General features: G+C 50.4%; 2 protein-coding genes and 1 long non-coding RNA gene across 7 annotated transcripts; 2 read left to right on the top strand and 1 right to left on the bottom strand.

Annotated features, from left to right (window-relative positions):
* Nucleotides 1-12,029: 12,029 nt before the first annotated feature.
* Nucleotides 12,030-35,400, bottom strand: GLTP (glycolipid transfer protein). Its single transcript, XM_059894517.1, has 5 exons — nucleotides 35,175-35,400; nucleotides 19,069-19,127; nucleotides 17,943-18,076; nucleotides 15,013-15,163; nucleotides 12,030-13,191 (listed from the first exon to the last, which is right to left on the bottom strand). The coding sequence occupies exons 1-5, from the start codon at nucleotides 35,275-35,277 to the stop codon at nucleotides 13,009-13,011; spliced, it is 630 nt and encodes a 209-aa protein (XP_059750500.1). The 5' UTR covers nucleotides 35,278-35,400; the 3' UTR covers nucleotides 12,030-13,008.
* Nucleotides 24,633-28,889, top strand: LOC132347705 (uncharacterized). Its single transcript, XR_009497275.1, has 3 exons — nucleotides 24,633-25,051; nucleotides 25,599-25,799; nucleotides 28,660-28,889. It is a non-coding gene; the product is annotated as an uncharacterized LOC132347705 (long non-coding RNA).
* Nucleotides 35,401-47,622: 12,222 nt separating the features above from the next.
* On the top strand, nucleotides 47,623-63,214 carry TCHP (trichoplein keratin filament binding). 5 transcript variants are annotated; one of them, XM_059894402.1, is made up of 14 exons: nucleotides 47,623-47,762; nucleotides 49,080-49,273; nucleotides 50,064-50,274; nucleotides 50,884-50,940; nucleotides 52,318-52,386; nucleotides 53,071-53,244; nucleotides 54,082-54,194; nucleotides 54,379-54,445; nucleotides 55,545-55,717; nucleotides 56,565-56,646; nucleotides 58,024-58,209; nucleotides 58,792-58,935; nucleotides 59,983-60,046; nucleotides 62,846-63,214. In XM_059894402.1, the coding sequence occupies exons 2-13, from the start codon at nucleotides 49,080-49,082 to the stop codon at nucleotides 60,013-60,015; spliced, it is 1,503 nt and encodes a 500-aa protein (XP_059750385.1). In that variant the 5' UTR covers nucleotides 47,623-47,762; the 3' UTR covers nucleotides 60,016-60,046; nucleotides 62,846-63,214. The 5 variants fall into 5 exon arrangements, with proteins under 5 accessions (XP_059750385.1, XP_059750383.1, XP_059750384.1 ...); XM_059894400.1 differs by having other exon boundaries at nucleotides 62,819-63,214; XM_059894401.1 differs by lacking the exon at nucleotides 62,846-63,214 and adding an exon at nucleotides 62,183-62,585.
* The last annotated feature ends 743 nt before the right edge of the window (nucleotides 63,215-63,957 follow it).

Raw genomic sequence — 63,957 nt, 5'->3', positions numbered from 1 at the left:
GGCACTCGGCATATGTCACATGGGGATGCTGAAGGTGAGGATGCTGATGGTTCTAGAAATGCCCTCCCCAGCTCTCAGTAATTCTGGGTGGAAGTAGAGTGAAAGCACCCAGGCCCACCTCTCAGGGTACCCTGACTCTTGTTGACTGGTTTCCAGACTCTACTTCCCTTTGTGAGCCTCAGTTTCCCCATGTGTTGAGTGAATGGGTCCAGCATGATGATTTCAAAAGCCCCCTCTGCAGGGGGGGAGGGATAAATTGGAAGATTGGGACTGACATATACACACTGCTATATATAAAATAGATAACTATAAGAAACTGCTGTATAGCACAGGGAACTCTACTCAGTACTCTGTAATGGCCTATATGGGAATAGAATCTAAAAAAGAGTGGATATATCTATATGTATAACTGATTCACTTTGCTGTACACCTGAAACTAACACAACATTGTAAATCAACTATACTCCAATAAAAATTTTTTAAAAATAACGCTGTCCTCACCCCAGCCCCAGGGGTCACCCTCAGCCAACCCCCATTTTCCAGATGAGCTCCCTGTCCCTCAGGCAGCTGAGGGAGCAGCCCAGGGTCACACAGTAGTGGGGTGGCAGAGTGAGGGTTCGGGCCCACACAAGCCCCACTTTTAACCTCACAGATGACCTGGACCAACCCTCGTACCTGACCTCTCAGAAGAGGCCACCTCTTCACCCCGCTGTCCCCACCCCAGAGATAAAGTGGCAAAGCTTAAACCCTCCAGTGGGTCTTAGCGTCCCAGATCAAAGCTCACACACGACATCACGCCCCTACCCCCCCTCCCAGCAGAAGCCCTTGTTGTAGACACTCAGCAGCCATAAGCCCACCCCCTCCTGGGTAACTTCCAAGACACCCCCTGGGCACCAGGCAGGGAGGACGTTGGAGCCGGACAGCCCTGGGTTTAAATTCCACTTGGCTACATCCCAGACCTGAGCCTCAGTTTCCTCATCTGCAAAATGGGGAAGACAGATGGAGAAACCCGCTGTGGCTGGGCCAGGCAGGGGTGCCTGTGGTTGGAACGGCCACCCATGCGGGGAGGGTGGGAAGTCTCTCCCTGTCCTCAGAGACCTCCCAGGAGTCTCCAGGGCAGAGCTGGAGGGGAGGTTAAAGATTTTCCTGCCTCTTGCGGGGAAAGAGCCATCTCTCTGGGACTCAGTAACTAAGAAGTGGCCTTGGGCTTCCCTGGTGGAGCAGTGGTTGAGAATCTGCCTGCCAATGCAGGGGACACGGGTTCGAGCCCTGGTCTGGGAAGATCCCACATGCCACGGAGCAACTGGGCCCGTGAGCCACAACTACTGAGCCTGCGCGTCTGGAGCCTGTGCTCCGCAACAAGAGAGGCCGCGATGGTGAGAGGCCCGCGCACCGCGATGAAGAGTGGCCCCCACTTGCCACGACTAGAGAAAGCCCTCGCACAGAAACGAAGACCCAACACAGTCATAAATAAATAAATAAATAAATAAAAGAATGTGAATTTCTTAAAAAAAAAAAAAAAAGAAGTGGCCTTTGGAAGTTCCAGGCTCCCAATTCCCTCCCAGAGGTGGGGGGCAAACCTCAGGACCCCAACTCCCTCTTCCAAGCCCTCCAAAAAGGAGGTGACTCCGGGGTGGGCTGCAGGGCCTTCTGTGTTTGCTTCCTGGGCTTGGATATTGGGGGACCTGGGCCTGCATCCGCGGAGCCCACGTTGGCGCCCTCTTCGCAGGTAACAAAACCGAAGCCCAGAGAGGTGGTGCCCAGCCCAAGGGCCCCCCGCGGGTCCCGCGCCTCCCGCGCTCCAGGCCACCACTCCGCAGCTTCCAAGATGTGCCCGGGGGCGCGCGAGGTCCTCGGCTGGGCCGTCCCTCCCAGGGTCCCCGCCCCGAAGTTCCAGGCCCCACTCACCTCCGGGAGGGCTCGGCGCCGGCGGCCGGGAGCGCGGCGCTTCCTGAATCCCGGCAGCCGGCCCAGCTCCCGCCCGCCCGCCGGCCGGCCGCCGCCGCCGCCGCCGCCGCCGCGTCCCTCCTCCACCGGCTCAGGTTCCACCTCGCGCGCCGCCCGCGGAGTGCACCCCGCCCACCCCGCCCGCCCTCCAGCGGTGGCACCGAGCCTACCCCGCACCCGGGATCGGCTCCCCTGCGGGGCGTAGAGGCGGGCCCTCAGTTTTCTCACCTGGAAAGTGGGCGTCATGATCCCTGGTAGAGGGGCAGGCGCTCCGTGGAGGGGGCTCTGGCTGGAATCCTGCGATCATGGGCTGCTGACCTCGCCAGCCTGGGACTCCTTCCTCATCTGTTAATGGGCATCTCGCTGATTCCTCCCCGCTTTCGCTCATTCATTCATTCAGCAGACAATTCAGAGACAGGTCTGCGGTAGGTCCCGGCCCTCAGGTAGCTCCACGTCCAGCAGGGGAGACACCTGTGTTACAGACAGTGCAGGTCCAGGACTAAATCAATGTGAGCTCCTCTTAACTTCACCTCTACCCAGCGCCTAGCACGGAGCCTGGCACTGAGTAGGAGATCAACGAGTGCTTTTTTTTTTAACAGGTGGCGAAGGTAAGCCCCACCACCCAGACACACCTTCTACCCCAGACACTTGAATACCTCCATGGGACGGGCAGCTCACTTCTGCTGGGACTGGTTGGAAGCCTCGAGCCAGACTCCCTGAGCCCAAGCCCTAGCTCTGTGACTCACTAACTGAACAGCTGGTCCCTTCTCTGTGCTTCAGTGTCCCCTCTGTAGAGCGCGGTGTAGATATGTCCCCACCTCACATCACAGTGAAGATGGGGGGAGCACCAGGTCTGTGTAGAGCTCAAGGAGCATTCTTAGCCCTTTTTATCGTTATTGTTTTTACTAAACTGAGCTAACTCTCCCACTGGGAAGACAGTGGGGTACGTCCTTCCTCCTGAGCTTGCAAGTAGAAATAGTTCTACTATTCTACTTAACCACGGGGTGTCGGTTCGGCAGCTAGAAAGTGGAATTTGAGAATCACTGGAGACAGAGAACCTTAATGGAAGTGATGTGTTCAAACCACCAGTTTGAGGACTTCCCTGGTGGTCCAGCGGTTAAGACCCCGTGCTTCCTCTGCAGAGGGCATGGGTCGGTCCCTGGTCAGGGAACTAAAATCCTGCATGCCTTGTGGCCAAAACGAACAGACCAAAAATTAAAATAAAATTCAAACCACCAGTGTGAAACATTTACCAAAAAGAAACCTTAATAATGAACTCGCTGAGCAAGGGGTGGGGTGGGGGGGTGTCATGTAAACCTTCCTCCCACCAGGCTATGAGGTAGGGATTGCTGTGCCCATTTTACAGATGGGAAACTGAGGCTTGGAAGGTAGTGTGGCCTCTCCAAAGCTCCCTCCATGAGGGGATGGGGAAGAGAAACTTTTTACTCTGGGTTTCCAGGATCTTAAACAGAGCAGACAGGCAGCTATCTGGCAGTGAGGAATGTAAACAGGGGGCCCCTCATACTTCCCTGATGGAAAGCCTATCTGTTGGGGGCCTTCTGGGCTGGGGCTGGGGCTGGGCCAGGTTGGGAAGCAGAGGAGTCATGGGCATAACTAGTCTGGAGCCCATTTCTGCAGAAAGACCCTTCTCAAATAGAAAGAAAATGACAGGGATAATTCAGGTTAGTAGGAAGGTGATGGAGGGGACGAGAGAAGATAGGGTCGGGGAGGGTGTCTGCTCTTCTCCAAAGTTAGGGGGAAGAGGCATGAGCCCTCAGCATCCGTATGGTTAACCCAACTCCCTCCTGAACCCAATTTCATGGACGGGGCAACTGAGGCCCCATGCAAAAAAGTGACTCATCTTGGACTGAGAAGATGGATCTTGGCCCCTATGCCAGCCGTGGGTTCAAACTCTGTTTTGCCACTGATGAGGTGGGAGCCGTGAGCAAGAGCCTCTCCCTCTCAGTGCCTCAGTCTTCTCATATGAAAAATGGGTATCAGTTCCCACAAGGCAAGGACCACGTCTGTCTCATTTGCAGCTGCAGGACCAGCCCCTTGGCACTTAGTAGATGCTTTTAAAATACTGTTTGATTGAGACTTCCCTGGTGGTCCAGTGGTTAAGACTCCGTGCTCCCAATGCAGGGGGCCCGGGTTCGATCCCTGGTCAGGGAACTAGATCCCACATGCATGCTGCAACTAAAGATACCGCATGCTGCAACTAAAAGATCCTGCATGCCGCAACTAAATATCTGTCACGCCGCAACGAAGATCCTGCATGCCACAACTAAGACCTGGCGCAGCCAAATAAATTATTTTTAAAAATTATCTAAAAAAAAATACTGGTTGATCGAGCTGGAGGAAGGGGGGAATAGAGTTACAGTTTAATGGGTACAAACTTTCAGTTTTGCAAGATGACAAGAGTTCTGGAGATGGATGGTGGTGATGGTTGCACAACAATGTGAGTGTTCTTTGAGCCACTGAACTGTACACTTACAAATGGCTTAAGATGGCAAATTTTGTTATGTGTATTTTACCGCAATAAAAGAAAAATTGGGGAAAAAATACTGGCTGATTGAAAGCATGCAGGCCTGCCTTGCAGGAAAGGGGGGAGTGGGAAGAGAAAGTGAGGTGCTCGGGGCACCCAGCAAACACTCGGTGGTTTGACTAATATGAACAAGGGCCACTGCTAGGATGTGACTGCCATTATTTCACTGTTTTTTGTCTCTGGTGAAACTCTCCAGCCTCTGCCTTGGAAGAACGAGAGACTCTCAACAGAAGGAACTTTTCCTCTTAGGGAAGGAAAAATTTTCAAAGCCCTTAAAACGGGCAGAGAGTCCCGTAGAGGCTATAGGCAGGCCCAGCACCTGGTCCCACATGGGTCCCCGAGTCCCTAGCAGAGGCACGGCCACTTCCACTAAGGGAGGTTCCTGGCAGCATCGAGGGTCTACACTTAGCAAGAGCCTACTGTATGCCAGAATCAGTGCCAGGCACTGGGGAGAGATCGGGAGCCAGATGGGTCCACATCTCAGGGACTTTATACCTGGTACATCTGCCCCAACCCCCGGTTATAAAAACAAGACATACGCACCTCACTTTACAGTTAGCATAGCCCTGATGCTGCCACTTCACCTCCTGACAGCCCGGAAGGGAGGGGTTCCTATGCCATTTCCTACAAAAGGACACAGAGAGCCCACGTGTCTGAGATCCTACAGCTGGTGGCATTTGAACCCAAGCTGGGCAGATTCTAGTACAGCAAAGTCAATGAGAATATGGTCTCAAAAAGACAGATCATAATATGTGTTAGCAAAGATGTGGAGAAGCTGGGACCCTCATACACTGCTGGTAGGAATGTAAAATGGTGCAGCCACTGTGGAAAAGTTTGGCAGTTCCTCAAAAAGTTAAATACAGAGTTACCATATGACCCAGCAATTCCACTCCTAGGGATACAGCCAAGAGAAATGAAAACATATGAATACCAAAAAGACTTGTATACAAGTGTTCACAGCAGCACTACTCATACTAGCCAAAATAGAAACAACTCAAATGATGAACGGATAAATGAAATGTGGTATATCTATACTGTGGAATATTATTTGACAATAAAAAGAATGAAGTAATTCCCTGGCGGTGCAGTGATTAGGACTCTTCCACTGCTGAGGGCCCAGGTTCGATCCCTGGTCAGGGAACTAAGACCCCGCAAGCCACGTGGTGCCGCCAAAAAAAAAAAAAAAAAAAAAAAAAGAATGAAGTGTTCACGCCTGATACAAAGTGGATGGACCTTGAAGACATTATACTGAGTGAAAAAAGCCAGACATCAAAGACCATATATTGTATGATTCCATTTATATGAAATGTCCAGGAGAGGCAAATCCATAGAGACAGAGAGTAGACTAGGGACTTCCCTGGTGGTGCAGTGGTTAAGAATCCGCCTGCCAATGTAGGGGACACGGGTTCGATCTCTGGTCCAGGAAGATCCCACATGCCGCGGAGCAACCAAGCCCACGTGCCGCAACTACTGAGCCTGCGCTCTAGAGCCCAAGTACCGCAACTACTGAAGCCCACACACCTAGAGCCTGCACACCTCAACGAAGACCCAACGCATCCCAAAAAAACAGAAAAAAGAAAGAAAGTAGACTAGTGTTTGCAAGGGGCTGGAGAGGCTTGCAGCAGTGATGGCTAAAGGGTATGGGGTTTCTTTTCAGGATGATGAAAATGTTCTAAAATTGACTGTGGTAAGAATTTCATCTATCTGTGAGTATACTAAAAACCATTGAATAGTTCACTCCAAGTGAGTGCATTGCATGGTATGTGAATTGTATTTCAATAGAGCTGTTACAAAAGATTAAAAAAAAAAAAAAGAAGAATGTGGTCTCTGGAGTCCAAAGTACCTGGGAGTGGCTGTACTGTATTTCTAAGCTGTGTGACCTCAGGCAGGTGACCTTGCTTCTCTGAGCTTTACTTCTTTGTCTATAACATGGGAATAGCAACTGTCCCTACCCCTTCCCCTACCTGGGAAGATTAAACACGATCATGCTCATGAGGGCCGGGCAATGCCAGGACACAGTAACGCTCAGTAACTAGTCCTGTGTGGGCACTGTGCTTCCCCCACCAAGACCAACATCCCCTTCTGAGCACTCTTATGTTTACCCTACACTCTCCCTTACACATCTTCCTTCCCGCATCTTGTGAGGTTGGCATTAGTGTCTCCATTTTACAGATGAGAACTACTGAGTCCAGCAGGCAGCAGGCTTCCCTGGCATGGCTCTCCCCTACACTCCCAGGCAGAAACTTCCTTCCTCTCTGTTCCCACACCCCATGCTGTTCTGCCTCTGCCCTCTCCCCTCCTTCTCTCCCCTGGGCACCCCCTTAGCCCTGCTGGTGTCCTCGCAGCTCCAGAGCTTGGCTTAGGCCAAGAGTTGGTGTCTAGGTTCCTGGGGGCCTGAAGTGCTCCTCAGAGTTAGGGATGCAGCCAAAACCACCACGTGGGGCTGGATTCCTGCAGACCCTGGCCATCTCAGTCCCTCCTCCCAATACACTTCAGAGGGGTGGGTTTCTCCAGCCTTTTTCACAGATAGACAAACTGAGCCTCCATACAGTGAAAGCCCTTTGCCTGAGGTACCTGCTGGTGATGCAGTCAGGATCTGAACCCAGGACCGTCTGAATTCAAACGACACTCTCCAGCCCCTCTAGCAGCCACTTGGCACTGCCCCCTGTGCCTTAGTCCCCTCACCTCTGACATGGGAAGCCCTGCTCACATCCACCTGGGTGAGATCGGGGAACATGGGGTTGTAGGGGTTGAGAATTCTGGTTGGTCTTTTGGCTTTTTCTCTGAGTGCCAGGGAAGGGCTCAAGTCGTGATGTGGAGAAGAAACAATTGGGGACGAGGGTGGGGGAGTACCAGGGCTGGCCTATGTGCATGTATGCAGCACCTGCTGTGTGCCAGGCACTGCATAGGGCTTGATCCTCACCAATCCCTCCCAGCTACAGGAGAGGAACACACTCAGAGAGGTGAAGGAACCTGCCCAAGGTCACAGAGCCAGGAGGGTGTGGGGTCTGATGGTCTTCTTCTGGGGGGCTGCCCCAATGGACAGCAGGCCCCCCATGAGATCACATCCCCCCACATTTACCTAGAAGCCACAGAGACAGGATACCAAGAGGCTGGGGACACTCAGCTGGTTTGTTCACCTCGGTCCTACAAAGAGCTGGCTTTGTCCCAGAGACCATTAGGTTCTTCTGGAATTCTCCCGGGGGCAGAAACCTGAGGCCAGGTGGGGAGGAAGCCCTTCCCCTCAGACATCCGTTGCCATGGGAACAGCCACCCGCAGCCCTCAGCCACTGGCCGTGATTCCAGTCCGCTGGGCAGCAGGCCTGGTGGCCTGTGGGTGTGGCCGAGCCACAGCTGGCCACGGGCATTTTGGAATTAGCCTTCATCTGGAGCTATGGCCTAGAGAGGGCGGGGAGCCTTGGCGCCAGTGGGGTTTGAGTAATTCCAGGCTTCCCAGCTGGGGCCCTTGGGTGGGCTACTGGGGACGCGTGGAGGCCCCTGGGATGGTGATCGAAATTGTGAGGGGGGTGGTGAATGAGCACGTTCCTGAGAGGTCCATGACTTTCACAGAGGTCTGGGACTCCCTCCCCCGCCACTCCTCCACCCCTGCCCCCCAGCACATAGGTGATGAAGGCTCAATTCTCCCAGCCAGGAAGAGGCAGAGGTTGGGGCAGGGAAGGGAGCGCCGGGACCCGTTAAGATCCTAGCTAACAGCTTTTTAAACTGAGAATTGGCTTTGTCACCCTCTACTCACTGAGGCTTATGACTTCCCTTGCTCTAAAATAAAAACCAAACTCACACTGGCCTCAGCATCGCTAGGTTTCCTCCCTCACTGTCCTCCCCCCTCGATCACCAGGCTCCAGACACTTTGGCCTCTCTCTGTCCTTAGAACATGGTGCTTTCTCTCCTGCCTCAAGGCCTTTGCATCAGCTGTAGCCGGCTTCTTTTCTTGGTCTGCTCTTTCTCCCTCTTCAGATCTCAGCTCAAATGTCACCTCCTCAGAGGGGCTCTCCCTGCCCTCCCCCATCTAAATCTCTTCCCGTGGACCGTGAGCCCCTTGAAGGGTGCAGCCTTATCTGACTCGGGGGTCCCATATAGTAGGTGTTCAGCAAACAGGAGTTGAATGACTTACCTTCCAGACACTCCTCCCTGGGCTAGGTGGAGAGCTGATTGCTATCATCATCATCATAGCTGCCCTTTATCACGCACCCTCTAGGTGCCAGGCCCTGTGCTAAGTGCTTTGCACATGTGGTCCCATTAGATGTCACAAGGAGAAACCGGAGTGCCCACTTGTGGGTGGAGTGTTGATTTCCCTGGAATTACGAATACAAACCAGGGACTGGATGCAGCGACAGGCCACTGTAGATTGACAGAGCTAGAAAGGAGCTTTGAACTGTCCAATCTCCTGACTTTATAGATGGGGAAACTGAGGCCCAGAGGGGAGAAGGCACTTGCTCAGAGTCACACAGCAGATTAGGGCAGAGCGAGGAATCCCAGCCATATTGCACGACCTTTTCTGGGGTGTTCCTGTGGATGTGTTGCCGTGCACCCTGCCGTGTCTTTCAAAACAAGAAGTGAACATGCTACAGTTTAACTGCATTAGGGGTCGGGTTGCCCCTCAGGAGCCCCTGGCAGGCCATAGCATCATAATAAAAATATTAATAAATGCCAATTATTGAACATTTTCTGTGGCAGGCATTTTACACACATTATCTTATGTAATCCTGCAAGGTAGAGGAGTTCCTGTCCCATTTTAGCAATGCGGAAACTGAGGCTCAGAGGGGTGAATTGACTTCCCTGGATCACACAGCTACAAAGTTATAGAACCTGGGCTTGAACCCAAAAATTGTGAGGTGATGATGATGGTGATGGTGCTAGTGGTAGTAGTAGCAACTGTAGTAGCAGCAGCAGCAGTAGTAGTAGTAGTACTAGTAGTAGTAGCAGAAGTAATAGGGCATATCTTTGACCAGCGGCTGACATGAAGTCAGAATCCCAAAGCACCCACTTAAGAGGCTTCAAACTTTTCCAACAGTGTTCAAATAGGGCTCCTCACGTAGCCCTTGGAAACCACCCCGAACACGTTAGCGAGGCAAGGCACACACCTTGGGCTCTGGCTGCTGTTCGGGAGGTGCGGACAGGCGGGGACTCCCAGCTCTGTCGCAGCGACGCGGTGCTAACAGCGCCACCTACCGGAACCCGTGGGACCTGCAGGAGGTCAGCGCGCAGGCGCAAGGGCGGTGGGGCGCGCGGCCCGAAGATGCAACGGCATGAACCAAAGGAAGCCATCAACGAGCCAACTAAACCCAGGGAATGGAATCCTCCTCCGTCCTCCTATTAAGCTTCTGTAAATGATGATCATTGGATCAACACTGAACGATTAGCAGCCAAGCGCCTGCCTGGGCAGTTTCATTGACTCTCAGTGAGCTAGGAACTGTTAGTATCCCCATTGTACGGATGAGGAAACTGAGACTCAGAGAGGTGAAGCGATTTGTCCAAGGTCACTCAGCTGATAAATAACAGAGCCAGGACTCCAACACACGATACATGGCCATACGCCCTTCATCACATACCAAAAATATCCATGCAGTTTTATTTAACACTTACGAAGACAGCTTACTACGTTGCAGACACTTCTAATTGCTTTACAAATAGTAACTTTTTTCCTTTTTTTTTTCTTTCTTTCTCTTTTTTTGGCCATGCCACACAGCTTGTAGCATCTTAGTTCCCGGACCGGGATTGAACCTGGGTCCTCGGCAGTGAGAGCTTAGAGTCCTAAATACTGGACCACCAGGAAATTCCCTACAAATAGTAACATTTAATTTAAGCCTCACAACCTGTGAGATGGGTATTAGCAAGACCCCCGTGGTACAGAAAAGGAAACAGAGGCTTTTTTATGGAGAAGTGAGCTTCAGTTCCTTGTCTGTAATAGAGATGTATTAAGACGGATTTGAACTATTGCTTATGAGGTTTAACTGAATGCAGCAACGAGTGAAGAGTCAGCCGTTGTCAAACTTTTGGGCTCGCTCAGGTTTCTGTGGACCATCATGTTAACCTGGGTTACATCCGGGGCTTCCCACAGTGGGAGTGTCCTGGCAGGATGTGTGCTGGAAGGCGGGCTCACTCTGTCCGCTGGCACCGGAGTGGGCATGACTGGGGGGAGATATGGAGTCAGATGTGAGCTCCCAGTGCCCCCAGTCCTGGCAGGATCACCCTAGCCGAGTCCTCTTGAACCCCTGGGGGGTTCAGTTTCTTCATCTGATAAATGGTGCTCCTGATGCCCACATGTCAGGGAGCTTGTGAAATGATGCATATGAAGCACTTGTGCAGGGCCTGGTATACAGCTGGTGCTCAATGTGTTCCTTCCTCCCTGCCCCGGGCAGAACTCAGTCCCACTTTGACAAGGATGAAATAAGAAGGCATAGATGCACTGCTGGCTTTGTTTCTGGGGTCAAAAACCCAAAGGGCTCCTGGGGCCAGGCAGGTACCAGGACTGAAAGAGGCTCTCCTGGGAATATTCTGACCTTCCACAAAGAAACTGCCTTCCCGGTCTCACTGTATTACGTTGAAAACATGAAGAAAAGCTCTTTTTAAAAAGGAATACACAGAATTTTACAATTTTGTTGGCAGAATTTTATATCCAAAGGGAAAAATCCTAAAAAGCAGTTAGAGTTTAGAAAGATCAGTGGCATTCCTACTATCAGCAACCTTAGAAAATATAATAAAATCAGAGACAGCAAAAAACTTAGTTCAGGCGTCCAACCCTTGGCCACATCAGAGGGAGCCTTCCGAACTGGATATCCAACTGACTGTGCGCAAGACCCTTGAAGGCGTTCCATAATTTTCAGGGTCAAATTCAAATCCCTCAGTGGCATGATGTCTCATATACACACAGCCTGCTCTGGGTCAAGCCATCAGGACATTGCCTATGATTTGCAGTGTCCCCTCCTTCTCCTCCTCTACTGGGATCCTCCCAACCCCAACGCTTCCATCGAGGTTCAGTGTCATCCCAGGATGTGGCCCCCCCAACCTGTAGCCCCAGGCTCCCTCTGGGCACTGACCACTCTATATCATCACTGGTGATTTACTGGTCCATCTTGCCCACTAGACTATCAGTTCTGTAGGAGCAGGAATGAAGTAAAATATTTCCTTCTACATTTAACCCTAGTAACAGAAAAAGCATCAGCCCACAATAAAGCTCAAATAACCAATGGTCACAGGGTTGGGGAGGCAACAGGGATTGGTGGGGACTGAGGCAAAGTGGAAAATATATCCACCCACTCCTCCCATCCAGCCAAGGGGGCAGTCATCTCTCAGCTCCTGACAGGCAGTCTGATTTTTCAAAAGAAGCTAGAAATCAAGCTTTTTCTGTGACATGTCCCCAGTTTCTCAATGTGGCAACCAGTTCTATTTTTTTAAACCAGAAATAGGACCTGGAGGCCAGAAAACAGGTCCTTGGCTTATCCCCAGTTGTAACCTCTGATCCAGAAAGAACGGGGAAAAAAAAAAAAGAATCAAGAACCAAAACAGCACACCAATGTGATTCCAAAATAGAGATTTATTTATTAAGGATTATTTAGTTTCCACATAAAAATCACCAATCGTTCCTCACTGGGTTTTTAACACATATCAGTTCTTTGGGGGTTGCTCTGTTTGCCCCAACACTTTCAAAAATACAGCTCTTTTTAGCGCCAGGAAGGACAGTTAAGGCAGCAAGGCGTGTTCTTGGGTTCATCCTCTTCCCCTTGAAAGAATACACATGGTAGGTAGTTTCTTAGGTTGGAAAAGCTGTCCCTGAAGAAGATAATTATGGAGAAGAATGCAAATACAGTCATCTATGGTCAATTATTTGTGCCTGATAGCTTTAAAATAACCCTCCCCTTGGTCATCAAAGGCTTGCTGGTTGGTTTCAGCTATAAAAACACTGTCTAGCAAAAGACAGTAAGAAAGAGCAGGCTCTAATGACAGTGCTGTGAGGTTGGGCTGTGCAAACCACGGAGAACACACGCCAGTTTGTTTAAAAAAAATCCCACAATAGGGGCCCTGTGTAATTTCAGATCAAACCCCCTCATGGTCCTTAAAATACCCCAAACATCACTCAGCCAGATCCTCAGGACACGCGCCTATTTTTAAAGTTAGGAGTCTGACACCGGTTCCCCCAGAGTCACGCTCCGCATGGGGTGGTGGTGGGAAACCAAAAAAACCCGAGGACTTGATTTATTAGAAACATTAATCAATTTTTATCACACTGAAATGAAGGCATAAAGTCAGTCTGTGCTGTCACGAAATTCGGAAGTGAGATCGTTATTTATTGCTCCAGGAGGATAGACCCCAAAAGTGACTTTTAAAAGAGCAGGGCCGGTCCCCTGCAGACCCTGGTCCGTCTCTGGGCTGCTCTGGGGGGCGCCTCAGGCTGGGGGTGGCCGGCCGGCTGGATTCACAGTGATTCGGGTTTGCCTGTTCCTGCGGGGGGCTGTGGTCAGGGGCATGCGGCCCGGGGTGCCCACTGAGGGTCTGGCCTACACCTTGTAGTTGAGCTCGGCATTCATCTTGGTGTACATCTCGTAGATGACGTCGATGGTGGCCGTGTAGTTGACCAGGAAGAGACGGGTCTTCTCCAGGCACTCCTCTTCCGTCACGTTCTGGCCCTTGGAGAGTGCTTTGAGGAGGTCGGACTTATAGGGGGCCGCGTACAGTGCTGCCTTGAGACAGGTGAGAGGGGGGTGCGCAGTGTTAGCAGAGGTGGAGACCCTGAGCCACCGGGCCAGGCCCGTCGGGGTTCTGGGAGGGGACTCCCCAGAGGTCCGTGCTGGGCAGGGGTCTGTGCTATTCGTGGTGCTGGATGGGAAAGGCCAAGGGGGATGTGTGTCCCCTTCTACCCCGGTGAGAGACAGCAGGAAGCTTTGGGGACAGACAGACCTGGGTTCAAATTCCAGCTTGTGCCGCCGGACCAGCGGTGAGCCTTGAGCAAGTTACTTAGCCTCTCTGAGCCTCAGTTTCCTTATCTGTAAATGGGGATAATAATGACACCCACCCAATCGGGCTGCCTTTGTGAGGATTAAGGAGGTCATGCAAAGTGCTCAGCACAGCACCAGGCACACAGCAGGTGCTCGGTGTGGATGAGCCTCTTCCCCCGGCGCTCCCTGCCCTGGAGAAAGTAAACAGCTTCCTCCTGAGACCCCACCTTTCTGAGCCGGGGAAAGGACGGCTGATCTGTGCTGTTCCTCTTTTGTCCTTCAGGGGGTGATACTTCCCTAAATTTTAGGGCTTCCCTGACAACTTGAAAAGTGCAGAGAACCAGACATACACAGAATTTCAGAGCCAGAAGGAAAAGAATGCAACCGGATAAAAAGCTTAGGCTACAAGCCTTTTGAGAAGGTGAGGAAATTACAAATAATAACGTTATCATTAGGAATCAAAATAGAAATAGCTTCAATTTGCTGAGTGTAAACCACATGCCAAGCACTTTATACAGAGTAACACGCTGACTCTTCACAATGAGACTGTGAGGCAGGGCCTATTTTATACCCATCTGCAAGATGAGGATACCGAGGCTCAGGAGGTAGAATCCCAGCTGCCCATTTCTCTTACTGTGTGACCTCTAGCAAGATCCTAAACGTCTCTGGGCGTCAGTTTCCTCATCTGTGAAACGGAGGCAAGGACAGCACCTCTCGGTGCATTTGTGAGGGTCCCCCTCCACGGGCAGCCCGCCAGGGCAGGCATCCAGGACACGTGGTTATTACTGAGGTGGTGGTCGTGAGGCCTTCACGGGGGAGGGGGGGGCAACGCTCTGCCGGGGGTGGTGGGGGACAGGGCCCTTGCGGCACCCACCCAGGATGAGCACTGTCCCCAGCCCTGCCAGGGCAGATGGCCCAGATGTGGCCCTATTTCCTGCCTGGATCCAGCAGATTCCCGACCCAGCCTACCCTCGACCTGTGCCACGTGGGACAGAGACCAGCCCTCAGATGCCGGTTCTCACGGGAGTGAGGAACAGCGGGTGGTGGGAGCTTCAGGAGGAAGGGCAGCCACGACAGTGTACAGGGCACCCCGAGGGCTCTCCACACCTCCCCAGTGGACCTCTCCCAAAGCCGGGCTGGTGCTGAAGGCCTGTGGTCATCACCACCCCAACACAAGTCACCAAGGGCCTCGTGGGCCAATGTTCTTTCAGCAGACGCCCCCGTGGGCACAGGGGCCCTTCCTCCCCTCCCCACCCCACTGCGAGGGTCCCAGCTGAATCCAAGGGGCCAGTGAGGCCAGCCCACCATCAACCTGACGGCCTCAGTCTCTGCCCTGGTTCCTCCCATGGCCTCCCAATCAGGCCCCTCATCAGAACCACCACGGAGCATCTAGGAAAATGCCCGCCACGCGGCAGGGGTCCTTCGGAGCACCAGCCTCACCCCAGACGGACAGGGGAGCCCTTCCTGAGCCGGGTGGGAGGGGGGCGGGGACCGCAGCTCCAGGGCGCGGGGCAGAGGGCGGGCCCCGCGAGCCGGTGGTCTTTCCGGGCCTGCGGGGCGGCTCACCTGGAAGATCTTCTGCACGATCCAGCCGTGGTACTTCTTGAGGGCCATCTCGTAGGCCTTGGTGGCGTTGACGCGGACGAGGTTGGGGTGGTTCTCATCCCGCTCGCCGTCGCAGATGCTCTGGAGGAACACCTGGATGAAGCGCAGGCCTCTGCAGCCGGAAGGGAGACGGCGCTTCAGCGCCCTGCACGCCCCCGTCGGCACCACCCACCAGCGCCGCATGCGGAGACCCGGATGTGCTCTGTATTAACCTCCCACAGTGAGCCGGGGGGGATGGACACCCCAAAGGGGGTGATGATTCCTCTACTGTCATGTGTCTACAACAGCTTCCGTGTAACGTGACTCCCCGGCTCACGTCACATGTCCCAAGTACCTCGTCTATACCAGGCCTGGGGCCAGTCCCTGTTGGGCTGTAAGGTCTATGAGGGCAGGGTCTGGGCCTGTCTTGCCTATTTCCATGGCCACATGGCCATCAGTGCTTGAGGAATGAAGCCAGTCAGTGCAGGGTTGAAGCTACAGCTCTGGTCCTCAAAGGGCTCAGGGACCATAGACCAGGGACATGCTGAGAACACAGGCGAGTTTGACCCTGTGGGTTCCCCGCCTCCATCACTGCCTGAGCCACCGTCTGCATCCTCCAATGGCCACTTGAGCCCTTCCTCTGGGGTAGAATGATGCTTCAAGGGCCAGAAGAAGGGTGTGGGTCACGGCAGGGTGACCAAGTTGAAAATCAGATCAGTACTAGCCCTTTAATCCACATCATTTCATCTGCTCCCCTCAGCCCTGTGAGATTAAGTTCAGCATGATCTGCCCACTTCACAGAAGGGAACACAGAGGTACCCCAAAAGCTCAAAGGCCGGGATGTGAACCCAGCCTATCTCACTCCCCAGCTGGGGTCCTCTGCTCCCTCCCTGCAGGGCGGTAGGATTCAGGTTGGGGGGTTCTTAGGGGCAAGAGTTCTGGGCCCGAGGACTAAAGGAATAAAAGTTAAGCTTTATCACCTATGAGGTGAAGGGAAATCCTCCATGCTTGGATCACAACCCTCAACCATTGGGGATCAGCCTGGGGTGTGGAAGCGAGCTCAGGGTCCAGTCCCAGCCCTGCCCTGGCTGACCACCTCTCCTGAGCCCCTGACTCTCCCAGCCCAAATGATCCCCCTCTAACCAGCAGCTGGGACGATTCCTTCTCAAGCCCCATCTTACCCTGTTGCCAATGGGCTTCATGCCCCTCAGTGGCTCCCTAGCACCCCTGAGGAGGCTGGAACTCATCCTCGTCCAATCCCATCTCATCTTTCCCTGCTCCTGCCTTGCATCCCGGGCCCTGGCTAGACCAGATCTTCCTGGAGGGGCAGATATGCTGTGCCTCTCCTGCCCTCCCAAGGCCTCTGCAAGGCCTCCTCCTCTTGGAACCCTCCTGTTCAGTCTTGGAGACCCTGCTTGGCGATCCTCCTCCGGGAAGCCCTCCCTGATTTCTCTCTGCTCCAGGGTCTGATATCCAGCTGTCAGGATCTGCCCACCAGCCTGACCCCTTGCCCAGGCTGTGATGCCCAAAGAGGGACCATGCCTCTCCAAGCATCATCCCATGCACCCGGCACCATGCACAGCACACAGCAGGTGCTTATTATGTGCTCGATTTGTTGACATCCACCAGCATGTGCTCTCCCAGTCACCTGGCTCTGCCCATGTCTGATCTGGACACAAACAATCTAACTGATCTGAACGTCACTCTCTGGCTTGCTCTTCCTGAGAAACCTACGGAACCTGCCAATGGATAGACCCAGGGGCTTTCCTTATTCCAGGTCTGTGATTCTCTTGTTGACAGACAAGAGTAGGTAGCTCAGTGGGGGCGAGTCATAAAATAGGCCATAAGGTTGTTAATTATAGCCCATTTACCCCCTGATGCCCACACAGGCCACACCCTCCAGGGAGCAGATTCTTCCTGTTCTGTTTCACCAAAGAAGTGCATGGGGGTGGGGGTGGGGTAGCTTCAGGGAATGGAGAGAGAGACAGGGGAAGAGCGCCTTTCCTGGCTCCTGACTCCAGGCCCCAGAGAAAGGGCAACATTGGGAACATCCGTGGGGCAGAGAATGGGTCCCTGGCTTCACAGCTGTTGCCAGGGACTGTGCAGTTTGCACAGCTAAAGGAGAATTCTGGAGCTGGTAGAGAGCAGCGTGATCTCAGCAAGCAAGCTGCCTGGCCTCTCTGAGCCTCAATGGCTTCATCTGTAAGATGGAACAATTGTATGCGGCTCCAAATATGTGCTATGAGGACAATATGTATCACGGTTACAAGCACTGTCAGCTCTGGGGTAAGACTGTCTGAGTTCATATCCCATATCGGGGTACCCTGCCCCCAGGCCACAGGACAAATTTTGTGCAAATTAGAGTTCTTTGTCCTCAAGATGCTGTATTTCTGTCAAGAAGCTGTCATAATATACAAATCTACCATGTGTGTGATGTGACCGGCCCTAGACGGAACATCTTTGTGCAGTGTACAACCTGCACAACTGTGCTCAGCCACTCAGTCCCAGCACTGCCCCTGTGCCCTGGGCATGTGATTTGGCCACCAGAAGCCCCAGTGGCCTCCTCTGGAAGATGGGGATAACCACACCTAACTCACAGCACATGAAATGCGATCGGGTGTCTAAACAGCTTAGCACAACGGCCAGAGTACCCGCCGGCTTGCTATGCCTCTGGTGGGGCTGGAACAAGCAAGGAAGCGTCACCATCAGGCTGGCCTTGGCCCCCAGGGTGCTTTTTCTCTGTCACTAACTAGCTTTACACAAGAAGAGCGCCTATGTGAAAGACAGGAAGTGCCCGTCCTGCCCCATCAGAGCAGACACCGTGGGGCAGTGGCGGGGTTGGCCGTCCCTCCTCTGCAGAGCAGGCCTCCGGGCCCACCAGCCACACACACCCAGCCACCCAAGCCCATCACCTCTTCAGCCACATCAGCGCCAGCGTGGCCCCCACTTTGGGCCACTCGGCTCCATACATTTCCTTCTCCACCTCCAGGATGTTCTGCAGGGTCCGGAACTTGGCCGGGTTGTTGTCATACACAGCTTTGATTTTCTGAAACGGAGCACACAGGGTTTCCCCCTTAGGAAGGCTGCCCCCATAGACGGCTGCCGCGTGCTGGGTGGAGGAGCGCCCCGCCAGAGCCTCGCTCTCCTGCACCCCAGCGCCAGGACCTGCAGTGGGGCTTGTCAGCGGGGCTTGTCATGACAATAACCATGACTGTTCGCATTTACAGGACTTGCGAAGTACTTTATGGGCACAGCCTCATTTGATCCTCACGGCAACCCTGATGCTGCTGTCATAATTCCAATTTGCAGATGAGGAAACTGAGGCTCAGAGAGGGGAAATGACGTGCTCAAGGTCACATAGCTGGTGCAGGTGCGAGCGGGTTCCAGCACTGGCCAGGCCCCAGAGTCCACGTTCTCCAACCACTACTGACAGCGCCTCAAACCCCAAGCATCTGAAGTTTCGCTTTTGTGGACAAATGGAAATAGGTTCTTAGGATTCTGAGATGTCCAGGAAGAAGGCTCCTGAGTTGGAGCCAGGCAGTTTGGATGTGAATTCCACCTCTGCCACTTCCGTGCTATGAGCCCCTCAACAGCTCTGAGCCTCAGCTTCCTCGTCTATAAAATGGGGATAATGACACAGACCCAGCCTCAGAGTGGATCCTCATGGGGGGAGGGTCAGTGGCTGGGGGATGCCGTCTGGAGCTCTCAGCATTGGGGAAGGGAAGGGCAGGGTCAGTGCACCTGTGGACCCTGGAGTTTATTTTTTGTTTGGTAGAGTGAATACAAGAACCGGTAGGTTCCTTCTCAGGTCAACCCTCCAGACTGTGGTCCTAGTTTGGCTATGACTGGATGGCATGACCGCAAAGAGGACCAAGAACCTGGAGCCCCAAGTCAGAGAAGCTGGGGGCCAGGCCCATTTGCACACCTCCTTCCTGTTCCTCGGCCTGGGCAACCTGCGGCAGGGAGCAGGGCACTGGTGACGCGGCGGGATTACAGAGCCCTGATCTGGGTACCGGGGCTGCAGGGCCACGTACGTACTGTGATGTTGCCACTTATGTCCAGCTTGATGGGAGTAAACACTGGGGAGCCGAGGCAATCTGGGGACAAAATAAGAAGAGAGATTTAGATTCCCAACGAGAGTGATATTCAGGACCTCCATGGGCCATGGGGACAGGAGGGGAGGTCACTTGGTGTGTTTAAGGAAAGGCAGAGCTGTTTGTTAAGTGTTAAAATGGTTCATGGGCAATTTGGAGTGCTGGGCTCTGAGTAAGACCAGTTTCTTACTGCAGGACTTGTCAGAGCCTTTAAAATACACCTGGACTAGGACTTCCCTGGTGGTCCAGTGGTTAAGACTCCGCACTCCCAATGCAGGGGGCCCGGGTTTGATCCCTGGTCGGGGAACTAGATCCCACATGCTGCAACTAAGAACCCACATGCCGCAACTAAAAGAGGCCGCATGCCGCAACTAAGACCTGGCGCAGCCAAATAAATAAATAAATACTAAAAAAAAATTACAACTGGACTATCTAGGGGGCAAACCGTTTTGTCCACAGCACCCTCTCTTCCTAAGACAAAATGTTCTATATTTGCACCGTCTAACATGGGCCACATGTGGCTATTGAGCACTTGAAATGTGGTGAGTGTGATCGAGGAACTGAATTTGTAATTTGATTTAACTTTCATTCATTTAAATTTAAATAGCCACATGTGGCCAGTGGCTACCAAATTGGACAGCACAGTGTAGAGTATCTTGCAAAACTAATACTCTAAGAAACCGTCTTGGCTGACAAGGCGGAGGCCACTAATGAACCAGCTGGCCAGGAGGCAGCTCGAGGAATCTTACGAGCTGGAAGAAGAGCTCATTCACCAGCTTCTTTTTTCTTTTTTTTTAAATTTTTATTGGAGTATAGCTGCTTTACAATGTTGTGTTAGTTTCTACTGTACAGCAAAGTGAATCAGCTATACGTATACACATATCCCCTCTTTTTCGGATTTCCTTCCCATTTAGGTCACCGCAGAGCACTGAGTAGAGTTCCCTGTGCTATACAGTAGGTTCTCATGAGTTATCTATTTTATACATAGTACCCATAGTGTATATATGTCAATTCCAATCTCCCAATTCATCCTACCCGCCTCATTCACCAGCTTCTAAGGAAAAAGTGAGCTGGCGACCCAGAGGCCCCACCGTTCTGAGACTCTTTATAAGAGCCCAGGAGAACCCACCAGGAGTGGGACTCTGGTCACTTAACAGAGCTCGATGAACTGGGGCTCCATACCCACTCTGCACACACTGGCAGTGTGGGCTTGGTCATGTCCCTTCTGCTCTCTGAGCCTCAGCTTTCCCATCTAGCAAATGGGCCAACAGAACCGATCAGAGCAGCTGTGAGGATGATGTAAAACAACCCACTTCCAAGACACATATTTTGTTCACCTCTGGAATCGGAATGTTCTTAATTGGAGGCGTTTTTCCTGTCTCGGCGGTTCATAAAACAACAGAGCATTTTAAAATAGGTGGCACCTTTGAGTTGATGAAATGTGGACCTAGAAACTGGCAGTGCCTGGAACTCAGGACTCCATGGGAAATGTGAGCTGACTGTGGACTGTCTCTCCTCCTTTCCCTCCTCTGTGATCCCCCAGCAGGCTGTCACGGGGACCAGAGACAGCCCACGGGTCAGAGCTCCCTGCTAAGGGCTGGGCAAGGAGGAAACACATTGGGGAAGGGCCGGTTCTCTCCTGAGCAGACTCAACAAGGACTTCACCTCAGAGCCTGAAGACAGCTGTGCTTCCCCAACACCTCTCACGGTCCTCGATACAGAGCCCAGGGGGCAAAGATGCCCAAGTAGGCCACAAGTAGATACCAAACCCACGGCGGGGAAACACCAGCGCCAGCTTCCCCTTGTCCGCTGGCCAGGCTGGGGCCTCGGTGTGCGTGCCAACTGACCGCATAGGGGCGGAGGACTGGGGGAGGGACACCTGTGGGCTGAATTCCACCCAAGGTGACCCAGCACACCTGGCCGGCCATCTGGAACATTCTAATCGCAGCCGTTAAAAAAAGGTGCATTGGGGAAACATCATTGGACGTTATAAATGAAATACCCCAAAACCCAATGGAAAGAAGGTCGGGTAGAAATCCAGACACCCTGGGTTTGAATCCAGTTGAGCAAGTCTCCTGTGCCTCAGTTTCCTCACATGTCAAATGGGGCAGCAGTGGTACTTATTTCATAGGGTTGACGTGGGGATTAAAATGCACGCGCTGAACGCATTTAGCAGAGTGGCCAGCACAGGAACCCTCAGTGCATGAACTGTGACCATCTTTATGACTTTGTAGCGTGACCAGCGCCAGGCTCCACGGTCCAGCAAATGTCACCCAGGCTCGGAAGGCACCAGGTCCTTCAGGACCTCCGCTGAGTGGGAACACTGGGCCTGTGTCCCCTGCCACCTCTACTCTCCTGCTTCCCAACTGAGGCCCTCATGGGGCCCGGGGTGGCTGCCTTGCCCGGCTGCAGGCTCCCGGGCACAGAACCCTCGGGACGAGAGGTGAGCCCACCGCTCTCAGCTACCGGCCTCTCTCTCACGCCTGTGGGGGCACATCTCCCTCCACGGGGCTACGCTGGACCTCCCCCGGGGTGGCCACAGGCGCTGCGCCGAGGTGCTGGGTTGGGGGATGCAGGCTGCCTGTCCCACCTGATCCTGGGCGCGCTGGACTCCCAGGTGGACCTGCCAAGGGCATTAATGAGGTAATGATTCCACCCACCCTTTCATCTTCCCTGATGTATCGCTGACCTCATCCTGCAAGGCCAACCTGGGAGGCTGTGCAATTTGCTAGCCCTGCAACGTGTTCTCTCCCGGGACATTTACCACTGACTCCCCCAAAGGACAACGCATCCCAGACTTAAAATAAGAATGCAGGAAATTCCTGGTGGTCCAGTGGTTAGGACTCAGCGCTTTCCCTGCTCAGGGTAAGGGTTCAATCCCCGGTCGGGGAACAAAGATCCCGCATGGCAAGCGGCGTGGCCAAAAAATAAATAAATAAAAAGAAACCTCCTTTAAAAAAAAAATAATAATGCAAGACAGCCAGGACTCTCCACCACTGGAGACTCTTCCCCTCTTGACTGTGCAACCAAGGGTCACCAATTTCGAGCCTCACAGGAGCCGGGCAGGTGCCATGGATGGGGAGCATAGGGACTGGCAAAACCCTTCCAAAGGGGGGCTTCCCTGGTGGCGCAGTGGTTAAGAATCCACCTGCCAATGCAGGGGACACGGGTTTGATCCCTGGCCTGGGAAGATCCCAGATGCCGCGGAGCAGCTAAGTCCGTGCACCACAACTACTGAGGCTGCGCTCTAGAGCCCTCGAGCCACAACTACTGAGCCCACGCGCCACAACTACTGAAGGCAGCACGCCTAGAGCCCGTGCTGTGCAACAAGAGAAGCCACCGCAATGAGAAGCCCGTGCACCGCAACGAAGAGTAGCCCCCGCTCGCCGCAACTAGAGAAAGCCAGCACGCAGCAACGAAGACCTAGTGCAGCCAAAAAAAAAAAAAAAACAACCCTTCCGAAGGGATGGCCAATGGCTTCACCTCCACATCTTTCAAAATGTATGTTGTCCAAAGACATGAGGTGGATTGATGGATGGATGGAGAGGTGGATAGACAGGTATGGTCAGGTATTAATGGTAGAATCTAGGTGGCAGATTCATGAATATTCACCGTAAAATTCTTTCAATTTTGCTGTACGTTTTATTTTTTATTTATTTATTTTTTTTAATGGGTATACTATTTTATTAACATTTAAATTTCACCAAGAGTTCGCTAGCCATTTGTTCAGATTTTTAAAGACAAAATGGGCAAACAGCTTTAAGGCTGCGATGTATTTAACACTGCACCATATATTCACCAACTAGACAATCGAAGGGGTAAGACCATACCCTTAGGAGCACCAAGTATAGGAACAAGCCCTGGAATTGGAAGACAAACCTGCCCCGCCATTCAGGACTGCACAGAGGTCTTTGGTTGCTGACAGAATCTCCCCTTGACTTCAGACTTGAGACAAACCGAGGGAGTCTGTCAGTATACACGAACCACTGCCTTCAGTAACAGGATGGACTGGCCAGAGCCAATTCAGATTGTGAGGGCCAGTCTGAAGTGAGCAGGGTTGGCTGGAGGCTGGAAATGTCGCAGCTGAAAGCCAGCATCGGCAGATGACAGCAGCCATCTTCTAAAAATCGCTGATTTCTACACAAGTTCCTAAGATGCTTTTCCCAAACAGGGTTGCTGTATGTTTTAAATTTTTCATATACAAAGTTGGAAAAGAATGTCAGACTTGGGACGTCCCCGGCGGTCCAGCAGTTAAGATTCTGTGCTTCCGCTGCAGGGGCACGGGTTCAGTCCCTGGTGGGGGAACTAAGATCCCACATGCTGTGCGGCACAGCCAAAAAAAAAAAAAAGGACAAGAATGTCAGACACTTTTTTCTGCTCATAAAAGTCATACTTCTTGGGCTTCCCTGGTGGCGCAGCAGTTGAGAATCTGCCTGCCAATGCAGGGGACGCGGGTTCGAGCCCTGGCCTGGGAAGATCCCACATGCCGCGGAGCAACTAGGCCCGTGTGCCACAACTACTGAGCCTGCGCGTCTGGAGCCTGCGCTCCGCAACAAGAGAGGCCGAGACAGTGAAAGGCCCGCGCACCGCGATGAAGAGTGGCCCCCGCTTGCCACAACTAGAGAAAGCCCTCGCACAGAAACGAAGACCCAACACAGCCATAAGTAAATAAATAAATAAATAAAAATAAAATTTAAAAAAAAAAAAAAAGTCATACTTCTTCCTTCCACTTTTTCTCCAAGTCCACTGCACTGCTACCGTGATTGTGGTTCCACATGTAACTCTGTTTTCCACCCATCCCTGCCATGGACTTGACCTCAGAGAGGGCAGAGACCAGGGGGGCCTCAGTCCCCCTCTGTGCCCCCCGCACCTGGCATGGAGCTGGACCCCAGCATGAACGAGGGGGCAGATAATAGGAAACGTGAATCTAGAGGCACATTTCCTGCCAGGTTCTTCTTCTAGCCACTTTCTTGTAGTGAAGATTGACCCAATGCACCGGGTCTAAGGACCCACGCGACTAACAAGGCAGAGGCTATGGAAAGGGGCTTTGGCCTCAGTTTCCCCGCCTGGAAAGGGACCACCCCTGTGGAGTTGCTGTGATGGGGCAGGCGCCATATGTGCCAACTGAGGGCCCTGAGCCTGGCCGTGATTTGATTCCCACCGCCGGCTGATGTTCGAGTAAAGCCATCCCACGTTGGAGATGTGGAACCAGGGCTTGGCGACAGATCATCATCAACCACGCGTGGGTGGCTTCCTAGCTTTTCCCAGCGACTCAGGCCACTGGGCATGCATTTTAGACATGCACGGAATGTTATTCAGCTTCCCTGGCTCTAGAAACGGCTCTTTTATGGTTCTGAGTGCCCGCCCCACCCCGCGATGGCGGGGAGAAAGGCTTTTTGTTTCGCCTTCTCCCAACAGCGTGTCGCTCGGGTCATGAGGCTGCCGTGGTTGGCAGGAGCCGGGCCCCACGGCAGCTGTTCTTGTGCGTCGTGGCTACCATGCAGGGACACAGCTTCTGCTCTGCTGTAGGGTAGGATGTGGGGTCTGGATGGACTTCTGGAGCCAGTTGTAGAGCAGAAGCAAGAGAGGGGAGAGTCGAGGGCTGGGAGATGGACCCCAGCAGAGGGAGGGGGTGAGGCCGACCGACCCCAGAATCCACTTCCCCGCTGCATGGGGCCGGGGCGAGGGGGCGATTGCCGGCAGGAAAGGCGTCACTGTGTACACGCAGATGGGCACACAGGAGTCGGGCTGGCAGCATCTGGGGGTGGGCCGCCTGTGATCAGGGGAGGAGCACGGTTGCGCTCCAGAGCCCCGGTCCTGGGTTCGGCTCTCAGCTCTGGTGTCTGGACAAGTGCCTGAACCACGCTGGGCTCAGGCCCCTCCCTTTCCAGAGCCCTGAAGTGCTGGGCAAACAGGAGGCGCTCCAGGTAAGCTGAAGCCTGCTTCAACACGCCTCATGGAAGGCTCTGGGTTTATGTTTGCTTTGGCGCAGCCCGAGGCCGCCAGGCCCAGAAGAGCCAAGTGACTGGCCCAGGGTCACACGGCGAGTCAGGCATGCAGACACAATTAGCCAAGGCTGGTGCCACCACTCCCTCTAGCCTTTCTTTCTAGAATGTTTCTATCTGTGTGTGTGAACTCAACAAAAGCGAAAGGACTCTGACGGGAAAACCCTGCAATGATTTTAACCCCCAAGCACACCGTGGCCTAAGCCTTGAAACTCAAACTGGCCGCTGCTCTGGATATGACGCGACATGCTTCTGGAGGGTTATCCAGCTTTACCTTTCCTACAGAATGCAGCCCTGCCTCAAAATTATTACCTTTCTTGTTCTACCTGTTTTGCAGTTAACCCAAACTTGTTTTTCATTGTTGTCAGTCAACAGGCTCTTTAGAATGACACCCAGAACCTGCCAGAAGGGAAGGGCAGGGGGTGGGGCAGCGCTCGGGCGCTTTTCTCATTCATCGTCTTACCTCCAGGGTGAAAGGAAGTTGTCTCAAAAACAAAAGAAAAATCAGGTACAATTTCACCATCTCACTTCATGGAACCAACTCTAATGGGCACGGATTCCAAACACAGTCAAGCCTTGGTTACCTGGAACACGCTGGCAAATGGCCCCTTCTGTTTAGAAGACTTTTCTAAGCATGCTACTCAACCCAAAAGGCATAAGGAAAAGACCAGTAAGTCTGATTACAAAACCCAGAAACCTTCTATATGGGATGGGGTCGGGGTGGGGGGAAATCCCATCACCAGTCTAAGCCAAAGAGCAAACTGATTGGGGAAGGGGATGACCTGTGTAACAAATACCATAGACCAAAGACTATCATCCCTAATGTTGTAAAGGGTTCGAACAAATCAATAAGAAAAAAACAACAACCACCTTATAGAAAAATGGACAATTAAAAGAAGAAAGGAAAAGACATTTAATCTCAATAATAAAAAGAAAATAAAACAGTGAAATATTTTCCATCTACCAAATTTTATGAATGTACCAACTTTCACATTCAGCCATTCTGGATGGAACTTCTCAAAATGTAACTCAAATGTCCCTGCTTTTGTACAGCAAGCCATTTGCAGTTTTCTAAACAGGGCCATCATCAAAAACAGGAATTATGATAAAAGTGTGACCCAGTGACATAACAGGCCCCCTCAAGTCTTCTCTAAATGGCTCTACATGGTATGTTTTCAGGGATTTAGGACAGCTTTGTGTAGTTTTTTAAAAACTCCTCTTGTTTTCTCTGCAGTGCTTTGATTCTGCTAGATACTTGGAAAACAAATAGCCAACTTTGTCACCATTGCCTTCAAAATAAGAGGAAACAGGCACCAAGCAAGCATTCTGTGCATGACCTCTGTGACAGTTCTGCCCGGGTCTCTGTCATAGTTCAGATGGTTGAGATTGCCCAGACAGCAGAATTCCCCGTAAGCCAGCAGTCACCATATGCCACACAGAATCACATTCACTTCCTCTTTTTCTGGCCTCAGCGTAGTTGGAAAACACCTGCCATCATGCTCTGAGCAAGCCCCCAGCACATATTTGGAAATTTCCATCCAAGCTGCCCCTCAACGCCTGCCTCTTCAGACAACCATATCTTCCCACAGGTGATGTTCCCAACATTAGGCAAGAAAGTGACAGAATCGCCCCCGCCCTGGCCCGCCCTCTCATTTCATCTCAGGAATAATTTTCCTTCAAAAACAAAAAGCATTCCATTTTTAAGACGCACAGCTTCACTTTCAGCCTGTGTGATTCAGTGTGGGAATACCAGACCCAACCCATAAATACTTATTTGAAAAAGGAAGAAGAGGGTCCCTGTGTCATGACTCTAGGAGCCTGGTTTGGGGAGGTTCTATTTCAAATTCAATTTTTTTTTTTTCAATAGCTGGATAGTAAGGTTTTGTTGTTAAACACATGGGGCAGATTAACTTTACAGACCCTGGGTTACAAGGATCATAATGGGAGGCACTCAAATTACAGCTGATGGAGATGAATCATTTATTAATCCACGGGTATGTGGTGTGTGTGTGTGTGTGTGTGTGTGTGTGTGTGTGTGTGTGGGATGGCTCAGTCTGCAATAAGGCCTATTTTGAAGCATAAGAGCCCCGAGAATGCCCACCTTTCTAAAACTAGTTCCCATTCTAAATTCTACTATCCTAATATCTAAGAGAAAAGAATGTTTACAAAATGATGCTTTTAAAAATCACCCCCATAACATGCCAACTCTCTTTATCCAAAATTGACCCCTTTGGCAAAAACCAGCCTTCAATCGGGAATGCAGATGGGAAAATGATTTCTCTTACTTGCTGTGTGGCCTGGGAGAATTTAGTTAAACTCTCTGAGCCGCAGTTTCTGCATTTGTAAAATGAGGCTAATAACAGGCCTCACCTCATAGTTTCTGGCTAAATTTTTAAAAAAGTATTCTTTCTGATTATGATTATAATAACTATTACTATACATTATATCATCATTCTTTAGAGAAGAAATCCAGAAAAGAGTGATTCCAATGATTAAGAAAACAAAAGAGAAAGAGAGGAAGGGAGGGAGGAGAGAGAGGTAGAGAAAGAAGGTGTTATCAGTTGATTGATATGGGTAAAATTAACAGGAGCCCTTCAGTTATAAAATAAGGACCATGTATTCCTGACCATTAATGTCTGAGATCTCAGAAGGGAGTGGAGAAAGGAACTCGGGGGAACAGCAGTGCAGAAAGTGAATCATTTCTGAGCCAGCGGAAGTGTGAGCTGGCTGCGCAACTGCAGGGACAGAAAGCAGAGGTTTTATAGGACCCTGGAGAGGGCTGATCCGTTGTAATGACTTTTAAAAGTTCAGATACAGTTAACACTGTAACAGTTAAAAAAAAAACAAAAAACCCTGTTACCAGTAACTCTGTAAGAATGTAACACAAGGAGTTAACATCCATCCAGGCCATTTTAAAACTGAAACAATGCAACCTACATTTCCATTCTAATAAGCTCATTGAAATAAGCACACTGCCAGATGGGAACTTACTTCCTATCATTTCCCCTCCCTGACAAACAGCTCAAAAAGGCCCTTTCTGCTCTGGAAGACTTGTGGCAGGGCTGGCCCCCTACAAAGCCCTTACTAGCTGTGTGACCTGGTCAAATCCCTTCACCACTCTGAACCTTGGTCTCCTCTTCTGTAAAATGGCACGAATTCCTCCTAATTCATAAGGTCATGATAAGGACTGGAAATGAGATATCGGCTAGTTCGATGCTTGGCACATGGGAGTCACTCAAAACAGGGGTTACGCTAGCTATGATGGGGTCATGCATTATATTTTACAAAGCCCTTTGTCACGCATTCTTTCCATTCTCTTTCAAGTCCCATGTTGGCTGGGCACCTACGCTCTGCCAGGCACATTGCTGGGGCCTGGGAGGCGATTCACAATGGGGCACTGTTCCTCCAAGAAGCCCTATGCGACAGACACCCCACAGATGAGGAATGAAACGGGGGCTGGATGAGCTAGCAGGTGACAGAGTGGACGTTCGGGTCTTTTCCCTCTTTCTTCTCCATCCTCTTCCCTCCAGGAGCAGAGGCCAGACCTCCGTCCCTGACCTCAGGGCCAGACTTTTCTGAACCCAGAGGATCAAGAGGATTTCATCCTTATCACTGGGGGAACAGAGCAGGTGGGCACCACTTGTCCATGCTCTGCACTGGCCTTTGGATGTTATAAGTGAGAAGTGCTTCAGTAGCCAGGCGGCTCAGCTGGCCCCAAGCCCTGGCAGCTGGTCAGCAAGAGCCAGAGGCAGCTTCTTTTTGCAAGAACCTTGTTTCCCAAGGGCTGTGTGGCAAGAAGTGCAGATTCTAAAGGTCTGAGGATGTCTGTCCCACCTGTGCAAAAAGATGGAGTGATTCTGGGCATTGGGTGCCAACATCATTCGGGGGAGGCCACCTCCATCGGCCCTCCTGGGAGGCCCAGCCTTCCCCCTTGTACAGTTGGGGCTGCAGGCTCAGAGAGGGGAAGCACTAGGGCATGGACACACAGCTGGGGCACCACGGAACCAGCACTCAAGCTCAGGCTGGCTGCTTGATGCCAATATCCATCTATCTAGAGATTTCGATTCATGGACTTCAGTGGACAATAGACCCAGGTTCAAAGCAACTTCTTCCCTCTAAGCCTCCAAAGCAGCCAGCTCATGGGCTGTTATACAGACAGACGGGATAAGACAACAGGGCCAGCGGCAGCCCTCTATACAGGTGTTACTTGGCTCTAACTTGGGCCAGGTGAGCTCATGAGTATGTCTCACCAGCACGCAGTAGGTGCTCCTCAAGGCTAATGAATCCTCACTCACTACTTGCAAACACACTTCCAATGGATGAGAGGAGTCTGCAGGCCGGTTCAAAATTGCAAAACCCATCGCTGAAAGTGACTTATCCACCGCCCTCCGCAAAGTACATTGTTTCTTCCTCCTAGAAGTGGTCTACTTCCGGTTCCTACAGCATCCAGCTCTCAACAGACACTCAACCAAAATGATAACTAACCTGCTGTTGGACGAGGGTTAATACAGTTTCTTGTTTCTCTTTCTTGGGATAGTCTATACAAAACCAAAAATAAACATATATTTGTATCAACTTAAAAAACAAATACCAAAAAACTTGTGGTCCCAAGTCCTGAAAGGTGCTTGTTGCAATGGTAAGAACAACTTCTTAGAGGCCAAGGGGTGTGGGTGAGGCTGGTCCCCAGGCAGTTAACTCAGTGTCCCAATTAAAGGAAAAACTGAGCTGTCTGGGGCCTCCCCACTGGATGACTTCCATGCCCCGGCCATCAAATCTGCGTTCAAATAGGCAAGAGATATGGTCCCAGCTTGGCAAGATGATTATGAGGCACGCAGCTCCAAGGAAACCTGCATAGCTGGTCTGGGGTTCCCAGCGTCTTGGATAAGCCACAGTGGAGCCAGCAGAGCTCCAGGACTTTGGTGGCCAAACAGGCTGGCTCCACTGACCAGACAGGAAGCCAGGAAAGCAGGCAGGCACAACAGCAAAAGCACTGCATAAGGAGTCCAGAGGCCTGAGTTCTAGTCTGGCTCTGTGGTCAATTGCTGGCTGTGTGACCTTGGGCAAGTCACCTAACCTTTCTGGCCTTGGTTTCTTTGGCTGTAAAACAAGATAATTCTGTGGCTCTGGGCTGCCATTCCCCCCCCCCCCACTCCCCGCCACATAGAGCTAGCATTGAACCAAAGTGATGCAAAACCACTCTTTCTGGGGCTACTCTAGGACTGTTTCGTGAGTGTCAGATATCTGTAAGGCTCAATTCTATGGACATCCATTTAATTAAGCTAAAAAGCCTGAAGGAAGTAAAATCACCCCTGGAATCTGGATCTCAAGAACCAAGAGGTAGAAATCATTACTTTCAGCTCCTGCATCTTTGGTTGCTCCCTAAACAGTGAGAGCAAACAGGTGTCACCTCATGCATCAATTCTAATGGACCTCGGAGTGGCCGAGGCTGTGTTTAGACTTAAAGGGGCAAAAAACAGCATCATGATTGATTATTAACGTCTGCCATGGGTACAGGATATGAGTTATGTATCTTAATTTGATCCTATATTTTAACTTAGAAAGAGAGAAGAAAGCAAAACACTTTTAGAAGAACCCAGAAAAATGGGAATGGAGCCAAAAGCATTCACTCGACAAACATCACTAGCTCGCCAAGTGCTAGGCACTGAAATAACTCAAAGTGTCAGAATGGGGTAGATTCCATGGGAGTCAGGCAAGATTTTCCGGATGAGGTGACCCCTAAGCTGATTCCTTAAGGATAAGTGGAACCCAGGTGAAAGGCAGGTGGTGGGCCAGAGAGGAGTGGTACCCCAGGCAGAGAAACTGACACGGGTAAAGTGCCAGAGGCAGATGATGGCATGGTACCCTCTGTCGGGCTGCAAGCCATTCAGAAAGGCTACAGCACAGATATCAAGGCGGGGTAACAGGGAGCCACTGAGGCTTCTAGGCAGGGAGTGGCCAGACTAAATGATTAAGCCTCTCCCTCCCCCTCCCTCCACCCCCCCCCCCCATCCTCCAATTGCAAATGCTCTAGAACAGCTGCATAATTGACCATAAAAGATGAGAGAGCAGGGCCTCACAGAAGTCAGCTGCAAACTGATCAGTCAGAGGTGAGATCCAATTACTGGGTCAAGGTAGAGAAAGACGATGGACAAAGGGCTGACCTCTAAGTGGACATAGCAAAACCTATACAGCTCGGGAGACTCAGGCTGGAGATATGGAAGTGTTAGCCCAGGATGCAGATGTTCTGAGCTACATCTGACCTGCAGCCCAAAGAATCAGCATTCATCAAGCCCAACCAATTCTGTCCCAAACCACCACCGATGATGGTTTAAGAAATGGGGTTGTGCTAACAGGTTAAAAGCCTTCACAGCCTTCGACCCGGCAATTTCCCTTCTAAAAATTAGAAATAACCAAAGAAGTATGCAAAGAAATATATACAAGAATGTTCACTGTAGCACAGTTTACGAGAGCAAAAAAAAAAAAAAAAAGGAAGCAATGTAAATGTCCAACAGCAGGGGATTGGTTAAATAAATTATGGCCACATTCAAACAATGAAGTTCTAGGCAGCTATGAAAAATGCTGACTGATGGGTAAAGGTGGTTATGCTATATTGTTGGGTGTAAAAAAGCAGCTTATACATTTCCTCTTAAACATAGATAAAGATATAAATGGGTTTGGAATGAAAATACTCTGAAATGTCAGCATTGATTCCCTCTTAAATAACAATAACAACAACAACAAACTCTGACTCAAAAGGTTGTGAGAGGATTAAGTGAATTAATCAACATAGAATGCTTAGCACACAGTAAATGCTCAATAAATGGCAGGGAGATTTTTAATTTATCATTTCTTCTTGCTCAATTTTCCTTTGAGAAACAGATCTTCCTTGCAGAATTAAAATACCTTTTAAAAACACAGCTTTCAGCCCTCTGCCTATTTATATCAAGAGCGGTAGCTCTCAACCAAGGGTAACTTGGTCTCCCTGCAGATATTTTTGGTTGTTACAACTTGGGGAGATGGGGTGCTACTGGCATCTGGTAGAGAGAGGTCAGAGATGCCACTAAACGTCTTACAAAGCACAGGACAGACCCCCACCCCAAAGAATGGCCCAGCCCCAAATGTCAGCAGTGTCACGGTGGAGAAACCCTGATTTGGAGGAAACTGGCACCGAATGCCTTTCAGACTTCTTGTGTCCATAATCCCAGGCCTGCTCCATTCCAGAAACACGCCACCCAGATCATCCAGGGGACCAGACGTTCCCAAGACCTAGAAAAAGCCCGTGTGTCAGAGCTGACGGCGGATCTCCATCGACCCCTGAGTGCCAGAGAAAAGCCACTGGTGGGAGCATCCTCCTAAAGCTTAAACCCTCAGGAGGAACTCTCCCCCAAGAAGAGCCTAATGCTTCAAAATGGATCATCACGGGGGCTTTCCTGGTGGTGCAGTGGTTGAGAGTCTGCCTGCCAATGCAGGGGACGCGGGTTCGAGCCCTGGTCTGGGAGGATCCCACATGCCGCGGAGCAGCTACGCCCGTGAGCCACAATTACTGAGCCTGCGCGTCTGGAGCCTGTGCTCCGCAACAAGAGAGGCCGCGATAGTGAGAGGCCGGCGCACTGCAATGAAGAGTGGTCCCCACTTGCCATAACTAGAGAAAGTCCTCGCACAGAAACGAAAACCCAACACAGCCAAAAATAAATAAATAAATAAATAAATGGATTATCACTTTTTTAAAATAGTGCTAAGAATTATCCTCTGTGGGCCAACCCACTGAGGCCTCTGTATAAATGGTGCTTCTGTCAACAGATGTGACGGCCCACAGCACCAGGCTCGCAGCAAAGACAAGGGTCTTTTGAGATCAGGGAAAGGAGGAGGGGGTGCTCTCCAGCCGGGGCACCAGATCACCGCCAGCTCCAGCCGCCACCACCCCCTTCCTCTAAAACCGGCCCAATAATCGCATCAAATGAAGGAGCCCCCAAATGCAGAACTGATGGGCAACCTTGCTGAAGATGAGGGAGGAAAGGGCCACAGAGCTTAACTCGGGGTTTCTCCACCTTGAGATCCAGCTAACATTTGGGGCTGGATCAGTTCTTTGTGGTGAGGGCTGTGCTGTGCACTGGAGGATGTTTGCAGCATCCCTGGCTTCTACCCACTAGGTGCCAGTAGCACCTCCCCGTGCCCCTCACCACCCCGCCCCCCCAAGTTGTGACAACCAAAAATGTCTCTAGATATTGCCAGATGTCCCCTGAGGAGGCGACACCACCCTCAGTTGAGAACGACTAGCTTAAACAGATTCTGAATCCTTGTTCAGGGCAAATGCTCATAGAACCGAGGAGGGGGGAAAAACCTGTCACAAAAATCAACAACTCCTCAATGCTCAAACCAGATAGCTCCCAAGCTCCTGCCTGGAGAGTCAGTGTTATCTCAACACTGAGATACAGAAAATAAGAATGTTTTATACGTTTAACAAGTTCTGACTGAGCACCTACTGTGTGCCAGGCACTGTTCTGGGTACCAGGGATGTAACAGTGGATGTAAAAGAGCCAGGTCTGAGAATCGTACAAACCAGCCAATGGCACTCACTCAAATACTACTCATTAATCAATCATCCACTCTATGAAGGAACCAAAACTGAATCCAGGAACTTGTATAACAACCACACACCTCCCCCTGCCAACAGCTAAGATCTATTTGGCACTTAAGGCCTCAGAACTTTACACACACCACCTCATTTACTCTTTGCTGCTAGCCTAGGAGATCAGCATGCCCATTTCACAGATGGGGATACTGAGGCTCAAGAGGTGGAGGAGGAGAGCATGCACACGACTCCACATAGTCACAACCACCCCGGAGCCCACAGCACTTCAGGGACTACTGCCCACCGTGAGCCCTGGTCACCCACTAGGGGGGAAAGGGAGTGACTGCCCCGGGTGCCACTTCCCTTCAGTCCAGGTCAGTGTCAAGGTTCTGTCAGTTTGCGGGTTTCGGCTAGACTCTGCCCTCCGGACTGGTCTCTTCCTGCAAGGCCACCAAATGAAACAGCAGGGCGGGACGCTGGGCAAGCCCACATACAAGAGGAAAAAGCACAGCTCAGGTTGCACCCTTTACTCAGGACCAGCAAAGCAACGGGCAGGGGCCGATGGTACTGTCTTCTGTTTCCCATTTTCCATCCAGGGTGTGGGCTGGGCTGAGGGATGGGAGAAAGGAAGGTCTGCAACCGGCTCAGTGCTCCTATGACCTCCCAGGGCATGACATATGGAGGAGGGATCTTTTTCTTTTGGACCCCATCCCAAGCACTCCATGTCTGATGTCGCCCCACATAGCAGCCCCCCTGTCCTGACCCCTGTTCTAAATGGAGGGAAAGATTTAGGTGGTTCTCCCTAGGAAGGGGCCCCAGAGTTTTGCGACTCTGTCTCCAAAAGGACCCTCCTCACCCTGCCAGGCTTCCTGCCCTTGGAGTGGCGGTGGTGGGTGGTGTCTCTGATCTGGAATGAGGGAATTCTAAGGAAAGACGTGTTCACAAGGTCCCATGAGGGAGAGACTGGGAGAATTTACAGAAAAGAGGGGGTTTATGAAATGGGGGGGGATTCATTTTAAGGGAGGGAGTTGAGAGCCACTCTGAAAGGGAAGAGGGGGATGATAGGGTGAGAGATGTTTTCGGGGAGATGGAGGATTGGGGATTTGGAAGAGTGGGGGTGTTTGTGGGGAGATGGACGACTGGGGTGCACAAGGGGGTGGAGAACCGCGAGCATCTGAAGGACATGTTGGCATGTGAGGTGTCTGGGGAGACAGAGGGTTGGGAGAGTCTGAGGGAGATGGAGGATTTGGGGATGTCTGGGAAGAGATGAAGGATGTGACATGTTCGGGGGAAAGAGGATTTGGGAGCGGGCCGGGATAGGGAAGATTTGGGGTGCTTGGAGAAAAAGGGGCTCTCGGGTGCGTGGGGAATTAAGATTTGCGGTGTCTAGTTGAGGGATACTCGGGAGAAGGAGGATACGGGTGCGCTCTGGGTCAGGGCTGCGGGCCAGCTCCCCTCTTCACCCCGGCTCACCGAAGAAGGGCGGCAGGTGGGACACCGCCTCCAGGAAGGGCCCCGTCTCGATCTGCTTGTCCGCGGGCAGCGGCTTCAGCAGGTGCTCCGCCAGCAGCGCCATTTCGGGGTCGAGGCCCTTGGTGATGCCCCAGCCGGCGCCGCGGGCGTCCACGCCGCCCCCCGGGCCGCCGCCGTCAGCGCCGGGGCCGTCACTGCCGCCCGCCGCAGGCTCAAGGGACGCCAGCGTCGCCACTTCCGCCCGCGCCGCGCTCGCGTAGACGAGCACTCAGCGCCGCCCGCAGGCAGAACGCCTAAGCTGCCGGACGCCCCGCCCCGCCCGTCCGCCCGTCCGCCCGCGCCCAATCCTCGCCCACGGCCGCGGACCTCAGCGTCACCATTGGCCGAGGGGCAGGGCTAGCCCGCCGGGCGCGAAAGCGCTCCGACTCGTGGATCCAGGTACGCCCAGGTGAGCCGCTCCCAGGTGAGCCGCTCCCAGGTGACCCATCCCCAGGTGTGTTACCTGCTGCCCCCGGCGTGGCACCCCCAACCAGGCGGGCTGGCTCGGGCCGGGTCCTCGCCTGATGGGCGAGGTCACAACTCACAACACATCCACCAGCCCAGGTTACAGCCCAATCCAGCCAGCGTCCCTAAGGACATCTGTTTCCCCGTAAACAGAGCCCGTCCTCCAACAGCCCCCAGTGACTTTTTGTACACTGCTGTGGTCACAGTTCTCTTTGGCTACAACCATTGGGGACGCATAATTCTCCGTGAGTGATCCTATGCCTGTTGGACACTGCTCAAGTCACAAGTTAACTCAGCCATGCCTAACTAGGACTCCTGTTACCTGAAATCTGGGATCGAGTCTGACTTCAACAGTCTGATATTACCTGATGCATTCAGCCCAGTTTACAATCCAACTCAATCAGCACCTGACAGGTGCGTGTTTCCTCAAACCTGACCTCAGCCCAATAGCTCAGAGCACATGCCTGTCACAACCTGGAGCACACTTCACCTCAGCCACAACCCACCTAGATGCTTGTGTCCTAAAATCTAGCACACAGTTGTTGAGAGCTCCTCATTCATTCCAGAATAAATAATTAACTGTGCCCCTACTATGTGCCATGCACTGTGCTAAGCATTGAGGATAAAGTGATGAAAAGTATAGCAAAATCCCTGCTCCTGTGAGGCTGACATTCTAGTTGGGGAGACAATACAACCCAACACAGTACAATACATTATAACACAATACACAAATAAGACAACTTCAAATACTAAGTGTAAATGAAGAAAATAAAACAAGGTGGAGTGCCAGGGGATGACTGAGGACATGACTGGGGTAGGATGTAGGGAGTTAGGGGCAGTAAGTACCTATGAAGTGGTGACATTTGATCCAAGGCCTGAGGGAGAAGTAGGAGACAGCCAGAGTGGCTGGGACATGTGCAAAAGCCTTAAGGTGGCAAAAAGCTTGGCGTGTGCAAGCAGCCAGGGGGAACGGGGGAGGGAATGGGAGTGGAGCAAGTGAGAGGAAGAGGCAGAGGAGTGGAGGGATAGGAATTGAGCTCAGGGAGGTGAACAGGGGCTTGTTGGGTTAGGTAGAGGGTGGTATAGTTTGGATTTTATCCTAAGGGCAATGAGAAATCACCGGTGTCAGAAAAATAATTGCCAGACCTTATTCAATATTTTCAATTTAATCTTTCAGGGGGCAAATGGGAGAAGAGGCTGTTCCAAACCAAGGACACGACCCACATACAGTCAGGAAATGAGAGGTTGTGGGGGAGACAAGGCTATCATCACTTTTCACCCATGACCCAAACCCTGACATGTCCCATAAAGTCAGTTCACCCACTAATAGGAAGCCCAAGCCATCAACTTTGGCTTGTTCCCACCCCACCCAACCTCACCCCCTCAGGCATCCTAAGATACCATCTCCTTGAAGCCTCCCTCACCAGCCCTCCCAGCACTTTGACCCAGTGCCAGAACCCCACCTACATTTCAGACACTGCCATTAATTCCACAGAAAGATCACAACCCGCATGGGGACCTCCAGCCTCAGACAATGCCCTGATTTCTCAACTTGCTCCATCGCAGCCAAACCACCAGAGATTATGGCTGATATAAAAAATTCAAGTCTGGAAGAATTGTCTTGCCATGGAACGTGGGTTTGAGGTGCTGAGATAGGTTGAGGCTCTGGGTTAATGCGATGTCTTGAAAATTCTTCCATCCATCCAACAAATGTTTTAAGTGCCTGCTCTATGGATTCCCATAGCTTATGACAGGGGTTGGGCTGGTCCCAGGGGCCAGGCTGGAAGCATAAATAGATGCTGTGGGCTGAGGGTTACACAGTAAGGAGTGGAGGGGACTGTGGAGAACTGGGGATCACAAAGACCATCTAAAGGGCACCGTGGCCCAACTCATTCTCAGAGTTGCTAGCTTTTCAGATTTCTCAAGGGAAGTCAGAAACCTAGAGTTGAGGGCAAAAACTCTTGATTTTTAGATGTTGGCAACTAATTTTAAAAAACTTTTTTAACACTATGTGAGCAACACAAAACATTTTTTTTCTTCTTTCTTTTGACACGATCTCAAACTTACATAGAAGTTAGGTGTACAATTCAAATAGCTTTTTGTTCCTGAATCATTTGAGCCTAAGTTGCTGACACAATGCCCCATCACCCTAATACTTTAACGTGTATTTCCTCCAAACAAGGATGCTCTCCTACAGAATCGCAATACATCCATCAATGCAGAAAATTAACACTGATACATTTTTTTAAAATTTATTTATTTATTTTTGGCTGTGTTGGGTCTTTGTTTCTGTGCGAGGACTTTCTCTAGTTGTGGCAAGCAGGGGCCACTCTTCATCGCGGTGCGCGGGCCTCTCACTATCGCGGCCTCTCTTGCTGCGGAGCACAGGTTCCAGACGCATAGGCTCACTAGTTGTGGCTCACGGGCCTAGTTGCTCCGTGGCATGTGGGATCTTCCCAGACCAGGGCTCGAACCCGTGTCCCCTGCATTAGCAGGCAGATTCTCAACCACTGCACCACCAGGGAAGCCCCCGGGAAGCCCCCAACACTGATACATTTTTAATGTATCTAATACTCAGAGCTCATCAACTTTTGCCATTTGTCCAAAGGATGTCCTTTGTGGCAAAAGGGTCCAGTTCAGGATCTCATGTTGCATGTAATGGTCCTGTCTCTTGAGTCCCCTTCAGTCTGGAACATTCCCCAGTCTTTGTTTGGCTCTCGTGACCTGGACTCTTTTGAAGAGGCAGGGCAGTTGCTTTGGGGAATGTCCCTCAGTTTACGTTTGTCTGATGTTTCCTCTCAATTAGGTTCAGACCATGCATCATAGATTAGATGCAAGTTGTGGATTCTGTATATCATGAAATATCACAGAAGTGATGCTGTGTCCTTATTGCATCATAACAGATGATAGGTGACTTCAATTTTTCCAATTATGGATGATGTTAATTGTGATCACTTGAATAAGATGGTGTCTTCCAGGCTTCTCACTCTGAATTTCTTCTTTTCCCCTTTGAAATTAATAAATATTTCATAGGGAGGTACTCTGAGACTAGGTAAATAGTCCATCTCTCATCAAACTTTCCATTTATTTATTTCCATCAGTACAGACTCTCAATTCCATGGGTTACAATCCATTACTGTTATTATTTATTTGGGTGCCCAGTGTATCCTAGATTTGGTCCATGATAGCCCCTTTAATCTGGCTTCTGTGTCCTTTTGACATGTCTCCATCATTCTTTAAACACTTCCTTACTGTTTGACACAAGATATTCCAGGCTCATCTTGTGCTTTCTCTGCCCTAGCTCTGAAATCAGCCATTTCTCCGTAGAACCCAGGTTCCTTTTAGTAGAGAATGGTATTTAGAAACCAAGATCTAGATGTGCTTATGGTTTGGGGGGTTTCACTGCCCCTAGATTCTATCAGTGGACTGAGTTATACACACACACATTTATATCTATATTTATTTCTATAGTCTTTTATCGATATTTAAAACCATGAGTTCTCCCTAATAGATCCAGTTCCAGCCTAACTCCAAAGGGTTAATTCTAGTCTTTCCATACTGGTAACCCACTGCTCGGACAGTGAGAAACCTAGTATTCTTATTGTTTTCAGTGTGTTCACTTATTTGACCAACTCCCCATATGTAACAATTTCTTATTGTTGATGCTGCCCTCCCCCCAACAAGGATACCCTCTACACCCCACTCAAGTTCTGACACCACATACCAAGCTGCCTTTCCATGAGGGTGACCTTCTTACTCATGCAAGCTCTGGCCTCCTGTGCTGGGCCACCCTCTCCCCATGCAGACACACTTCTTATCCCTTTTGGGCTATGACACCCCTCTGTGGACCAGCATGTACCCTCTCCCCCTCCCCCCATTGCTGATGTTTACCTTGCTGGGACCCACCTAATGGATCAAATTGTTAAAGAATAGAAGGGACGGGAAGGGAAGGGAAGGAAAGGGAAGGGGAGGGGAGGGGAGGGGAGGGGAGGGGAGGAAAAGGGGAGGAACCACATAGACCTTTAGCCAGCTGGCTTTAGCTATAAGCCATCAATCCCTGCCTGTAGCTTACTGTAATGGGGCAGACTTCACACACTCAATACATATGGGTTGAGTGTTTACTCTGAACCAAAGAGGACAGAGGTTGTAATCAACAACAAATAAAGTGTCCTGGGGGAAATACTGCCAGACACAGAGGAGCCACCTCATCTTTTTGAATTGTTGGGCCATCACACTTGCTCCATTGGCTGCACACCTGCTCTCAAATCGATTTGTGGGACCAGCTTGGCCAGTGGAGTTAATCCTAGTGCTTGGCATTGACTCAGTGGGCGTGAGGTGTTCATGCTACAAAGTTGCATCATTTTCCTGATCCCGCTCCACCCCGTGTCAATAGCTTCTTCCCAAACTGAATCATCAAATCCAGGTTACTCAGACTGTTGGGATGGATAAAGTAGACCATGTTCATGGTCTTTCGGACATTTCATCCTATAAATCAGCCTCCCCACGTGCACCTGGTCATAATAATAATAACAGGTAACATTTATTGAGCACTTACTATGTTTCAAGCCCCACACCTCCACTTTATAGCTATTTGGGCGTGGACAAGTCATTTTCTGTATGAGTTTCCTGTGGCTGCTGTAACAAATGATCACAAACCTTGTGGTTTAAAACAACCGAAATTTATACTCCCACAGTCTGGAGGCTGAAACCTGTATCACTGGAGCAAAATCAAGGTGTCAGCATCACTGCACCCCCTAGGAGGGCTCTAGAGGAGAATCTGTCTCTGGCCTCTTCCAGCTTCTGGTGCCTCCAGGTCCCCTGGGCTTGTGGCTGCATCACTCCAGTCTCTGCCTCTGTCTTCACATGGCCTTCTCCTCTGTGTGAAGTCTCTCTCTGTCTCTCTCTCTTTTTTTCCTTTTCTTTCTTTTTTTTTCTTTTGGCCGCGCCACAAGGCTTGCGGGATCTTAGTTCCCTGACCAGGGATTGAACCCATGCCCCCTGCAGTGGAAGTGTGGAGTCTTAACCACTGGACCGCCAGGGAAGTCCCCCACCTCTCTCTTATGTCACCTGTGATGGCATTTAGGGCCCACTCAGATAATCCAGGATGATCTCTCCATCTCAAGGTCCTTAATCACATCTGCAAAGACCCCTCTTCCAAATCAGGTCACAGAGGGCCTCCAGGGATTAGCGCCTGATCTCTTTGAGGGCCATTACTGAGCCTACCACACTTCCCCTCTCTGAGCCTCAGTTATCCCACCTGTAAAACGAGGAGAGTAATAATGGTAACTGCCTCTCAGGGCTGATGTGGGGTTTAACGGGTTAATGTAAATCAGGCAGTTGGTGACTTGGCAGGCAGGCAGCCCTCGATGAATGGCGTGGTTATTACGAATTGATTTCTTGAGTTATTTCTACCCAGGACTGGCAATTGTGGGGGTAATTGATTCCAGTGATGTCACCTCCCCAACTGCCAGGTTTTCAGCAGGATTAAATGTGCCAAATTGGCTTTGTTGAGCCAACTCCCCTGGGTGTGAAGAGCTGCCATGCCAACCCGCCTTGCTGTTTCGCGGGGCCCGTCTGCCGCTTCTCCCTAATTAACGCAGAGGCGACACACACCAGCAGGCCCACTCCCTGCCATCCCAGGAAAACAGCACCGCATACTACAGCTAAATATTTGAACTTTTTTTTCAGTTGCTGCATGAACATAGTATTTTGGGCATGTAAACAGCACAGAGTAAAGGGAGAAATGCCACCTCATCTTCTACCTATAGGGGCAGCCTCAGGGGAAAAAATGCTATAAGGAAACCCAACCATGTCACTGACCGAAGACAGTGTCACAACAAAGTACCATTGCTATTAGTAGCTCTACCACTTCCAGCTGTGTGACCTTGGGCAAAGAACATAATCTCTCTGAGCCTCGGTTTCCACATCTGTAAAATGGGTATCCTAATAGTCCCTCCTTCAAAGTACTGAGAATATTCAAGGAGACGGCACCTAAGAATTTAAGGATCCACCTGGGACACAGGTTGGCACTCGGCATATGTCACATGGGGATGCTGAAGGTGAGGATGCTGATGGTTCTAGAAATGCCCTCCCCAGCTCTCAGTAATTCTGGGTGGAAGTAGAGTGAAAGCACCCAGGCCCACCTCTCAGGGTACCCTGACTCTTGTTGACTGGTTTCCAGACTCTACTTCCCTTTGTGAGCCTCAGTTTCCCCATGTGTTGAGTGAATGGGTCCAGCATGATGATTTCAAAAGCCCCCTCTGCAGGGGGGGAGGGATAAATTGGAAGATTGGGACTGACATATACACACTGCTATATATAAAATAGATAACTATAAGAAACTGCTGTATAGCACAGGGAACTCTACTCAGTACTCTGTAATGGCCTATATGGGAATAGAATCTAAAAAAGAGTGGATATATCTATATGTATAACTGATTCACTTTGCTGTACACCTGAAACTAACACAACATTGTAAATCAACTATACTCCAATAAAAATTTTTTAAAAATAAAATAAATAAGCTAAGCTGAGGCCATAAAAAAAAAAGTCCCTTCTACCTTCTAATTCCGCTAGTGGCTCTCGGGATGTGTCCCTCACTCCTACTGCCCCCTGGCAGCTGGCTTTGTTGCAGGACCCAGCCCAGTAACTTTACTGTCCCAGTGAGTGTGGAGTGGAGGCACACCTCGGTGGACAGGACGAGTGGCAAAGCTTTTCTCGGGGACAAAGGCTCCTGAAACTCAATAGAGGAGTCTGGGAACGTCCCAGGTGCCTGCTCAACAGAGGTCGCACTGAATTTTTAGGAACCAGTCCTGTACACTGTCCAGGTTCTGCGGCAAACCTCTCCAGCAGAGGTGTGGCCCTCTAGCCCACGTCCCCACTCCCCCACCGACTATGAGGACATAGTGCCCCACTTGCCATAGTTTCATTCACCCACTCTCTAGGTATTTATTAAGCACCCACTGTGTACCAAGCAGTAGAGCAGAGGCTGGGACACACAGCAGGAACCAGGCAGCCAGGTTCCTGGCTTTCATGAAGTTCACGGTCTAGTGTGGGCAGGATGTTAATTTTTTAAATTATTTCTTTAACACTGCAGTGAACACTATGGAGGAAAAATCCAGTGTGTTCTGAGGCCAGGCGACCTGACCCAGTCAGAGGGGCTGGGGGAGGGTTTCTCAGAGGAAGGGGCATTTACACCAAGACCTGAAGGATGAGGAAGAGTTAGAAGGGGAAACAGCCTTCTAGGCAGAGGGAACAGCACAGCAGAAACATTGGCCGTGAGACTTAAAGAAAATGCTAGTGTGGTTGGTGGAATTGGCCAGGGCCCAGACCGTGCCAGGTCCAGTGGCTTGTTCACGGTGTGGCTTCACGTGGAAGGACATGGGGAGCCGAGGAAGGCTCAAGGTTAAGCAGAGAAGGGAGCTGCCCCGACACCATCCACCAGTCACCTTGAACTTAGGAACTTAGGAAGTGGAGGCTCTCTGCCATCCAGGCATGGCCAGTGGGTGCCCATGTTCGGGAAAGGCATGGAAAACACAGGACTGGCTTGAGGCCCCATCTCGGTGGACTGTGCCCAGATCTGACAGCCCAGCAGGATGGAACCGGCACGGGCTCTGGGGTGGTGAGATCTGACTTACACCATACAGGCCAACCACGCTAAGCCTCAGTTTCCCCATCTGAAAAGTGGAGTTGCGATAACCCATAGTTCCTAGAGACACTGAGGACAAGGGGGAGTCACACAGGACAGTAGATGTTCAGTAAGTGCTAAGCAGGTGCTGGCCAAGTCTTCTCTTCTTTGCAGCTTCTGTTTCCACCTCCACATGCTGAGGCCACCAGCTGCTCTCACTAGAGACACTGGCTCTGCCACTTACCTCATTTGGGCATGACCTCTCCATCTCTGGGCCTCAGCCCCCTGTATAAACGGAGGAATTTGGATGGGGTGAGCTCCACCACACTGGCCCAGGTGGTTTTCCAGCTGTGGCGACATCAGATCCAGCAGGGGGAACTTGTCACAGAGATGTGTTTGGGGGCCTCACCCCCCAGAGGGAGCTAGGGAAGAACCTCTGACATCCCTTCCCCAGCTGTTGTCATGGCCCAAGAATTACACTTTGATTCTAAAAGCGAGGGTCTCATACACCACCTGTTTTCTAGAAAGTGTGCCATTTGCACGTGGTGAGGCCTGTCTTCAGAAGTTCAGCCGTGGGAAAGGAAACCAGCCCGAGCGCTGAAAGATCAGAGTTAGAACAGCCACGCTAAATCCATGCCCCTGCCGTACCGCCGGGAACAGCATTCTTCTGGAATTCTCTTGTGTATGTGGGCCACAGCTGACTGCCAACCTGCCTGGGGAAAGGAGTGTTTGAATAGTTATTTTGTTTTCTTGTGGTTTCTCTTGCCAATAATACATGGAAATATCCATACCCACAGTGTGATGTGTGCTGCCGAATGATGAGGATGATGATTTATATTTCCATGACCTGATTTTTTTACATTAAAAAGTTGAAACAGAAAAAAAAATCACACTTTGAGATGGTTGTACAATATTATGAATATACTTAATGCCACTGAATTGTACACTTAAAAATGGTTAAAATGTTGATTTTTATGTGTATTTTACCCCCAAAAATGTCATGTATTAAAACAAAAAGAATTGTACTTTGAGCAATGCTGCTCTAGAAAAGTCTGTGTATGGGAGTACTTCCTGCTGACTGAAAAATTATTTAAGCAACAAGACTCTTTATTTTACCTTCTAAAAAGGAATCCCATTGTATGTATAGATCACGTTTTCTGTATCCATTAACAACTCTGTACCGTACACGTAAAGATTTTTTAAGAGGGTAGATCTCAGGTTGTATGCTGTTTTACCATAAAAAATAGTGAAAAGAAAAATCTTAAAAGAAAAAAAAAGGAATCCCAAGCTATGGGGTGGGGGCCCACTTGGCGGGTTAATTCCGTATTTGACATCACCATCAAGGACCAGATTCTTCTGTTCCTGCCCTGCGAAGGTCATGGTCAGCTGTGTCAGGGGCTTCCTCCCGGAGAGGAGGGCCGCAGCAGTACCACAGGTCTCCCACAGACCCAGCAAAACCACCACCCCTTACCCCCAGGCGACGTGCCCTTAAATGTCATTGGGCAGGACTGGGCCCCAAGCCCACCGCCAGCCCAGGCAAGGGCATGGCTCCAACATAGCTGACTTAGACGAATCAGGATTTACTCCCGAGCCACATGCAGAGAGGAGTAGACACCCCACCCCAATCAGTGTGCAGCTCAAGCAGGGAAACTGGGAGAATGGCTACGTGTTTATCAACTGGTGGTGAGCAAATTAGTACAGGCAGATCTCGCTCTACCGCGCTTCACAGATACTGTGTTCTTTACAAATTGAAGGTTTGTGGCAACCCTGCATCAAGCGAGTCTGTCACGTTTCAGCTAATAGGGAGCTGCTCCCGTGTCTTCATGCCACCTCCCCAATCCTGTTTTCTCCTCCCATGCCAGGACACCCAAAGGCAAGTCCAAGAACAGCCCCAAGGAATGGTGCGCTGGCCCAGGGCCCAGTGCATGCAGCGTCCACCTCGATAGTTGCCTGCCAAGGCTTTCCCTCCTAGTCCACTGTGGGCCGTAGTCATCAAACTGTCACTAAATATTTAATAATGCTGAACTTTTTATATGGCCCAGCTGGCCCACATCTGGTGGCCTCTTCTAAGAGCTACATCTGCAAGTCACAAGCTGCTGGAAAAGCAGACTGAAAAGAGATTTACAAGCTCTGGAGTTTGGGTGTAAATCCTGGCTCTTGTCGTCCTTGCCGTGTGACCTCAAGAGAGTTGCTTGAGATCTCAGAGTCTCAGTTTCCTCATCTGCAAAATGCAGGCAGGAACCTCACATGTTGGAGGGAAGCTTAAACAAGAAACTACATCTAAAAGCATCTGACACATGGTGGGTATTCAAACAATGTTAGTCCCTTTATGTCTTTCTTTTTGTTGTCTTTCAATACCATCTTTCCCTTTTTCTTTTGGAGAAAAAGAAGGGACTCAAGTTGGGGGGAATCTACTCATTCATTCTCGACGAATATTTATTAAGTGCCTACATTGTGCCAGGCACTGGAGCCACAGCAGGGAAGGTAATGATCCCTACCCTCTCGGTGCTTCAGAGAGTGTTCAGGCCCTGGAATCAGACAGAGCTGGGTTCAAGTCCTGGCTCTACCACCTACAAGCTGTGGTTCCTTGGGCAAGTGCCATCCCAGAAGAAGAGGCCCAGAGGCTATGGCCTGGGGCCTCAAGCTTCCAGGACCAGGCCAGTCAAGCCCTAGGCCCTTGATCCCAGTAGTGGAGCTTGTTTGGTCCTTTGAGGCCATTATACAGATGAGGCAACTGAGGCCCAGGGAGTGGAAGGCCCTTGCCCAAGAGGCACAAAATCAGGACCTGAAGGCAAGCCTCCCACAATACAATTCACATGTTTCTAAAGTTCCTACCACACTCAAGGAGGCCCATCAACAAGTATTTATTTATTGGGCTCTTTTGTTGTGTGGGCAGCTCTGGCTGGGTTGATCAGAGTGGGTGGCTGCTTCCCTTCTCCACTGGGGACACAGCATGGAAGAGTGGCCGTGACCTTGGCCAAAGGGGTTGGGACCAATCGGAGGCTAACCCTGGGGAATCTCATGCACGAGGCAGGGCAGATGCTGAGTAAACATGTGTCAAGTAAAGGGGGATGTGAGAGACAGTGCTCACCTGAGATGCACCAGGTGCTCTGCTGCTGGGCCCTCTCCATTTAAACCTTCATTTCCTCTCACAAGGGCAACCCTAGAAAGCAGCCCTGATGGTATTCTTTTTAAACGCTAAACTGAAGCACAGTAAAATTTTCAAGACTTACTGATTTGAATCAGGCAGCACCAAAGAAAAGGTGGTCAGGAGCGCTCTACTGGCAGAATCTAGGAGAGAGGTTTTTAGAAAGAAGATGTGAAAGCAAGGAAATCATTTGATTGGCTATCGCTTAAGGGGTTGCCTTGTTTGGGAATGCCTAGCTGGCTGTTGGTGATTGGTTAAGTTTCATTTTCTCGGATTCGAGTGCATTGGCTCTGGCCTCAGTTTAGGTTGGCTTGCATAGGCTACGGAGGCATCAGAGCCTCCCCAGTCTCACGGCCTCCTTTTTCAATTACTTTAACATTCTCATTTCACAGACGAGGACACTGAGGCACAGAGTGATGAAGTGACCTGTCCAAGACCACATGACTAGCATGGTGGAGGTTGCAACAGAGGCCACACTGTTCAACTGGACATTATGCTGCATCCGGGAAAACAGAATGGAATAAAGGGAGGAAGGAATGAAGGAGAGAGTAAATGAAGACAAGAATGGGAATATGAAAAGAGCATGAATCAAAGAGCGGATGTTTTTATTTTTTTAACGGAATAGTTGATACATAAGATAATACACGTAACACATGCGAGTTATAAAACACACTAAGAGAATGAACAGACTTGAACCCACCACTATCCTAAGACAATAGAGAGTTACCAATAACTCGTCCCGACTGACGCCAGCGGTTCTGCGAGCTGGCTGCACGTCGAAAGCACCTGGGGGGCTTAGACAACCACTGATACCCTCAGGGAGCTTGATGGGATTTGTCTGGAGTTTGGTTTGGACATCTGGATTTTTAAGAGCTCCCGAGATGATTCTCATGTGCAGCCAGGTTTGAGAACCACTGGCTTATAATCACCTCCCCTATCATATCCCTCTGATTTCCCCCCATCCTCACCTTCATCCTGAATTTGGTGTAGTGAATGGATTCTTTTCCTCTTTCCTTGCCTGTTTCCAGGACTAGCGACGTTTGCGATTGAGCTCCCGCCCACCACGCGGGGGCACCAGAGAAAAACACAGCCTTCTTTTTCCTCTCTGCGCGTCTAGTAATCGCGCTGCAGGAGGCTTGGCCCTCGCGGCGCTCCGTCGCCGACCCGTTGCCCCGGCAACGAGCGGGGAAACGGCCAGCGTAGGTGTAGCTCTATCCGGGAGGGTCGCCGTGGGCCGGGCTGGGCTTGGTTGGGGCATGCTGCAGCTCGGGCTGGGACAGCCTTCGAAAATTCCGGGGCGCAGAGAAACGTAAGTCGGGGGTTTGGGCTCGGCCGGGGGCCGGCTTTGGGGCCGGAACCCTCAGAGCCCCGCTGCAGTCGGCCCCGCTCTGGCGGGAAGCGCGCCCGCCGTGGCGGGACGCGATCGCAGAGCGCCCGGGGGTTCGGCTTCCCGTTCTCACTCTGCTCCGCGCGCGCTCTGGGTCCGACACTTTCCTCTAACCGCGTTTGTTACAGAGGGATGCGACTTTTTCAGGGAGCAGCCCAGCTTGTTGGTGGCAGATCCGGGACCGGAATCTTAAGTTTTCTGACTCCTGGTGCAAAGATTTATCCGCGGGCGGCTCACAGGGCAAGGAAAAAAGTTTGGCAAGCCTGCCACAGTCTGAAGACAGATCATAAACTGGCAGCCTCAGGCTAAACTCGGCCCATACACGCAGATCGTTTTCCTTCGGGATCGGAGGACTCTGAGTTTGCTTATTCAACAGAAGCTCCTTAAGCATTGTCACAGCCAAGCACTGTGTAGACCCTGCACATGGGGCAGCTTTTGGACCAGGGGAAAAGGTGTCCGGAGTGAGACTGGTTCTGCTTTCAAGTCTCCAGGCTGTGTCCCCAGATTGCTCCTTGACCCATGCAAATTGATTCCTCTCTCTGGGTGGTGGTTTCTCCATCCGTAAGATGAGGGATCTCCCTCCATGCTAATCCAGAACACTTCCAGATGTGACACCTGGATTGGGCCACTCTCTGCGGGTTGCCGAAGCCAGGGCATGTTGGTCCCAACAGGCAGCCTCTTGCAGTCTACAGAGCCCGGGCCCTCATCTCAGACTAACATGAATTAGGATCCCAGCTCTTTTATAAATTTCCTCCACTTCCTGGTTTTGTGATCTTGAGCAAGTCATTTTACCTCTTTGAACTTAAGTTGTCTCACCTGCCAAAAAATGGGGCGATAGTAACAATGAAAAAGATCGTATATGTCAAGGGCTTGGCACACACACGAATTCCTTAAATTATTATCTATGTTACCTTAGGCAGAGCATAGAAGTCCCCAGTGTGCTTGTCCAGCATTGCCAGGACTGGTTCTCCGTCTCTGTCTGCAGTGCCCTTCATGATGTCTGGCTCACAGCCCGGTGCAGTCCACGCTTATTTAAGTAGATGATTTGCAGCCCTGATGACAAGTCATTTTTAAAATGCTGGTGCCTGGGGGCCTACACTAAGACTTTTTTAACTGGTCTGGAGTGGGACCCAGGCTCTACCAGGCGATTCCAGCGTTCAGCCAAGGGGTGAGGATCACGCATTAAAGGGATGAGGGGTTGCAGCAGGCTCATTTTCTTACCACTGCTGTTCTCCTCAGATGGCACTCCCCACGCTGCCCTCCTCCTGGTGCAGCCGGAGGCTCCCGGATCAGCAGGCTGCACGACAGCGACGCCGGGAGCAGGAGGCCCAGCTTCGGCAGCAGTGGGATCAGAACAGCCGCTACTTCAAGGTGTCTGACGTCTGCAGCTCCAAACAGGCAGAATGGAGCTCCAAGGCCTCCTACCAGAGGAGGTAATTGTGTGGTGACCGCCATCGGTTAGGGTTGAGGGCCACTTGCTGTCAGGAGATGTGACCTTAAGGACCTGGGGGAGTGTGGCTGGACAGCATGGATTACCTGCACAGTGATGTCTTTCCAACTGGAAATTGAAAAAAAGATCATCAGTGAAGTAACACATTCGCACTGAAAAAGATAAAATGATGAGAAATGTGTGTAGAATGTGGAAGTCTCCTTTGTAACCCCATACCCCCAGGAGAGAACCACAGTGAACTGTCTGGTGCATATCCTCCCATACTCTCCTCCATTTGTGTTTGTGTGTAAATATATATACACACATACACCCGTTTTCTGTAGAAATACATGTAAAAACACTGAAGTTAAAAGCATAGGTTTTGGAGTCAGACAGACCTAGATAGAAACCCTGACTGTGTCACTTGCTGTATGAATGAGCTCAGTTTCCTCATCAGTGAAGTGGGGCTAAAACAGAACCTACTTTATAGGATTTATGTGATGATTAATATAAAACCGTCCAGGTATGTAGTACCTGGTACATGGTAACTGCTCAAATAATATTAGCTGGTACTGTTAGCACGTGCATATATAAGCCCATTATACATTTTCTTCTTGCAAAAACAAGATTCTATTATGCGTAGTGGTTCTGTCACCTCTGTTCACTTTGGCTGGAAGAAACCTTCCCGGGTCACCACATTCTGTCTGCCTCAGCCTCTGTCACCCACACAACCAGCCACGTGTTCCCTGTGCGGCTGTAGCACATCTGGTTGATGGTGGCTCCTTCTTACCCAGCATGCACGCCTACCAGCGGGAGAAGATGAAGGAGGAGGGGAGGAAGCGTCTGGAGGCCCGACGGCAGAGACTCAGGCAGCTTCTGGCGGAGGAGCAGGACCTGCTGGCCAGAGAACTGGAGGAGCTGAGGCTGAGCATGAACTCGAGGGAAAGAAGAATCCGGGAGCAGCACGGGAATCTGAAGTCAGCCCGAGAGGAGCAAAGGAAACTGGTAAGTAGCTTTTTAGGAGGCTGCAGAGCGGGAGTCCCCAGCCTGTCAGTGATGCCACGTGGGGTCCCCTCGGGGGCTCTGACCTGTTGAGACGGCAGTTCACTCCAGAGCCAGTCGGGTAAAGTGCTTACTCTGAGTTGTTCTTTATGTGTGTTTTCCATGAGTCATCTCTATTCTCTTTGGCCCCTTAATCATTACATCTGAGTCCTTTTTCTTTATTCTAGTTCTCTGGTCCCACAAAGGGCTGGGACTGGTATATTTTATCTTCTAAAGTAGTCGTGTGCAATGGTGAGCCCCAAACTCTGTTTTTAAGCCTGTTGTATATTTTGAAACAGATCTTTAGTATCTAGGACCCATCTGTAGCATCAGATTTTGGCCCCCTTTTGTCACCATTATAAGAGTCATTTGTCAGCACTGTGTGCTTCCAATCAGGTGTCTGGCTCCCAGCGCCGTGGGTGTGAGGCATGTGGGAGGTCTGAAGGGCAGGCACGGTGCCGGCGTGCCAGTGGAGGAGCTCTTAGCCTGGGCTGACTTCTATTGTGGGTTATCCAAAATGTGGACAGATTGGAAAAGTGACATCAGGCTTCCCTCTTTGTGTTTTCTTGACAGATAGCTGAACAGCTTTTGTATGAACACTGGAAAAAGAACAACCCCAAACTTCGAGAGGTGAAAACCAAGGAAATCCTTCTGTTGATGTGTCTAAGTAGATGAAGTCGAGTTTCCCATCTTGTTTTTAAGCTTGCATCTTGTGCTGGGGTGAAACAGAGATCACTCCAGCCACCTTGAAAAGGAGCCCCACACAGAAGATCTGGTTCATTCGGTTAACAGCTACAAGTGGCTGTGAGGTTGGGACGTCTGATAGGGAGGCGGGACCCCAAGGGCAGAGGCTGGGTAGGCAGAAGGGGCCACCTTGGACGGCCTCATACGGCCTTCCCCTGGAAGTGCTGGGGAAGCGCCTGCGTGATTTTAAGCAGAGGTGCAACAGGGTCCCAGCTGCATTTTGGGGAGCTGCAGCTTTGGCAGCAATGTCAAGGTGGGCAGGAAGGGGTGATGTCAATTGAGGGGTTGCTGCCGCAGCCCAGGCAAGTAATGGTGAAGGTCAGAACTGGGGTGGTAGGAGAAAGAGGGACAAATCCACAGGCTTCGGGGCAAGGAGAGAGCGGGGCGTCTTGGCTGGGGTGACATCATTCAGCAGAGATTGGGCTAGAGGGAGGGAATCCCATGAAGGATATAATTAATTAATTTCAGTTTATAGTTTGTGTATACACTTGGTGGTGTTAATTTATGTACTCATAACTTCATGTAGAAATTGCCAGTCACAAGTAATAGAGCATCTGGCTGCTCTGGGGCGTTGTGCGCTTAGCTCTAAACCTGGGAGGACTCCTCTCCCCGGCCATTTGTAGATTTCAGTGGCTCCTCCAAAGTCATGTACTCAGATGTTCATTCAGAACATTCAAGCTAGTTGCAAATGTTTACATGTGTGAGTTGAGGAAGAAATTAAAAACTTTTATAAACAATTTCCCAAACAAAAGCTTTTGGACAGTGGTACAATTCATTTTCTGATCCAAAAGATTGTTTAAACCCAAATCTCTTATTAATTACCCCAAATTTGTTGCATCTACGGATACAGGTGGTGCCTGTTTTTACAGCTGCTCTTTTGCAGAGGGGGTACCGGGGAGCCAGGCCAAAGGTTGCGTCTGTTCCTCATCCAGCTTCTGCCCTGTGGCCTGGCAGGCTTTAGACCTACCAGGGTGGCCTTTGAGGTTAGATTTCCATTTCAGTGTCTGCTGACCTGTTCCCGCTCAGCCCCAAGGGTAGTGGAAGAAAAGTTTGTTACTTTGTTCCAATTCTTGACATGGTTTAGAATTGACTGGTCCTTTGGTTTTCTAATTGACTTGCAATCAGACTGTATATGTTGGGGTCACCATGCACTTCCTTATAAGACACCTGGCCACATTCCAGGCCATGACACTGTACTTGGCAGTGAATATGTGTCCAATGAATCAGTGAGGAAGTTTATTCTCTCTGCCTTCTCGTCCTCAGATTGAATTGGAACTTCACAAGAAACATGTGATAAACTCTTGGGAAACACAGAAAGAGGAAAAAAAACAGGTGTGGTATGTGTTGGGAGACTGTCTCCATGTCTTTGAATTTGTTTCTTGTTTTCAATGTTAATGACTCCAATACAGGAATAGACTTCTTCTTGGTTTACTTAACACGTGTTAAAACTGAATGTTTGTTGCTCTTATGCAGACAAGAATCCTATGTGATCACTCCCAGGGGCAGAATAAGACAAGGCGTCCAGGGCTGGTTGATGGTAGATGCAACATGCATCCTTAAAGGTTGTTTCTGTTGCAGCACCCTCTTTTGATGTAATTTACGTCATAAACTCTCGACCTTGGTTTATAGCAGCAACTCTGGGGATAAAAGTCCACACTTCTGTGGACCCACTGCTTCACCTCTGGGTTCATTTTGGAAAGTGTTTTGTTGACTTGTGGAAGGGAAGGAACCCCGGTGTTCTTGAGCCCCTCCTCTGTACCAGGCACTGTGCTGAGAGCCTCCCCAGCTTCGTCTCTGAGGGCAGCACCCCTCCCATGGTTCCCACAGTGAGAATTGAGCCCAGGAAGATGCACCTTTGCCTGGGCCACACAGCTGATAAGTGCGTGGCCTCCTCGGGTATAGACGTGTTGGAATGAGGAATGGGCCCTGAGGCCTGCTGACCGGTGGTGGGGAGCTGGGTCTTTGCCAGCTCCATGCTATAGATACTCACCCCCGGGTCCCTTTGGCTCCATGCAGCAAGAAGCCGCTGAAGAGGAAAAGGAAAAACGGTATGAAAATGAATATGAAACAGCCCGACGGGAAGCGCTGGAACGGATGAAAGCAGAAGAGGAGAGGAGGCAACTGGAGGGTAAACTGCAGGCAGACGCGCTGCGCCAGCAGATGGAGGAGCTGAAGGTGAAGGAGATGGAGGTGAGGGCGAGCCCCGGCCGCCAGGGCCTCCTCGCTCGCAGCTCCTTGTTGTTAGGAAACGGGCGTTTAAAAAGCTGCACTAAACAGAGATCATATCCGGGGGGTGATTCTAAGAAGGGAAACAACGCTGGGTTCTCCTTCTGACACGTGTTCCCATCTGTGGTTCTTTCTGTGCCCAGATTCTAGAATGTTAGCCATCAGGAGATAACACCTGTCCTCTCAAACGTGTGTAGAGAGGCCTGCTGTCTGAGAGCCTCCTGAGAACTTGGATTTCAAGTGCTCTTAGTAGACTTGACTTAGTCTGACGATCTGGCATGCAGCTCTCGCGGGAGACTAGCAGTTTGGGGGTCTCAAGGCACAAACCATGAGGATCTTTGGTCCAGGAAGCTGTTTTGAGAATACTGTGCACAGTTGCTCTGAGGGGCTGGATCTTCTCATTCAGGCGAGGGGAGCACTCCCCCCTTCCCCAGGCCAGAATGATTCAAGAACTAGATCCGTTGTGCCCACTACGTATTCTAAGTGCCGAGCACTGGGCTGGCTGCTAGGGATACAGCTGGGAGCTGTGTCAGGTCAGGGAGACAGATGTTTAGTTACAGTAAGCTTGGACAGTGCAGGGCCCTGTGGGAGCACGAGGCAGGGGTTCATCCTTGTTGGCAGGGTTGGGAAGGCCCAGCAAGATGAATGAGTGAGCTGGGCCAAGGGGCTCAGAGCCCCGGAGGTGGGAGGGGATCCTGGCACCAGGTGGCCAGGCCACCCTTGTTGCGTCGTGTCTGCTGAGGGATGAAGGAAGCTCTGATTCTCATGCACTTACCTGGGTTTACCGTCTTGTACCCATAGGCCACCAAACTAAAGAAGGAGCAGGAGTATCTGCTGAAGCAGCGCTGGGAGCTGGAGAAGCTGGAGGAAGAGAGGAAGCAGATGGCAGCCTTGTGGCAGAAGGCGGAGCTGGGGTGCGTGTGAGAAGGACCCCCAACCCCTCGCCTGCCTTCCCCAAGCGGGCGAGCCTCTCACTTTCTCAGACGTGCACTGGTAACCCTGAAACCGAACGGGATACAATCTGCAGAAAGCAGCTGTCTAACCTCTGCTTAATTCTTTAGGAAACACTGAAGGCAACCCATATTTTCTCATTTCTAGACGCTTTTTGAGACATCAGTATAACGTGCAGCTCAGTAGACGTACACAGCAGATCCAAGAGGAACTGGTAAATCTGAAGGGACAGCCTGGCGTTTCCTTCACTTTTTTTGAAAAGCATGTTTTCCGTTGCTTAGTAATGGGTGTGTTCTCATAAGAGAACACCAAGTGAGATCGCCCCCTTGACCAGCAGCCCCCGCAATCCCTGCCCCTCCCAGAGGTGTCTGTTTGGGTGTACATCTTTCTAGATACGCAGTTGACCCCTGAACCACGTGGGGGTTAGGGGTGCTGACCCCCACGGAGTTGAAAACCCGCGTACTGCTCTCTCTGCCTCAAAAACAAAGGAATTGATAAATGACCCACTGAAGGGCAGGAAGCTAAAAGTTTGGTTAGAATCAGGACTCAAACCCTAGTTCATTTCAGTCTACGTACTGTACTCTCTCGTCAAACACTTTCCCCACACTTAGTTAATTTAAAAATCTGTAAAATAAAAATACAAGTAGTATATTTATTGAAAAAAATCTGTGTGTAAGTGGACTCACACAGTTCAAACCCATGTTGGTCAGGAATCAACTGTATTTACATACACACACATACAGGGAAGTGGTGAGTTTGGGGGGTTTTCAGTTTCATTTTTAAATGTACTTGAAGTGGCATTGCACAGCACAGTACCTAAGAGTACACCTCAGGCTTCCAGACCAGTGTTCTTAGACTGAGCTTGTTCTCTTTGACTAGCTGTCGGTATTCCTGGCGAGTATGTTGATGGGCTCCCTCACTGAGACCAGACGGGCGAGTTGCTCTCCCACCCCAGTCGGCTTTCCTCTTATGGAACAGCTGCAGTGAGCACTTTGTGCATAAATCTCTGTGCATTTGTGTCTCTGTAGCTTATATCCTCTGGCAAATTGTGTTCTAAAAAGCTGTGCTACCAGATGTGTCCGAGGGCAGAGACGTGCATGTGGTGGCAGAGGGTCTCTCCCTGTGGGCAGAGAAAAGCTCCTGGGCCTCTGGCGTCTAAAGCATCCCTAAGTGATCACACCCTGCCCGCTCTGGAAACAGCCCACGTCTTCCCAGAACGCCTGCTTTCAGTGCCGAGGGGCTGGCGGAGCTGAGGCTGTTGCTACTGCAGGGCTGGGCACCGCGCCCACTGCGCCTCCTCGTCCTTCCTCTAGGAGGCAGACAGGCGCATCCTGCAGGCGCTGCTGGAGGAGGAGGACGAGAACCAGCGCGCGCACCTGGCCCGGAGGGAGCAGGCCCAGGCCGACGTGGCCTGGATGAAGCGGGTCATCGAGGAGCAGCTGCAACTGGAGAGGGCGCGGGAGGCGGAGCTGCAGATGCTGTTGAGGTGAGAGGTGGCTTCCTGGCCTCTACTCGTGCCTCGATTCCCGCAGGTCAGCAGGTCGCCGTGAGGGTTGTCTGCTGTTGATGAAACTCCCATCCTTGTTCCTCTGTCCATCATTCGTGAGGAGCACATTTTTGCTAATGGACCTGGCTTGTGGGGTGTTTCCCTCGGGTTATTTAAGGTGGAAGCCGTTAGGGTTTAGAGTAAGGATCTGTTCATCTGAGATCTCAGAAACTTGAAATTGTTATAAATTATGGAGACGTTGAATGCTTCTTAGGTCTATATGAATGGGTCTGGATCCTAAAACTTAATCTGGTAGGTGGAAGTAATGGAATAACAGGTAACACTTACTGAGCACTTACCGTGTGCCAGACGCTGTGCTAAGTGCTTTACGGTCCTCCTCCTGTTTAATCCTGACATCCAGCCCAGTGCTGGGGTCACAGAGTACTTGGGTCACGGGGAGTCGAGGCAGTCGCTCACTTGCCCCAGGCCACAGGGCGAGCTAGAGTGACCGCAGGAACGTGGTGACAGCTCAGGCACCGGCGTGCCCCTCCTCTTCTGCAGCCCCGATGGTTCCATTCACTTCAGTGTTTAAATGTCCTGGGTGCATGTCTTCACCAGTGCTTTTTGTAAGGAGATGGAGTGTTAAAAAAGGGAACTTAAAGTACTTACGATAGTAATACTTTCTGTGAAGTTGTCCTTCCCTGTAATCTGCTGAAAGTTTATTTGGAGGTCGGCCGCACAGAAGGTGTGTGCTACCTGGTGCCTTGGAGCCCTGTTGGTTCTTTGGTTCTCTTCTACCACCGGTGGTGGTAAGGATCCAGCTGTCATCCTCTCTGTGTCTCCCTAGGGAGGAGGCTAAGGAAATGTGGGAAAAGAGAGAGGCAGAGTGGGCCCGCGAGAGGAGTGCTCGAGACCGGCTGATGAGCGAGGTAATCCGGGAACGGGCGCAGGTGGCTGGGCGGGTGTCGGGGGTTGGTGACCACGTGCTGACCCTGCCAAATGTTCTGGGAACGGAGTCCCCTCTGGGCATTTTCAGTGGACTTTCAATATCATTATAAAAGTAATATACGCTTACTAGGAAAAAATTCAGTACAGAAAAGTAAAAAGAAAAAAAACAGTCACCATCTACATCATCTACACAGCCACTGTTTATTTCCTTCTACGCTTCTGTTTCTATGGGTAGTGTTTTTTCTACATATTATACTGAGCTATTTGATTTTGATCATTTTATTATACTATTATATCTTCTTTGTAAATGTCATTTTGATGGCTGTGTAATATATCTTGTGGGTGTACAGTAGTTTGTTTTTCCATTTCCTTTTGTGGATCCATTTTTTTTTCTGATTTTGAGCTGTTATATGTTACTGCAGTGAACATCTTGGTGCAGAAGCCTTTTCCACATTTAGGATTTTTTTCTTGGGGTGCAAAACCAGAATTAGACTAAAGAACATAACTGTTTTATTTATCATATATAAGTAGTGCATTATAAGACACACCCCAATTCAAAGGAAGTCTTTTGGGGGAAAAAAAGTCTTTATTATCCATGTATTGGAAGTTATCTTAAAGTGGTTTAAAATGGAAATTATATTCTGTGCATGCCAGCATGCTACATTTTAGAACCCATGGGAAATCCGGTCTCAACTGGTGCTTTTTCACTTTTGTGAATACCAGATATTCTCCAGCATCTTTTTATTTTTTTTCCCCCATTTAAAATGTTCCTCCTCATTGTGGTCACTTTACATGTCCCCCCCAGAGAGCATGACTGTTGGGTATGGCAGGTGGCTTCCTGCTGTTCCTCGTTCCCAAGTCCTGACCATCATCTGGACATAATCCTGCTCTGGCCAAGAATCAAACACAGCAGGTTTCTGCTGCTTTGAGCAGTAAATTTAAATCCACAAGGTTGGTGGGATGACCCAGACCTCTGCTTCTGGCCATCTACGTGGCTTGTGGTTTCTTACTTTTTCTAGAACTCACTGATAGGGAGTGAGAGTCACCTTGTTGCTGTGTGTCTGTGCCCTGGGGACGGAGCTCCATCCCTGCCTGCTTTGATCTCTTTGGTGCTCGGCTGTCTCCATACGCACAGTCCACGTGCGCTCTGTGTGCGATGGGGACGTGTGGGAAACGTGGCCGACTGTTTGGACTGATCCCGTAGTCTGGGCTTGCCTTCGTTTGGTCTGTTTGGGCCTGAGGCTGAGGATTAGGCTGGGTCTCCGTGTAGCTGCAGCTGCAGACTGTCCACGGCTGATAGAACAGGCATCTGTTAAAGTCTAACCAAAATCTTCCCTCTTCCTTTCCGCTGAGGATAGGTTCTGACAGGGAGACGACAACAAATACAGGAAAAGATTGAACAAAACCGACGGGAGCAAGAGGAATCCCTGAGGCACAGAGAGCAACTTATTCGAGATCTTGAGGAGGCAAGAGAGTCCGCTCATCGTGAGAAAGAGGAGAGTGAAGAACTGAAATCGGCCAGGAAGCAGGAGCTGGAAGCCCAGGTGGGGCTGAGCCCTGGGATGAGCGCGCGGGCGGCAGGCCCTGCTGAGGTTCCTGCGCCATCGTGGCACAGGGTTCAGGGACCGTTGACTTATTTCCACAGCCTGGCCTGGACCTTGTCCAGGAAGCCCATGTTTGGGAGCTCGGAGCATCCCTTTTCATTTCCCGCTGGAACCCTGACCCTCCTGGTTGTAGCTCCAGCCCCGCTCCGGGTCCTCCGTCTCCTGTGGGAACAAGGCTGCTGTTACCGTCCCTCGCCTCTTTCCTGTCTGCATCTGCAAGCACCTGGCTCACTGGCCACAAGTCTCTTTTTATTCAATTCAGTACCTAATAGTTAACACAAAAGGATCTTCCCAACACGTGGCTACGTGCAGAGCTTTTTACAAGGTGCATTTTACCACACACATAGCCTCTCCAGTACCATGGTACCATTCAGTACCATGAATGTCCTTCCCACGAGGGCACTGCCACCACTAGTGCTGAGCGCTGATGCTCCAGCGGGGGGACCTGAGCCTGTCCCTCTGGATCAGAGGCAGGGTTCTGCCCTGTGGCCCGTCCCGGGTGACTTTGCTCTCGGTGCCCAGGTTGCAGAGCGCCAGCTGCAGGCGTGGGAAGCGGACCAGCAGGAGGAGGAGGAGGAAGAAGAGGCGAGGCAGGCAGAGCAGCTCACAGACGCCCTGCTGCGGCAGGAGGCGAAGATGATGGCCGAGCAGGGCTACCGGCCCAAGGTAGGGAGCCGCAGGGGACGGCGCTACTGCTGTGCTGTCAGCCTGGCCCTGCTCTCCCAGGCTCGCTCACAGCCCAGGGCGCAGGGCTGCTTCCCAGCAGCTCAGGTTCTTCCTTGCTCCTCCTCTTGTGTGTTTCTTCCTTTCTCGACTGGTAGGGAACCTTGACACAGCGTCTGTTTCGGTCCTTCATTGGGCCTCAAACAGCCCTTGTGGCGACTTTGCTCTGGCTCCTGCCGCTGCAGCCCAAGGACTGAGGTCCTGACTGCTAAGCTGCATGCCTGGCCACCCTGTTCGGGATAGAGAACAATCCAAGAAGAGCTTTGGCGTGGCTGGTGAGAGGTGAAGGCGCAGTGGTGCTGGGTCCTAACTGTCCACACAGCAGAGCCCAGCTGACCGGGGTGACCAGAGGCTTGTTTCCCTTCCTCTCCTGCCCTCGGCAACCTGCGGTTGCCCCCTCCCTGTCATCTGATCCTCTCCTTCCTTCTTTCCCTGCCTCACGAACTACTTGAGTGACCCCCGATGCGGGGCATTGGGGGATCACAGAGAAGCAGAGGCCGTCACCCCTGCTTCAAGGGAGCTGATGACTAAAGCACCCAGGAACTGACTGAGGGCTCAGCAGGCGTGTCGCCTTTGTCCCTCCTTTAGCAGGGCCACTCTGGCGCTCTAACAGAGAGGCCGGCTCCTCTGTGGTCAGAAACTCTGGGAAGCTGATGAAACAGAGCAGGTACGACACCTGCTGCAGAACGTCAGTGTCTTAACTGGCCGGGGACCTCAAGGCGCAGGGAACAGCATTTTCTAAACTTACTCCATCATGGATCAGTGAGCGTCTCAGATCAAGGTCTCAAAGAGCCACGTGAAATGTTACTTAGGGCTGGTACTTAAAAAAAAAAGAGGGCCTCATTTAGGGCCTAGGGTCAAAGACTTTTCAGCTGTAAATGAAAATAGCCATTTATACTGTGCTTGTAGCTCTTTCTTAAAATGAGATTAATTTCCAGTGCTCCAGAGACTGCAGACCTAATCAGTCTTATCTTTTCTTTCTCTTCTCAGCCTTATGGACATCCCAGAATTGCTTGGAACTGACTCTGTTGGTACTGTAAACACAGAGAGCAAGGTTGGTGAGGCCTCTGACGTGCCGCCGCCAGACCGTTTTACGTGTTCTGTTCCAGCGTTCGGGTCACTGTAAAATAGTTAAGCGAGCCTGTTCAGTTCCACAATTAAACAGAGAGAGGGTCTGGCCAGACTTTAAGCTGTGATGGATTTGCAGCATGCAGCAGGAGGCCCTTTCCTGCCTTTCTTATCCTAGAAAGGGGCTTCATAGTTAACACGTTGTCAGTGCTGTCACAGTCTTGTAATATGTTGATAAATAATGTAGATTCTAAATCAGTGCTAGGAGTTACACACTGTGTTCCACGACAGGATACATGGTTTCCTGTTGTCTCACCCCTAATTGTCAACCTCCAGTGAGGACTCCAGCTAGAGATAGAGAAGTTTTTCAGTTTTTAAAATTGCCATTTAAATTTAACTATTCTACTGAAAACAAATTTGTGGGTCTTGGTACAGTTTATTAATTTCAGGATTTATTAATTTAGTTGTCCCAAAATGATCACGTCTTGTTTTATGGAAGAAAAGAACTATGAACCCTGAGACAGTCTGATGTCGTCCATGGATGCTTTCTAAAATGGTGGTGATAAATGAGTCTTTCCTCCTTGAAGAAGCATTTTGGTAGAATTTCCATAGAGCATTGCTTGGGGGCAGGGGGCGATGATCGCAACGTGTATGTAACTGAGCCTCAAAAGGGGACCTCAGAAGGTCACCTGGTTGGCTAACCTTTTGGCATGACACCTTGGACCTCTAGTGTCTTGGGAAGGGCTCAGCTATATGCAGGCTTCTGGGATTTATGTGCCCAGAGGAAGGGGCACTGAACCTGAAAAAACAAAATCAGACTCAACCACAGATCGGCCAAAAGTCTGTCTTCCCACTGTTCTATCAATGTGACATAGTCCTAGATTTATCTTTATAAATAGCTGTTAAGTTCCTTGCAGCAATAATCGTATTTTTATGACTTGTATTTTTTTCATGTTCCTCCTCTGAGGTTTCAGTTTTCATTATATTGTGTTCAAGATTCCATATCTCAGTAAATTACAGCTAATTACAGGGCTGGGTTCCAGGTTATTAAAACAGAGTTTATTAAAAAATCCCGAGTCTAAGGGCTGCATTGCCTTTCACTTCCATTGTGCTGTAAAAACAAATTGAGCTGCGAACTGCATCCTTAACCTGTTTTTCATTTTCTTGTCTTACATTTCTTTGGCTATGATCCCCTGAGCGCCACTTTCATTATGTGTGCTCATATTTACTTCCCTTCTTTCAGATGTTCATTAATTGTGAAATAAAGTTCTGGTTCGAGAGCATTGCTTCCAAGCTTTGTCATTGTTGCTTTTATTAATTGCTGCAAAGTGGGTTGTAAAGAATGATAGGTTTTTACTGATTTAGTCCACATCTCTTACAGGTTTGAATATTTTCTATGGTCACGTTTTCTAGGTTATATTCATTTTTCTTGTGAAAGTGGTATTGTCTCTCATTTCCATTGGAGCCTCTTCTAAGTAGACTACAGGGAATTATTAGCAGTCATACATTGTCCAAGCTCCAGGACAGAATCGATGTGGACAGAATTTTTTTTTTCCGCCACGCCACGCGGCTTGTGGGATCTTAGTTCCCCGACCAGGGATTGAGCCCGGGCCCTCAGCAGTGAAAGCGCAGAATCCTAACCACTGGACCACCAGGGAATTCCCCCAGATTATCTGTTTTTTGTTTTTTTGGCCACGCTGCATGGCTTGCAGGTTTACTGAATATTTTTTATTTCTTTGAGTTTTTTGTTTTTGAAGCCTGGCAGGAATCTTATTAGCATTAAAAATTACATTATACTGGTTCTACACCCTAATATATTTAAATGTTTCCTCTCTAAACTGGGCCTCAATCTTTGTTTCCAGATTTAGAGATTCCACTGTTTCTGGCATAGCACATACTCTTCTTAGCTCTTATCTATTGATTGTGTTGTAGCTATATATATACACATATATTGGTTTTATTGTTTTAAGCACCTTTTTCTACTTACTGTAAAATTAATGATTTATAGATCATTCTATAGCAGATTCTTCTACAAGGTTCAATTCCTTTAGAACAGATGGTGTTGAAGCCATTACTAACATGTTCTGTGTGTAAACGATTCTCACTCTTTTTGCTCCCTCAGCACATATCCTGTTTAGGGTGGATGCTCTGCGAGGCCTGGGGAAGTTAAAAAGCTGAACAAGAACAGACACAGGAATCAAACAAGTGCATGGATAAGCAGGAGTCACTGGCGGGCACAGAGCCAGTTGTAACTCGTGGGACTGAAGGAACCATGTGTGCCACAGATATATTCAGTATATCCATATTTCCTTATGAATATAATGAATATTTTTTCACAATCTGGGTTTTTAGGTAGTTTTCAGTCTTCATAAAATATAAAGCATCATTATAATGCCTTCAAAAGCATTAACGTTAGCAGTGCCTGCTGACCTTGCCGAACTTCAGCCGTGAAGCCACATGGAATTTTATTTTAGGGAGTTTGACATTGTCATGTCTTCATTTTAGAGGGTTATTTACTTTCTGACTTAATGTTATGATCACTCAGAAGTTCTAAAAGGTAGAAAAAATAATCTACCTCAAAGGATATAGGCATGTGATTTTTTTAAGTTAATTTTTTATTGACTTTATACATAAGTATTTCATTTTTGGGGTGCTAATATAAATGGTATTAATGATGGTATTATTATTTATTCATTCTCATTTGGCTTCTAATTTTTTTCTTTTAAAAATGGTGTTTCGGGCTCCCCTGGTGGCGCAGTGGTTGAGAATCTGCCTGCCCATGCAGGGGACACAGGTTCGAGCCCTGGTCTGGGAAGATCCCACATGCCGCGGAGCAACTGGGCCCGTGAGCCACAACTACTGAGCCTGCGCGTCTGGAGCCTGTGCTCCGCAACAAGAGAGGCCGCGATAGCGAGAGGCCAGCGCACTGCGATGAAGAGTGGCCCCCGCTCGCCGCAACTAGAGAAAGCCCTCGCACAGAAACGAAGACCCAACACAGCCAAAAAAATTAATTAATTAATTAATTAATTTTTTAAAAATGGTGTTTCTTGGACTTCCCTGGCAGTCCAGTGGTTAAGACTCCGTGCTTCCAATGCAGGGGGCACGGGTTCACTCCCTGGTCGGGGAACTAAGATCCCACATGCCATGTGGCGAGGCCAAAAAGTAAATAAATAAATAAAAATAAAAATAGTGTTTCTATAAACATCTTGACACATAACTTCTGTTGCACACATTCAAGATGATCTCTGGCTAGATAGCTAGAAGAACTATTTCAGCCTTACAGTGATGATGATGGGAAAGCCTTGTTTTATGTTGTGACACTGTCCTTGTAGTGCTTTGGCACTCTTTTTCTCATTTTGGTTATTAGCTGACCTAAAAGACTTCCCTTTTGCTCATTTATTTCCCCCTAAACACCCAATCCTCCATCTCTATGCAGAACCATTTATGGTAGAGAACATTGCCGTGTTGAGAGTTCCCCATGTGTGAGATTAACCAAGCCGTGTGGCACTGTCATTCATGCTGCTGACTTGTCTTGTCACTCCTGAGACAAACTGAACAGCCTGGCTTACAGTTACCATACACATTCTTGACGATACAAGCGGGGTTCTTTGGACACCTATGCAGAGTTACTTTGGCCTCTGCCAGCCTTTCAGGCCCAGGCACCACACAGGCCCTTCCTACATGATGTGAGCCAGGTCCCTCGCATCCAGTGCCACGTACACATCGATAACTCCTGGATCTGTATCTCTGGTCCTGACTCCTATATCTGCTAGCGCTCTGACATCTCCACTATATGCCCCAAAGATGCCTCAAACTCAGCACAACAAGAATAATCAAAAGATCTCTCCTAAACTCCCATCATTAAACGAAACAACAGCAACAGCCATCTGGCCCTCC

The sequence above is a fragment of the Balaenoptera ricei genome, chromosome 14 (genome assembly GCF_028023285.1).
Source record: "Balaenoptera ricei isolate mBalRic1 chromosome 14, mBalRic1.hap2, whole genome shotgun sequence".
NCBI classification, from domain to species: Eukaryota; Metazoa; Chordata; class Mammalia; order Artiodactyla; family Balaenopteridae; genus Balaenoptera; species Balaenoptera ricei.
The sequence above is the reverse complement of the archived record's forward strand: the minus strand, read 5'-3'. Positions and strand labels throughout refer to the sequence as shown.

Coding starts and splice junctions, on each gene's coding strand:
- GLTP (XM_059894517.1), bottom strand. CDS start 35,277: ATGGCGCTGCTGGCGGAGCACCTGCTGAAGCCGCTGCCCGCGGACAAG. Junction 19,128..35,174: donor CCACCTGCCGCCCTTCTTCG/GTGAGCCGGGGT, acceptor TTTTGTCCCCAG/ATTGCCTCGGCTCCCCAGTG. Junction 15,164..17,942: donor GCGCTGATGTGGCTGAAGAG/GTGATGGGCTTG, acceptor TTCCGGCTGCAG/AGGCCTGCGCTTCATCCAGG.
- TCHP (XM_059894402.1), top strand. CDS start 49,080: ATGGCACTCCCCACGCTGCCCTCCTCCTGGTGCAGCCGGAGGCTCCCG. Junction 52,387..53,070: donor AGAAAGAGGAAAAAAAACAG/GTGTGGTATGTG, acceptor GGCTCCATGCAG/CAAGAAGCCGCTGAAGAGGA. Junction 56,647..58,023: donor GAGACCGGCTGATGAGCGAG/GTAATCCGGGAA, acceptor CGCTGAGGATAG/GTTCTGACAGGGAGACGACA.